Source organism: Blastomyces gilchristii (assembly GCF_000003855.2).
Source record: "Blastomyces gilchristii SLH14081 genomic scaffold supercont1.4, whole genome shotgun sequence".
NCBI lineage: Eukaryota > Fungi > Ascomycota > Eurotiomycetes > Onygenales > Ajellomycetaceae > Blastomyces > Blastomyces gilchristii.
This window is the reverse complement of record NW_003101679.1, coordinates 324,847-395,807: the sequence shown is the minus strand read 5'-3', so window position 1 is coordinate 395,807 and position 70,961 is coordinate 324,847. Positions and strand designations below refer to the sequence as shown.

General features: G+C 38.7%; 10 protein-coding genes and 1 pseudogene across 13 annotated transcripts; 7 read left to right on the top strand and 4 right to left on the bottom strand.

Moving 5' to 3' along the window:
- Positions 1-14,637: 14,637 nt before the first annotated feature.
- Positions 14,638-14,881, top strand: BDBG_16638 (uncharacterized protein; the record flags this gene model as incomplete). The annotated part of the gene is made up of 1 exon (XM_031724550.1): positions 14,638-14,881. The coding sequence occupies exon 1, from the start codon at positions 14,672-14,674 to the stop codon at positions 14,879-14,881; it is 210 nt and encodes a 69-aa protein (XP_031577235.1). The 5' UTR covers positions 14,638-14,671.
- Positions 14,882-27,490: 12,609 nt separating this feature from the next.
- On the top strand, positions 27,491-31,950 carry BDBG_02660. Of its 2 annotated transcripts, none has more exons than XM_031720893.1 (3): positions 27,491-28,509; positions 28,580-29,445; positions 29,506-31,950. In XM_031720893.1, the coding sequence occupies exons 1-3, from the start codon at positions 27,924-27,926 to the stop codon at positions 30,142-30,144; spliced, it is 2,091 nt and encodes a 696-aa protein (XP_031577233.1). In that variant the 5' UTR covers positions 27,491-27,923; the 3' UTR covers positions 30,145-31,950. The 2 variants fall into 2 exon arrangements, with proteins under 2 accessions (XP_031577233.1, XP_031577234.1); XM_031720892.1 differs by having other exon boundaries at positions 27,511-28,509; positions 28,577-29,445; positions 29,506-31,645.
- On the bottom strand, positions 30,770-41,808 carry BDBG_02659 (MYB DNA-binding domain-containing protein). Its single transcript, XM_002626436.2, has 3 exons — positions 41,396-41,808; positions 34,474-41,336; positions 30,770-34,405 (listed from the first exon to the last, which is right to left on the bottom strand). Exons 2-3 carry the CDS (start codon positions 38,305-38,307, stop codon positions 32,033-32,035), a joined length of 6,207 nt encoding a protein of 2,068 aa, XP_002626482.1. The 5' UTR covers positions 38,308-41,336; positions 41,396-41,808; the 3' UTR covers positions 30,770-32,032.
- On the top strand, positions 38,941-39,501 carry BDBG_16637 (uncharacterized protein; the record flags this gene model as incomplete). Its single annotated transcript, XM_031724549.1, has 2 exons — positions 38,941-39,055; positions 39,203-39,501. 2 exons carry the CDS (start codon positions 38,941-38,943, stop codon positions 39,463-39,465), a joined length of 378 nt encoding a protein of 125 aa, XP_031577232.1. The 3' UTR covers positions 39,466-39,501.
- Positions 39,600-41,736, top strand: BDBG_02658 (deoxyhypusine synthase). The gene is made up of 3 exons (XM_002626435.2): positions 39,600-40,082; positions 40,237-41,022; positions 41,198-41,736. The coding sequence occupies exons 1-3, from the start codon at positions 39,867-39,869 to the stop codon at positions 41,258-41,260; spliced, it is 1,065 nt and encodes a 354-aa protein (XP_002626481.1). The 5' UTR covers positions 39,600-39,866; the 3' UTR covers positions 41,261-41,736.
- Positions 41,809-42,804: 996 nt separating the features above from the next.
- BDBG_02656 lies at positions 42,805-49,532 on the top strand. 2 transcript variants are annotated; one of them, XM_031720890.1, is made up of 5 exons: positions 42,805-43,621; positions 43,748-44,650; positions 44,761-46,902; positions 46,987-48,064; positions 48,240-49,532. In XM_031720890.1, exons 2-5 carry the CDS (start codon positions 43,840-43,842, stop codon positions 48,814-48,816), a joined length of 4,608 nt encoding a protein of 1,535 aa, XP_031577230.1. In that variant the 5' UTR covers positions 42,805-43,621; positions 43,748-43,839; the 3' UTR covers positions 48,817-49,532. The 2 variants fall into 2 exon arrangements, with proteins under 2 accessions (XP_031577230.1, XP_002626479.2); XM_002626433.2 differs by having other exon boundaries at positions 42,805-44,650.
- BDBG_02657 (uncharacterized protein) lies at positions 42,856-43,597 on the bottom strand (the record flags this gene model as incomplete). Its single annotated transcript, XM_031720891.1, has 2 exons — positions 42,856-43,528; positions 43,593-43,597. The coding sequence occupies 2 exons, from the start codon at positions 43,595-43,597 to the stop codon at positions 43,042-43,044; spliced, it is 492 nt and encodes a 163-aa protein (XP_031577231.1). The 3' UTR covers positions 42,856-43,041.
- BDBG_02655 (S-adenosylmethionine-dependent methyltransferase superfamily domain-containing protein) lies at positions 49,029-52,163 on the bottom strand. Its single transcript, XM_002626432.2, has one exon. The coding sequence runs from the start codon at positions 51,834-51,836 to the stop codon at positions 49,872-49,874; it is 1,965 nt and encodes a 654-aa protein (XP_002626478.1). The 5' UTR covers positions 51,837-52,163; the 3' UTR covers positions 49,029-49,871.
- BDBG_02654 (uncharacterized protein) lies at positions 51,717-53,382 on the top strand. Its single transcript, XM_002626431.2, has 2 exons — positions 51,717-52,377; positions 52,452-53,382. The coding sequence occupies exons 1-2, from the start codon at positions 52,267-52,269 to the stop codon at positions 53,055-53,057; spliced, it is 717 nt and encodes a 238-aa protein (XP_002626477.1). The 5' UTR covers positions 51,717-52,266; the 3' UTR covers positions 53,058-53,382.
- On the bottom strand, positions 52,221-57,201 carry BDBG_02653 (WD domain-containing protein). Its single transcript, XM_002626430.2, has 4 exons — positions 56,514-57,201; positions 56,089-56,370; positions 54,135-56,024; positions 52,221-54,063 (listed from the first exon to the last, which is right to left on the bottom strand). The coding sequence occupies exons 1-4, from the start codon at positions 56,623-56,625 to the stop codon at positions 53,804-53,806; spliced, it is 2,544 nt and encodes an 847-aa protein (XP_002626476.2). The 5' UTR covers positions 56,626-57,201; the 3' UTR covers positions 52,221-53,803.
- A 12,532-nt stretch (positions 57,202-69,733) lies between these two features.
- BDBG_16636 lies at positions 69,734-69,814 on the top strand (annotated as a pseudogene). Its single transcript has one exon. The product of its transcript is annotated as a tRNA-OTHER (tRNA).
- Positions 69,815-70,961: the final 1,147 nt, after the last annotated feature.

Below are 70,961 nucleotides of genomic sequence, written 5' to 3'. Positions count from 1 at the left end.
CAACTGAGACAGGAATTAAATACTTAATAGACTTTCTATCAGAAACTCAAGCAGCTACAAGAAAATGACTAAATTCAGAATTATCTGAATATGAAGAGGAGGAAATCAATCAGATATAGTCTGTTAAAACAGCTATACACTCTCTTTTAATAATTTGTTTTGTTATAGTCTCTCTTTACTTTATCTTTTTCTGTATCTTTTTCTTTCAATTTCTTTCTATCTATCTATTTAATGTGTCTATCTTTGAGACTGTGTTCTTTCTCTCTTTTCTTTTGTCATGATATTGTCAAATGGTTTCAAAGTATCAAAAGATGTTAAAACACTGCAATTTGTAAACAGTTTTTGTATTCTGGGCTGGAATTTTCTGATTTTGCATATCTGAAATTGATGAATGTACAATAGTTAACTTTACAGACATAGAAAAAACCCTGAGAACTAAAGTTCTCAGGTAGATGTCATAGTCTCTAACTGCATACATCTATAATTGAAGAATAATAATAATAATAAAGTCTCTATTGCTCAAGAGTATACAGAACAGTGACAGAAGATGTTACATCTCAGTGACTTATACACTCACACTGAAGAACAGCAATGATGCAGATGCTATGAACTGAATAGATTCAAATGTCTATACACAAGCAAGAGTTTCTACTGTTTGAACAGGCTTCTGAGTCTCTGGAATCACTTCTGAAGAAGTCACTGATTGACATTAATATAAAGTGTGTATCAACTGTAATCAATCAGAATACATTGCTTTCAACTGCTGATCAGTCTACATGTCTTCTCACTTAAAGAATGAATCAGTGTCTGTCTGCATCAATCACATTGCAGTGAAGAAAGATTCAGAAGATAACTATGAGAATGTTCTAATGAAACAGAGAAAAGATTAGCTTCTATTCAAATTCATAAACAGGAGCTTGAAGAGGTCAGATAACAACAATTTGAAGAGAAAATAACAATGAATGCAATTCTTGTATCTACTGTGATTGATAACATGTATAATATGAAAGCCATGATAGACAGCAGTCTATGTTACTATGCAATGATAAAATCTTCAGTTGTAAGATATTATAATCTTCAGTGTATCTCTTTATCAAAACTCTGACTTCTCACAGAATTTAATGATCTGAAAGATGTTTGTATCCATTACATAGTGAAATTAAACATAGATATGAAAGAATATCAATGTGAAAATGTCTATATATATGAAGTTGATAATCTCAATTATAATCTCATATTAGAACTTGTCTGACTATCTGAACAAGGCATCTTACTGAATGCTTGAAACAGAAGCTTGATATTCTCTAATAATGATAGAATTCATGAAGATAATATTCACAAGACTATGAATCTTACACAGATCTCTGTTAACACTTATAAAATACTCTGAAAAAGAAGTCATTATTAAAATCACTGACAGAGTCACTGATAAGTTCACTGACAGCAGAATCATGTGTCAATCTATTCTGTCAGTCTGGCTGATATTAAAAAGGCCTTAGAAAAGTTATCTTAAACTGTAATAACAGATTCTCACACAAAACTCTCTTAATAATATCATGAATATCTAGATGTCTTCTGATAAGATAATATTATGAATATATCTTCTTTACAAGACTCAGAAGTGAATCACAGTATCAAGTTAGAAAAGAAGAATGATAAGAACTCTGAGTCACTGTGAGGCTCTCTTTATAATATATCTTGAGATGAACTTCTTCTTCTTTGAAAGACACTCAATGATCTGTTGAATAAAAAATTCATATATATTAGTAACTCTTCTGCTGCAGCTTCTATTCTCTTTATAAAGAAGTCAGATAAAGAACTTCAATTCTGTGTCAACTACTGTGATCTGAACAGATTAACAAAGAAAGATTGTTATCTCTTATCTCTCATCAATGAAACTCTAGCATATATCAGATAACCTCAATGATTTATAAAGTTAGATGTCATTATCACATTTCATAAGATTTGTATCACTGAAGAAGATGAATGACTTACAGTATTTCAAACACATTATAATCTCTTTGAATGAATAGTCACACTCTTTGAACTGACTAACATCTTCAGTATATTTCAGAAGTATATTAACTGAGCACTCTGAGATTTTCTTAATGAGTTTGTATCTGCTTATCTAGATGACATTCTCATCTTCACTGATAAATTCAGAAAAGAGTATTAAGAGCATGTATGAAGAGTATTACAATGACTATGAGAAGCAGAACTATCAATTGATATTGATAAGTGTGATTTCAAAGTTAAGAGTACTAAATACTTAGATTTCATCATAGAAGCTGGCAAGAAAATTTAAATGAATTCTGAGAAGATCTCTGTCATTCTCAAATAAGAAGCTTCATATACTGTGAAAGATGTATAAAGCTTCATTGAATTCACTAACTTCTATCAGCAATTTAAATGAAACTTCTCAGATATTGTGAGACTACTTACAGAACTCACTAAGAAGAACTCAGTATTTCAATAATCAGTGAATACTGAAGCTGCATTTATATAGATGAAGAAGATGTTTATTAATATCTCTCTGCTGATAATATTCAATTCTGATTATAAGACAGTTGTTGAAGCTGATTCCTCTAACTACATAATAGAAGAAGTGATATTGTAATATGATGATAAAAATGTTCTATAATCATGTGTCTTCATGTCCAAGAAACTGAGTCCTGCTGAATGCAATTATAAGATCTATGACAAGACACTCCTTGTGATCATATACTGTTTAGAAGAATAAGACTCTGAACTCTGAAGTGTCTCTGAATTTGAGATAGTCACAGATCATAAGAATCTCAAATACTTTATAACTACTTATAAACTCACTGAATAACAGATGCAATGATCTGAGTTCTTAAGCTGCTTTCATTTTATAATACACTATCATTCTGACAGTCAGAACTTGATGACAGATGCCCTCTCATAACAAGAGCAAGATATGTCATTTAATGTAACAGATACTTACTGAATGAACTAAGAGCACTGACTCTTGAATCTGAAGATACTAGTTAATCAGAATGAAACAGCTCACAGCACTATATATAGACTGACCGTGTGACCGTGTCTAAGACCAGGACCAGATTTTTTGAGAGTTTCATTACCAATTCAACTGATCCCATTACACGGTTTTAACATTAGATAGTAGTCTCATACTGTTTCAGTGGGACTTACTGTCTACTCTTATCACATTTTTCAAATGAGACCATGATTTCCACTTCTCAATTTAAATTATTTTTATTACTTTAAATGACTTTAAATCTTATTTGAGTGTTATCAAAAAGCATTACTTTTTAAAAAATTAAAAATAGTCTAAAAATAGTAACTTTATACCAAGAATGGAACTAAATGAGATCAAATAAGATCACTTTCTCATTTTTTTCAAGTCATAGTTTCATTTTAAGATCTGATATATAGTCACTTTACATGTTTTTTTAATGACTAGTCCCAGCGGGATTCACACCAAGAAATGTATGAGATCAGATCAAATGAGATCAAATGTGAAATTCATAATCTCAGCGGTCAGTCTAACTATATATACTTCTTCAATTAGAACTGTCACTGATATCTCAACTTCTTCTGAACCTATATTAGATGAGCTATAATATACAGCAGCTCAAACTGATAAACTTCTCTAAGCACTCACTGAAGCAGTATGATAAGAAGCATCTCAATTTTCTTCAGAATTATATGTAAGAACTGACATCTCAGAATGTTTAATCAATGATAATAACACTCTATAATTTTATAAATGATACTGAGTCTCTCACTTCAAACTCTTACACATCTGAATAATGCAAGAGATGCATGATTTGTGTATAACTAATTATTCAGACTGTGAATAACTGTATAGAATAATCTTCTAAGAGTTCTATTAATCTGAGATATTAAACAGTATCAGATACTTTATCTGAAACTGTAATCACTGTTCTTTTATTATCTTATGAAAGAATCATAGAAAAGATCTACTGAAATTACTCAATGTTTCTGATAGAATCTGATGAGTTGTAGTGATTGACTTCACTATCAATCTATCTAAGAGTAAGAATTGTAGAAACATTCTGATCATTATTAATTAACTAAGTAAAGATGTAATATTGAAATCTTATGATAAGATAAATACTGAATAAGTTACTGAAGTCTTCTTACAGAGTGTATTCTATCAGATGTATAAATTACTGAGATCAATAGTATCAGATCAGAGCTGTTAATTCATGAGCACTCTCTGAATAAGAATCTGTCAAGTTCTCAAGATTATACACTGTCTGTTAACTGTCTATCATTCTGAGATCAATGATACATTAGAATAGATAATTCAGACTATAAAGAACTATCTCTGTAAGTTCTGCAATTACTTATAAGATAATTGACATGATCTGCTTCTACACACAGAGGTTGTTATCAATGAATAAGATGTTATTTTAACAGATATAAGCTTATTCTTTCTTATATATGATTATCACATAAAGATGTTGAATCTTCTAGAGACTACACAGTTCATATCAGACTCTCACAGTCTGATTCAGATTGCTGATAATATAGTAATAAAGCTCTGAGACGTCTGTGATTAAGCAGAGATCTTTATAACAACTGTGAAACAAGATTAAGAGAATTAAATCAATGTTCACTGAGACTCTGCTGAACAATATAAGATAGAAGATCTGATATGATTGAATCTTAAGAATATATAAATCACATATTCATCTCATACACTAGATTACTGCTATATCAGATATAAAGTAATAGAAGTTCTAGATAGTTATAACTATTATCTTGACATATTATCAGAGATTTATAATGTATTTCATACAAGCTTACTCTGCTGCACTATCACTGATCTGTTCTCTTCTTAACTGACTTCTGACTGACAGTCATCAGATATTATAGAAGAAGATAATGAGCTTGAGTGAGAGATTGAGAATATTCTTGATAAGAGACTCTGCAGCCACAGTCAGTAATATCTTATAAAATGAGTTGACTATAATCAACTGATCTGAACTTCAAGTTCTGTGTTATTTAAAACAGCAGTTCTTGACTGATAAGAACTACTTCTGAAAGAAGAAAGTTAATGTGACAGACTGTGTCTGATCAATTATATAGACTATTCAGTTACACTTCATAGATTCTTTCACTTCACTTCATAGATTCTTTCACTTCACTCTTGAACATATACACTTCAATTCTCAGTCATTCTTAATCACTGATTCTCAGTTACTATGAACACATATAGATTCTTCTGCCTTGAAGCTTCACTGTCTACATTATTATATACATGTATAAATATTCAGTTTAATTACTGATTTCTACACTTTCTCTTTCTTTTCTTCTCTAATGTTTTTCTCTTTGTTATATAAGATCTATCAATATTATACTGATCTATTCAGTGTAGGCTTCTTACATTTTTATTCTTCAGAATTATAAATATTGTCTGTTTCTTTTTAACTGAACTGAATAGCTGAGTTATCTGACTCAGCTCTATACTAATAGTGTACTTCTTTTTCTTTCTCTTCTTCTTCTCACTCTCTTCTATATTGATAGAGACAGAGAACTTCTAATTCTCTGGTATTTTTATATCAGTATATACATTTTCTATATACATTTTACTAATGAATTTACATACTATAGAGATGATTTATTACTTATTAGATTACAAGCTACAGTATTTACTTAGTGAATTATAGTGATACTTTATATAGACTCTCTTTAATATATCAGAGACTATAATACACTTAATAAATAGACTGTAATTCTTCTTATACAAGCTGTATAACAGAGTGACTTTGATATCACAGTTATGAGTAAGTACTGATTCTATATTTATTATTCTTTTTAGCTGAGACTTAAATTTCTTCTTATACAGCACTATATCTCTTTAAAGCTTTATCTCATACAGCTGTATAATAATCTCACTGTCTTTCTTAGCTATTTATTCTATCAGCAGTCATAGTCTCTATTCAGATGTTGTGGCGGGCTGCGCCCGATCAATCATATAGACTATTCCATTACACTCCATAGATTCTTCCATTCCCGATCACCGATCCTCGGCTGCTATGAATGCTCCGATTCTCAGTCATTTCTGATCACCGATCCTCGGCCGCTACGAACGCGCGTATATTCTTCCGCCCTGAAGCTCCACCGCGTACGCCACCACATACGCGTATAAATATTCATCTCAATCACTGATTCTCACACTTTCTCTTTCTTTCCTTCTTTAACATTTTTATCTTTGTTAAATAAGATCTATCAATATAATATCAATCTATTCAGTGTAGGTCTCTTACACTATAAAAACATTCATCATTTTCTTATTAGAAAATGATTATTCACACATTATCTTCTCATCAGGAATAATTATTCATCAAGAGATATCTGAACATGTAATGATATGTAAGAAATAGAGAAACAGTTAAACAGTTAAGTGAACACTGAGTTCTTAGATAAAAGCTTGCTTGCCAGTTATTCTGACTCTGCAATAAGATTCTATAAAGAGAATGTCAGTGAAAGACCTGAGAGTTCTGACACTCAGATGTATAAGATATTCATACAATTACACATCTTCAGATTTCACAGATATCACACATTCAACAAATGATATAATCATGTCTAATGATAATATGAAAGAATCTCTGAATATGAGTATAGATACAGTACTACAGTGACTCTGAGTAATGTTGAAACTATAACATCAATAAATAGCTAATATGCATGCAACTCAACAACATCAATATGAAGAGATTCAATGATTAACTCACACAATTTCAACATCTACAGAATTAAATATAAAAGTGCTGAAAGAACACTTAGATGCTTCTGTATATTTCAATACTTCTGATCTCACTCTCTACTCATCATGAAGAATGAAAATGCTTACAAAACTGAGTATAGATGAAGATTTCATCAGTTCATTAATCAATCAAGATTGATATATCAATGAATGATTGAAGAATTGTGTGAAACAGAAGTTTCATTCATGAATAAAAGCATGTGAATCAGTGTTAAGAACATCTGATAATATTATGAAATATCTTGATATTCTGTTCTGAGACACTGCTATACAATAGAAAGCATTAGATTGATTACACAGTATTTAACAGAGAAATACTTCTCTTACAACATTTATCTCTGACTTCACATCAAGATTCTAGAAGCAGGTGATCAATCTTGAAAGAATTGAATGAAGATTAGCATGCTTAAGAAGACATTAACTTTTGAACTCTTACAGACTCTTATAAGTGTAGATGAAGACCAGACTTATGAAGACTTCTGCACACAGCTTCAGACATTGAATGATCATCTTATCAAGCTCAAGAGTATACAGAACAGTGACAGAAGATGTTACATTTCAGTCACTTATATACTTGCACTGAAGAATAACAATGATGCAGATGTCATGAACTGAATAAATTCAAATATCTATACATAAGCAAGAGTTTCCACTGTTTAAACAGGCTTTTGAGTCTCTGAGATCATTTATGAAGAAGTCACTAATCAACATCAATGTGAAGTGTGTATTAACTGTAATCAATCAGAACACATTGCTTTCAACTGCTAATCAACCTATGTATCTTCATACTCAAGAGAAAGATCAGTGCCTTCTTATTCAAAGAATGCATTAGCACCTGTTCATGTCAACTATATTACATTAGAGAAAGATTCAGAAGATAACTATGAGAATGTCTCAGTGAAACAGGGAAAAGATTAGCTTCTGTTCAAATTCATAAACAGAAGCTTGAAGAGGTTGAATAACAATGATTTGAAGAGAAGATGACAATGAATGCAATTCTTGTATCTACTGTGATTGATAATATATATAATATGAAAGCTATGATAGACAGCAGTCTATGCCACTATGCAATGATAAAATCTTCAGTTATAAGACATCATAATCTTCAGCATATTCTCTTATCAAAACCTCAACTTCTCACAGAATTTGATAATTCAAAAGACATTTATACCTGTTATATGATAAAGCTGATCATAGATGTGAGAGAATATCAATGTGAAGATGCCTATGCATATGAAGTTAATAATCTTGATTATAATCTTATATTAGAACTTATCTGACTATCTGAACAAGGCATCTTATTAAACACTTAAAACAGAAGCTTGATATTCTCTAACACTGATAGAGTTCACAAAGATAGCATTCACAAGATTATGAATCTGACACAGATCTGTGTCAATGTGTACAAAATGCTCTGAAAAAGAAGTCATTAACAGCAGAATCATGTGACAATCTATTTCATCAGTCTGATCAATATCAAAAAGACTCTACAAAAGTTATTCTATGTTACAATAACAGATTCTTGTACAAAACTTTCTCAATAATATCATGAATATCTAGATGTCTTCTGATAAGACAATATTACAGATATATCTCTCTTACAAGATTCTGAAGTGAATCACAGTATCAAGTTAGAGAAGAAGAATGATAAGAATTCTGAACTGTCATGAGACTCTCTTTACAATATATTTTAAGATGAACTTCTTCTTCTTCAAAAGACACTCAATGATCTGTTGAATAAAGAATTTATATGTGTTAGCAACTCTTTCATCACAGTCTCTATTCTTTTTGCAAAGAAATCAGGTGAAGAACTCTGATTCTGTGTGAACTATCAAGATCTGAACAGATTGACAAAGAAAGATCAATATTTCTTATCTCTTATCAATGAAACTCTAGCACAGATCAGATAAGCTCAATGATTTATAAAACTAGATATTATCATCATATTTCATAAGATTCATATCACTGAAGAAGATGAATAACTTACAGCATTTTGAACATGTTATGATCTCTTTGAATGAATAGTCACACTCTTTGAACTGACTAATACTCTCAGTATATGTCAGAAGTATATCAACTGAGTGCTCTGAGATTTCCTTGATAAGTTTGTATCTGCTTATCTAGATGACATTCTCATCTTCACTAATGAATTCAGAAAAGAATATCAAGAATATGTATAAAAGATATTACAACAGCTACAAGAAGCAGATTTTAAATAGAGAGATTAAACCCAGTTTAAATGTCAAATGGTTAGAAGTATGGTTAAACTCCAAGTTGAATTTTAAATATCATATTCAACAAAGAACTGTCAAGGCAGAAAGACTATTGAACAACATTATCAGACTATCAAATACAGAGAGAGGTCTATTCTTCCAGGCTATGAGACAGTTATATATAGCCTGTATTACCTCAGTAGCTGATTATGAAGTTCAAGTTTGATGAAATAATCAAGGAAATTTCACTGAACTGTTTCAAATTCTGCAAAACAGAGCTTTGAGAAGAATTCTGAAAGCATTCAAATCATCTCCTATTAAAGCAATGGAAATTGAAGCTTCAATTCCTTCTCCTGCTATTAGATTTGAAAAGGCCTGTATGAACTATGCTCTGAGAGTTATAAAGATGAGCTCAAATCATATAATCAGAGAAAGAGTCTCTTCCTCATTTCTATCAGTTAACTCTGGAAATGAACTGGATTGGAATGAATTTCTTGATTGAAATGAAAATAATTCTTCAAAGAAAATGCCTTCTCAACTGTACAGACTATGCTCACTGATTAAAAATCAATTTTCTTCTTTAAATGTTGAAAAAGTTGATCATGAGAAGTTATCTCCCTGGAGAGAAAAGCTTGAATCTCTTATAGACTTACAAATAAGTGAACTATCTAAAGAGAAAGAATATGAACAGCATTTGAAGAGAATTTCCACAATTAATATAAGAGACTCTATTCTGATTTATTCAGATGGCTTAAAAAATGAGAATTTGAATAGATTAGGTGCAGGCATTGCTTATACTGAAGATAATATTAATTTTATCTCAGATTTCTGGAATTTAGGCTGTGAATCTGAAGTCTTTGTTGCTGAATTATTTGCAATAGTGAACGCTTTCAAACTTATTGAAATAAAATCTCATAAAAGGAAAAATAGTTTGAAAGAGACATGAATATTCTCTGATAGTCAAGCTGCTTTAAAAAGACTTAGAAATAGTCAGATTCATAATGATCAAATGAATCTTGAACTGATCTTAAACTTCATTTTAAAAATTCAAAAGAGAAGAATATCAAAGCTGATAATTCATCTGCACTGGGTTCCTGGTCATATGAATATTCATGGTAATAATTGACTGATTCAGCTGCAAAAAAAGGTTCAGAATTAAGCAGATCTGTTCAAAAAATTGTGTCCTGGTCTTTTATAAAGAGGAAAATAAAAGAATCTTGTTTAGACAAGTGGAATGAAAGCTGGCAGAAACAAAAGAAGAGTATACATTATTCAAGATTTGAAACAAAACCCAAGTGGAAATCTTGTTCAATTAAATGTAAAAAGAAAATATTCTCATCTATAATACAGCTGAAATTAGGACATGGCTATTTCAAATCTTATATACAAAGATTTGATGATAGATTTGATTCAATAGAATGCTCATTCTGCAATGCAAATGAGAATTCTGAGTATATTGTAATGCACTGTGCATTATACAATAGTCTCAGAGTCAGATTGAAAGAGAAGTACAATCTAAATCAATTAAATATGAGATTCTTATTCTCAACTGAGACAGGAATTAAATACTTAATAGACTTTCTATCAGAAACTCAAGCAGCTACAAGAAAATGACTGAATTCAGAAATATCTGAATATGAAGAGGAGGAAATTGATCAGATATAGTCTGTTAAAACAGCTATATACTATCTTTCAATAATTTGTTTCATTACAGTCTCTCATTATTTTACTTTATCTTTTTGTTTCTATTCTTTTCTATCTATCTATTTAATGTGTCTATCTTTAAGACTGTGTTCTCTTTTCTTTTATCATGTCAAATGGTTTCAAAGTATCAGAAGATGTTAAAATACTGCAATTTGTAAACAGTTTTTGTATTCTGGGCTGGAATTTTCTGATTTTGCATATCTGAAATCGATGAATGTATAATAGTTAACTGTATAGATATAGGAAAAACCCTGAGAACTTTTAGTTCTCAGGTAGATGTCATAGTCTCTGACTGCATACATCTATAATTGAAGAATAATAATAATAATAATACAAGAAGCAGAACTACTGATAGATATTGATAAGTATGATTTTGAAGTCAAGAGTACTAAGTATCTGAGTTTTATTATAGAAGCTGGTAAGAGAATTTGAATGAATTCTGACAAAGTCTTCATCATTCTTGAATGAGAAGCTCTGTATACTGTGAAAGATGTACGAAGCTTCATTGAATTTACTAACTTCTATCAGTGATTTATATGAAACTTCTCAGATATTGTGAGATCACTTACAGATCTCACTAAGAAAGACTCAGTATTTCAATGATCAGTGAACACTGAAGCTGCATTTATACAGATAAAGAAGATATTCATTAATATCTCTTCACTGATAACATTTGATTCTGATTATAAGACAGTTGTTGAAGCTGATTTCTCTGACTACATGATAGAAGAAGTGATATTGTAATATGATAATGAAGATGTTCTATAATTATATATCTTCATATCTAAGAAACTGAGTCCTGCTGAATACAATTATGAGATCTATGATAAGAAACTTCTCATGATTATACACTGTTTAGAAGAATGAGACTCTGAACTTCAAAGTATCTCTGAATTTGAGATAGTTATAAATCATAAGAATCTTAAATACTTTATAACTATCTATAAACTTATTGAATAACAGATACAATGATCTGAGTTCTTAAGCTGCTTTTATTTTATAATACACTACTGTTCTGACAGTCAGAACTTGATAACAGATACTCTCTCATAATAAGAGTAGAATATATCATCTGATATAATAGATACTTACTGAATGAACTGAGAGTACTGACTCTTGAATTCAAAGATACTAGTTGATCAAGATGAAACAGCTCACAGCACTATACATACTTCTTCAATTAGAACTGTCACTGATATTTCAACTTCTTCTGAATCTACATTAGATGAGCTATAGCATACAGCAGCTCAAATCAATGAACTTCTTCAAACACTCACTGAAGCAGTACAACAAGAAGCACTCTGATTTTTCTCAGAATTTTGTATAAGAACTGACATCTCAGAATGTTTAATTAATGATAATAACACTCTATGATTTCATGAATAACACTGAGTCTCTTACTCTGAATTCTTACACATCTGAATAATGCAAGAGATACATGATTTGCATATAACTGATTATTCAGATTATGAACAACTGTATAGAATGATCTCTCAAGAGTTCTATTAATCTGAGATATTAAACAGTATCAGATACTTTGTCTGAAACTGTAATCACTGTTCTTCTATTATCTTATGAAAAAATCATACAAAAGATCTACTGAAATCACTTAATATTTCTGATAGAATCTGATGAGATGTAGTGATTGACTTCACTATCAATCTATCTAAGAGTAAGAGTTGTAGAAACATTCTGATCATTATGAATTAATTAAGCAAAGATATAATATTGAAATCTTGTAATAAGATAAATACTGAATAAGTTACTGAAGCTTTTCTACAGAGTCTGTTCTATCAGATATATGAATTACTGAGATTCATAGTATCAGATCAGAGCTGTTAATTCATAAGTACTCTCTGAACTAGAATCTATCAAGTTCTCAAGATTATACACTGTCTATTAACTGTTTATCACTCTGAGACTGATAATGCATCAGAATGAATAATTCAGACTGTAAAAAATTATCTTTATAAGTTCTGTAATCACTTATAAGATGATTGACATGATCTTCTTCTATATACAGAGATCACTATCAACAGTCAAGATGTTATTTTAACAGATATAAGCTCATTCTTTCTTATATACAGATATCACATGAAAGTGTTAAATCTTCTGAAGATCACACAGTTCATACTGAATCTCTACAGTCTGATTCAGATCATTAATAATATAGTAATAAAGCTCTGAGATGTCTGTGATTGAGCAGAGATCTTCATAATAACTGTGAAATAAAATTAAGAGAATCAAATCAATGTTTATCAAGACTTCACTGAACAATATAAGATAGAAGAACTGATATGATTAAATCTTAAGAATATATGAATTATATGTTCATCTTATACACTAGATTACTGTCATATCAGATATAAAGTGATAGAAGTTCTAGATAGTTATAACTACTGTCTTAACATATTATCAGATATTTATAATGTATTTCATACAAGCTTGCTTTATTACATTATTATCAATTCATTTTCTTCTCAGCTGACTTCTGACTGACAGTCATCAGACATCATAGAAGAAGATAATAAGCTTGAGTGAGAGATTGATAATATTCTTGATAAGAGACTCTGCAGCTGTGACTGATAATATCTTATAAAATGAGTCAGCTATGATTAACTGATCTGAACTCTGAGTTCTGTGTTATCTGAAACAGCAGCTCTTGATCAATAGAAACTGCTTCTGAAAAGAAGAAGCTAATATGATGAGCTGCGCCTGATCAATTATATAGACTATTTCATTACACTTCATAGATTCTTTCATTTCCAATCACTGATTCTTAGTCACTATAAACACTCTGATTCTCAGCCATTCTCAATCACTGATTCTTAGCTGCTATGAACATGTGTATATTCTTCTGCTCTGAAGCTTCACTGCATACATCATCACATACACATATAAATATTCATCTCAATCACTGATTCTCACACTTTCTCTTTCTTTCCTTCTTTAATGTTTTTATCTTTGTTAAATAAGACCTATCAATATAATACCGATCTATTCGGCGTAGACCTCTTACAGATGTTTATATATTGATAGACTGCTGATATGACTACTGAAGAGTGAATATAGATACATTAATAGACTACTGAGTCTTTAAAGCTTTCTAAGCTTGCTGAGCTTGCTGAGCTTGCTGAGCTTACTCTATACTATTATTAACTGTAATTTTATAATTTCTGAGCTGTTTCTCTTTCAGTTCTTGTCAGGAAAAAGAGGTTATACACTACTGAACGCCACTAACATTGTATTACTACAATATTTCTCATCATCATCAGCTTACTACAACACTTATCTAATACTCGCTTATGCTAGCTCTCTTGGCTCACACATATATTTTACTATAAATAGCTCTATCTTTTGTATGAAATAGATATATTAGATAGTGTATAGATAATATAACAAGCAGATCTTGATACACATAAGATTCATATGTCTTCAACATATTCATTCATGACACTCAATCTGACAGTTATGAGCCCGGTAAGCAGCATCTGAAGAGAAGCATGATATATCAATCTCAATCCTCATTCAAATTTGACAACAATCATTCAAACTGAGATGATTGATTCTCATTTGTATATGATCCGATCAACTCAATCATCATACCTGATTCTCAGTAAGCAGCATCTGAAGAGAAGTGTGATACACTGATTTCAATCCTCATTCGAATTTGATAACAATCATTTGAACTGAGACAATTATACACCGATCTCAATCCTCATTCGAACTGATAACTATCATTTGAACTGAGACAATTGATCACCGATCCCAATCCTCATTCAAACTGATAACTATCATTCAAACTGAGAAGATAGATCCTCACTCATATATATTCCAATATACTCAACTGTTATACACCCTGAATTCTGATCATATCTATCCGAAATACTCAACTGATATGACAGACAAGACAATGTCTAGTACAACTGTACACCTTAGCATTCCTGGAGATTGGAAACTTTGATACAAGCATATGCTAGAATATGCAAAGGACAAGAAGGTATCAGACTTCATCAATCTTGATAAACTCAATATCTTCTCTGAACTAGAAGAATCTCTGAAACCTGAGTGTTCAGAAGAAGCCACCGCAGAGGCCAAGATAGCATATGATATCAAGGTCACTGCGTGGAAAATCAAATATATGAAATATGAGAAATTGAATGAAGGTATGACAAAGATATGAGATGTCATATGAAGAACAGTGAATGTCACAGAGCTATAACATGTACACAGTGAGAATGATGATGTAAAGAACATTATCTGTTTATTAAGAGATTGACTCTCACCTACAACTGCAGACTATCAAGATGATGTGAGAACCTGATATCATGATCTCTGCAAAGCACTGAAAAACAGAGGTATAGAGAAGTGGTTAAATGACTGATCACTCATCAAAGATGATATCAAAGAGGCAGATATAGCTGAACAGTTCAACTTGAAGAAAGATTTCTTAAATATGAATCTAGCTATTGATGCAGGTTATGCACAAGTATGAGCTAAGAATGTCTGATATGATAAAGATGTCATATCTTTGATAGAGTTAGTTAAGGACTTCAAGGAACAGTATAGAGAAATGAATATTCTCAAAGAAGATAAACCTATGAACTTTGCTACTCTTAATGAAAGATCTCAGCAATTATCACCTGTAACATTCAGAAACTGCATCTGCGGAGCTCATCACTGATACACTCAGTGCTACTATCTCAATTCATCAAGAAAGTCATCTGAATGAAAGAAAAATGAGAAGAAGAGAACTCAGATTGATCAAGCTCTTAAAAATCAAGAATTAAAGAGACACATTGATCATGCAATATCTAGAGATTCATTTATAAATACAGATATGATAGATGTCAATGAAGCAGTTCTAGAAGAAATGATTCTGAAGCAATCAGATCATCAATCTATTAATCATCAATCTATTGATCAGCAGATCTGAAAAATATCAATGAACTCTTCAAATTCACACTTCTATCTCTGAAACTTCTGAATCTTTGATACTGATGTGAAACAGCATATATGCAATAATCAAACACATTTCCTATTCTTTACATCTGTGAACGAGAATGCGGAAGTCTATACAGACAATTCCAGCACTAAAGTTGAAGATTATAAAACTGTTAGAACTATTATGATAAATGAAGCAGAAAAGCAGTTCAATGTCAATCTCATCAACACAGCTTACATACCGAATTTTCATACAAATATCATTGCATGGAAACCATGTGTTCATATAGAAGGCATCTATTATAATGAAAAAGACTTCAGATTGAGAAAATGCACAGATAATACAATCTTTGCATGTATTGAAGTATTTGAAGAATTGCTAGTTACAGAATATAGTGAAATAGCTGTTTTCTCAACTATCTCAGAAAAAACCACTACTGAAGCTGATGCAGCTATCACATCACACACATCTAATATCACTATATCTGAAAAAATGATATCTTCAAATTCTTCAACTTCTTCAAATCCTTTCAACCTGTCAATACACACAAAACCTTCTCAAAAACCTAAGATCTCTATAGCTACTCAGTCTACATGGCATAAGAGATTAGAACATTCATTGAAAATCGCCATTCAAAAGCTTGCAAATGATGCAACTGGCATTCAAATTATCAGTCTAGAAGATGCTGCAGATGAGCTTATCACTGAGCTTTGCAAACTCTGTCATCTATCTAATGCAAAAAATTAAATATCTAGATGTCTTCATATTAGATCTCAAATACCATTCAAATGCCTACATGCGGATATCACATATGGCTCTACACAGTGCTATAATGATGAGTGTTATCTCATACATTTCATGTGTGATTATCTACATTTTCATATAGCTATAACAGCTATCTGAAAATCAGAAATCTGAAAAGCTCTTAGATAAGCTATTAATTGAATTAAATATCAATTTAACTGTACTATAAAGATTATTCATATCAACAATGATACTGCAATCAAGAAAGCAGATGATTTCATAAATTGAGTAAATGATGAAGACCTAGAGATGAAGTATTCTTCAGAGTATATTTATGAGTAAAATGATGCAGCAGAGTGAGCAGAAGTAATATTAATAATAAAGACAAGAACTCTACAGATAGAATCTCTTCTATTATAATCACTTTTTTCTGAGATCACACTTACTGTCATCTATCTAGTGAATTGAACCTCTACTAGAATTCTAGATTGAAAGTCATCTCTACAAGTATTGAAAGAATTTCTACAAATTAAATCATACTTCTATACTTGTAAGAATAAGTGCTCGCAGGCTGTTATTCGGGTGTTTGCAGCTTGGCGTGATATGTACTGTTAACTACTAGAAGTATTCACAGTAGAAAGATAAAATATAGGAATTAAATATATAATAGCATTCAAGCTGAGTTGTGAATAGTATTCATGAACTTCAGTCTATATAGTTGTGTGTAGTCAAGAGCCACTAGCTCTATTAATTACATAAGAGATAGGAATAGAGGTAAAGAATCTGTAAGAAGTGAGATTTCTTACATATCTCTCTCTCTCTAAGACTTCATCCGCGAAGTCTTTCACTGAGTGACTTCATAGAATCAGCTCAGCACTGTAGTGATACTCACTAAAAACTCTTCATATCTATAAAAAATCTCAGTGAGAAAAAATCTCTTATTACTCTGAAGAGAAAAGAGTCTATCACTCAGTTTCTTATTCTGTGAGATTCTTTATAGTCTACAGATTCTTCTCTGACTATTATACAGATTCATCTCACATCTTTTATATAGAAGAGTTCTGGTTGACTCTCAATTATTTTCATGAGATTCTTGTGTGATCATCACATAGATTCATCTCACAGATGAATCACTCTCTGTGAGATCACTCTTATTAAAGAGAAGTATTCACAAGTTAATCTTTCACTTATTCTCATGAATCATTGTTTTTTGACACTATAGAATTGTGAGAAATTTTCTATTCTTTCATCAACTCTGTAGAATTATAGAATCAAGATGTTTATAATCTGTAATCACTCTTTATAGTTATATAGAAAGATTCAGATCTACAATTCACAATCACTCTTATTTACTAGAGTGATCTAGCTGTTTCACAGAATCACTCACAGTGTAAGCAAATCTCTCTAGAGTAGTATAAATATCTCAGATCTGTCTATAAAATCTCATCTTCTTTTTTCTTTTTCTGTAACAGCTTTCATTCTTATAAACTGTGAGTATTCTTATTCATTCATGAAGTGTTTTCACTCAGATAACAGAGAGAGAGTGTTTCTAACAATATTCATATATTAATTCAAGAACTTCTCAAGAATAAAAATTTTTCAATTTCAATATCTTTACAAATAATGTCTGACTGCTGCTGAGCTTCTTATGAGTGTTTTCATAACTTCTCTAATCACTTTTTACTGACTGATGAAGCAGAGATGCTATCACTCACAACAGTGCTTCATCTCTTCCAGCCTTATTATCACACTCAATCTTCAGGCCAGCAGTCAATTCCATGCCTCTCTCAGATCAGCTTCTAGCTCTAAGCAGTGCAGTTCTTTTCTTTGCTATAAGTCTTCTTATAAGTAATTTCTTACAGACTCTAGCTAACAGTTCTTATAAAGCTCTTAGTATTGTCAGTGTCTTCTGCAGCTCTGTGAGCCTATGATCACCTCTTTTCTGCCTGCACAGTCTCTGATCAGATATATGCAAATATGTCTAGATTTTCTATCAATAGTTCTCACACTGTGGCGCATTTCCACAATCTCATTGTTAATGAGAGATAAGTCTCTGAGTATCTGCAAAATCCAGATAATCAAGGCAATGCAAATGTTATGAATTTGTAATAGAAGTTGATCTGAGCAGATAAGCTCTCTCTTCATATCTCAATTATTTCTGAGCTGAATACTTCAGCATAACTGAAGAAGCAGACATAGCTTTGTAAGAAGTATCTGATCACACACACAGATAATCAGCTCTTAAGATTCTGCTACAACTGTGTATACTCTGATATTCAGCTTCTCTGAAGTCTATGCATTTCTCATAGTCTTTGTATCAAATGTAACAATTGACTGTACTATGAGTATAATACTCTTTGCTTCTTTGAAGAAAGAAATTGATAGTTATGAAGAGATTGAGTATCACAGATATTAAGAATATAAGTTTGAGTTTTCTTTATTTTTTCTTTATTATTCTTTAAATTGTGTTTACAGTTCTGTTTTTATTTTCTTATTTTTTAGCTTTAATAAGAGCATGATTTCTTCTTCTCTTATATATATCATGAACTGTTCATTTCAGTAGAAATCTATCATCTTATAGACTAGAGCTTGTAAATGACAGTGTTAATATCTTTATTATAATCAGGTTCTTAGTGAAGACTGTATTATTCTGACTTATCAGAATTTACAGTATGAAAGTCATGTCTCAGCTTCTGCAGATATCTTATCTGCTCAGATAATTCTTAAATGAACTCATTCATCTTATCAGAATACTCTTATCACTGAACCTTGAATCAGAGCTTATAATCTCACTTCTCTGAGTTAATAATTTCTTTAATCTGATATTCTCTTTCACTCTCTAATACTTTATGAATAGAGTGATGAGTCACAGAGTTCTCTTCTGAGACTTTCTTATATTCACAGAGTAAAGAGATATGAAAAATATTATATATCTATAACTTAGATAACAGTTTCAATCTGTAGAACTGTAAGCTAACTTTCTTTATAATCTTATAAGGCCCTGTCTGTAAGAGATTCAGCTTCTTACTAGATCTCTATATAATGATGTTTTCTAGACTCAGTCAGACTTTATTATCTTTCTTAAAACTCTTTACAATGTACTTGAAGTTATAGTATCTCTTTTAATACTCTTAAGTCTTTCTCAAGAATTCACAGACTTTCTTCTGAATCTTCTGAATTCTCTCAGCCTGTTCACAGGCATCATCACACTCTATAGTATACTCTCACAGATTCATTAAAATTATTCATGAATAAGTCTTAGTGAGTATCTCAAAGAGGGTTTTATCTATGCTGACATGTTTTAAGTTGTTGTATATAAACTTTATAGATGATAATCAATGTATTCAGTTATTCTGATTATAATTGATAAAGTACTGCAGATACTGTTTTAATATACTCATCAGACATTCTATCTAATCATCTATCTATTGATAAAAAGTCATGCTTAGATCTCATGAAATCTTCAGTATAGTTATCAGATCAGATCAGAACTCTTCTATGAAGATTAATTCTCTATCTGAGATAATGTTTGTAGACAACTCATGCAACTGAACTACATCATGAATGAAGATATAAGTCAAATTCTTTGACTTCAAGTTCTTGTGAGTGAGTATAAAGTGTGTTATCTTGATAAAGTGATTCACTATTATCAGCACACTGTCAAAGCAGGCATTATATATATTCTTGCTTTCAGAGAGACTTATAAGAATATTTATTTCTAGCTGTTCTCAAGGTTTCTGCAGAATGAGTAGAGAAGTAAGTTCTTTATATAATTTAAACTATACTATCTGTGAATTCTGATAAATAGTATAAGAATTCACTATCTTCTTTACAAGTTCTCATATCTTTGATCAGAAGTATTTTCTTATAAGTAACTCATGAGTTCTAGTGTCTATAAAATGACTTACTAGAGAAGAGTTATAATGCCTTTTAATAAGTTCTATACATAGAAACTCATTTATAAATATATAAATTCAGCTCTCTCTTTACAAGAGATTATTTAAGTCTCTTCAATTCTTTATTTCTGCAGAGTTAATCTCTATTATAAGTAGTTTCTGAATATACTGAGTATATTCATTCTTCAGTTGCAGTTCAGATAATCTGAATAGAAGATCTTATAAAGACTTATACTCTGTTTCTTCTTACATCAGATCTTTCACAGCACTTCTCAAAGTCTGCAAACTCTTCAGATTATAGATACTCTCTTCAAGAATTCTCACAGAGATTCTCAGAGTGTTGACTCTCAGTGTTATAGAGAGTAGTTATACAGACTTCTTTTCTCTCTCTTCTCTCTTCTCTTACAGAGAATTGAGAGACTCTTTAGTCAATCTCTTTATAACACTCAGTTTAAGCATTCTGTGAAGCTTTTCTATCTTCTCTAGTTTCTCTGTGTCTGTCACTCTGATCTTCTTAACATAGTCTGATCTGTAAGAGAGTTCATTCACTGAGTTCTTAGTTTTCTTAATATATTCTATCTTGAATCAGAACTCACTCAGTCTCTGAGCTCAGTAAATCTGCTATTATAAGAGTTTCTTAATTGAAGTAAACTATTATAAGCTGTTATAATCAGTTCTAACAGTAATCACTGTTATAAGACTCTTAAAGTAGTGATATCAGTAACAGAAGAATTTCACTATTATAAGAAGCTTCTGATTATAAATGTTATAGTTGATCTCTGTGAGTTGCATCTTCTGTAAGAAAAAGATCACTGAAACTCAGTTCTCATTTAACTATAGTTATAAGACTATTTCTGAAATTGTAAAGAAGAAGGCATCTGTCTTCAATCTGATTAAAAGCAAGAGATCAAAGTGAAACAGTATCACTGTGTTTATAAATATCTATTTCAATCTTATAAAGGTCTTATAAGCTTCTGAGATAAGAAAGTTCTTACAGTTCTTTCTTCTCAACAATCTTTTCATTCTTCATTTATGAGATAACTTCTTCTTATTTTCATTCTTCAGTATGTCTGTAAGAGTCAAGAAGATTCTCATGAATATAAAGATAAACTGTCTATAGAAATTCACAAAGTTCAGAAAGATCTGAATCTCATAAATACTAGTTAACTCTGATTATGATAGAATAGTCTCAATCTATAAAGATTTCATCTGAATATCATCTGTAGTAATTACATATTCTAGGAAATTAATTCAACAGATACTGAAGTTGCACTTCATAAGCTTAATATACAGTTCTGCCTCATCTAAGATCTTCAACACACTTTGCACATGCTCAGTGTGTTCTTTCTTCTTCATAAAGTATATCATCATATTATTCAGATATATTATCACAAAGACATTCAGATATATATGAAGTGTTTTATTGATAAAAGACTGAAATACTGTGAGAATATTAGTCAGATCAAAAAACATCACTAGATATTCAAACAATTTCAGTGCAGTTCTAAAGACAGTCTTTCATTCATTTTCAGACTGTATTTACAGCTGTGTATATATATTAATCACATTCAGTTGTGTGAATATAACAGCTTTTATAAGATAATTGATTACATTCTCAATCAGAGACAGAAGATAGCAGCTCTTTATTATCTTGAAGTTCAGGTTGTGATAGTCTATATATAATCTAAGATCTTCATTCTTCTTCTTCACAAATATCACAGAGACTTCTATGAAGATCTGTGAAGATCAGATAAAGTCATTCTTCAGATTCTTCTTCACATAAATCTGCAAGACCTCTGTCTCATGATAAGGGAGTTTATAGATTGATTCTCAGAAGGGTTTCTACTCTTCTACTAAATCTATTATCAGATTCTTCTTATGATAAGAAGAAAGCTCAGCTATCTTTACTGAGCTGAATATCTCTGTAAGATCTCAGTATTTCTCTGATATCTGAAGCTCAGTTTTCATGATTATGAGATTCTCAGACACTTGTAAAGTTATTATATAGATAGGCTTGTCTTCTCTAATTAACTCTACAGCATCAACTGATTCTATCTCTGTGAGTGAGTCTGTCAACACTAATTGAAAGTATAAACCTGACTTACAGACAGCTATGTGCAGATTGTGTCTTTGAAGTTATATAAGTTTCAAGTACATGTCATCTATAATATTCACAATAATCACAGTTTCTGTAAATCTTCTTCAGATTTCAGAGAGATCTTGCAATTCAAAGATGACTCTTATAAGTCTCTCAGTTCTCAGATCTGAGTTCTCATACTCTGCTTATTATAAGAGCAGATTCTCAGTTTTCATCTTTCAGCTCATTCACTTCATGAGCTTTAAAAACACTACAGTAACCTGAGATCCTGAGTTCATCAATGCTTTTCATACTTATAAGACAGCAGTACTGCAGCACAGTCTCTCTCTATAAGCAAGTATTTTCATCAGAAAAGTAACAGATTTAGATATCAGCTTCAAGACTCTTAAGAAGGCTGTTGCTGACTCTGTTCATAACTTCTCAAATTTCTATTTTGATTTGTTCAGACAGTTTGCACAGAGATGTTCTAATTTAGAATAGATAAAGCAGAGTCTCTTTTTCTTAATCTCTCTATTATATACTCTATTTACAGAAGCTTATAAAGCTCTCTCTCTCTGCTCAGCAGTCAGATATGAATCTCTCTGTGTCTTATCATCTTTTTCTAATAAATCTGTTCTCTGTTATTCTGGCCCTTGCAGAGCTAGTTAATAATCTGCTCTCTGCAGATCTGTGACTCTCACAGTGATTCACAAGCAGTGAATGAGAGTTATCAGTTTCTTCAGAGTTAAGAACTTAGAGTCTTACTTAATAAGCTTATTCTGCATGTCTTTATTCAGTCTCTTTATAAATATTATTATTCAGATCTTGTTTCAGAGTTCTGTTTTCACAGACTCTAATTCACATCACAATTTCATAAAGCACTGTGAGTAGTCTTTATCAGATTTCTCATCTCTTTTTCTAATATTGATGATTGCAGTTCAGATGTTCTCTATCTGACTTATAAAGTCTCTTAACTTGTTCTTTAGATATGTCTTAAGAACAGATCAGCAGAATCTCTCATGATTATTTTCTAGATAATTCAGTCAGTTTTTGACTTCAGTGTAATAGAGATCTGTTATTGTGTAGATGATAGCTTCTTCATCTTTCATATTACACAGCTGAGCTTGTAAGTCAATTTCAAATACAAACTTGTAAAAGCTTTTATAGATTGTGATTCAATAAGTAATCTTAAGTGATTATAACTTAAGAAAGTTTCTTTTCAGTTCACAGATATCTCTGAAGATTATGTCTAGAGACTCAGTTTGAGAATGTTTACAGATAGTAAGTATTTCTTATAGAAAAATAGCTTGATCTTATAGAAGATGCTCAAGAATGTTCTTCACTAAGATTGATTTGTTTATGAGTTCAGAGAGTTTCTCTGTCACAGATGTAAAGAATGATATTCTATAAGTGATTAATAAGTTCTCTGAGACTTCTTTCATAAGAGCTATTCATGATTCAGATGACTGCTTCTGAATGCCTGCAGTAGAGTTCACAGAGATTAGAGTATACAAGTTTCTAGTTCTTTCAGTTATAACAGGTGATTGCTGACTGACTGAGCTTGAAATGTAAGAATAAGTACTCACAGACAGTTATTCAGATGTTTGCAGCTTGATGTGATATATACTGTTAACTACTAGAAGTATTCACAGTAGAAAGATAAAATGTAGAGATTAAATGTATAATAGCATTCAAGCTGAGTTGTGAATAGTATTTGTGAACTCCAGTCTATATAGTTGTGTGTAGTCAAGGGCCGCTAGCTCTATTGATTACATGAGAGATAGAAATAGAGGTAAAGAATCCGCAAGAAGCGGGATTTCTTACAATACTCATCTTTGAATCTACAGATGTCACATCTATGCAAAGATACTGAATGAAGTTCTCAATAGAAATCACTCTCAGAAGCTAGATCTCTGAGTATATATTGAATATCTAGTTGAATATGATTCTACAAACATCTATTGAATTTGAATTTCACACTTAGAATAATTGATAAGAGCAAGAGATGTGATATTTAATGAGAATAGAAAATTCAACTCAGAAGACCTCTACATTGAAAGACAACTAAGAGATTGAGTATCTAAGAAGATAAAGCTTCTATATATGAAAGTTCAAGAATCATTAATAACTACTATCAATCAATTGAAAGAGATTATAGATGCAGATATTGATGTTTTTCATTTTAAAGAAAATGCTCAAAGCTCTGAAAAAATAGAGGAGGAGAATAATGAGTATAAACACTATAACATTTTAATTCTTTCTAAAGTTTCAATCCTTTCTACACCAGATTCAATGCCAGAGTCAACAGATTCTGATGTTAATATTAATACTTATTCAGCTGTGATAGATAATTGAATACAGAATATTGCATCTAGAGCTCATAATATCAGTGCTGATTTTAATGAAGCTAATATTATTAAAGACTACAGAACCTGAAAATGCAGAACTGCTCATCTTGTGACAGTTTCAATTATTAAAGACAATTCTTATTAAATGATCAATGATGTATTCTCTCATTCAAATTCACACACAGACTTTAACAAGTCTCAAAATTTATTTTCTAATACTGTTTACACAGTTATCAATAATACAGCTATATCAAGAATTCATAGATCTCAACTGTCAGATTCACTGAATCACTGAACAGATATTGAAAAACACTCACATCATGAAGAATTTGAGAACACTGTTAAGCAGAAATGAAATAGTATATCTCTGCAGAATACATATGAAATTACTAGTAGATTACAGAGAGATATCTCAGTTATCTCTCTACAATGAATATTCATCTACAAATTTGATGCTGAAGGTTTTCTTTTGAAATACAAAGCTTGTATCTGTGTATACAGAGATCTTCAATCAATCACAGATCTCACTATAAAAGCTCACACTCTAGCTGTCAGAGATCTCTGAATCTTGTTAGCTTTAACAGCAGCATTTGATCTAGATGTGAAATAGCTAGATGAAATCAATGTCTTTATTAATAGTGATATTGATAAGCTAGTATATGTGAAACTATTTAATAAATGATAGAAGTTGAAGAGAATGTAAAATTTGAAGTATATAAAATATATACTAAAACTTCTATAAGTATTATATGAATTATACAGATCATTTCTTCTCTGATTAAATGAACTATCTTCAATATTGAGAACACTAGACTTCATCTCTATATCAGAGAATTGATGTCTCTTCTCTAATGATTGATTAATCATCTTCTTCTATGTGAATAATATCATCATTCTATCATAAAAAGAAGATTTGAAAGAAAGAGATCAACTAATCAAAGATCTTAAAAACACCTACAAGATCTGACAGATGAGAGATTTGAAATGGTTTCTCAACATATGAATAATACATGATCATCTCAACTTAAAGCTCTGGCTATGTCAGAATGTCTATATTGATAAGATAGTTAATACATATCATCTTACACATGCCTGCAAGGCATATACCTCACTAACTGATACTCTGTTAGAGTCTTTTAATGAGTCAGTCATATCTGTAAAAATCCATTATTATTAACAATGTATCAGCTTCTGTATCTACTCAGTGATGATAACTCACTCTGATATTACATATGCAGTGAGTAAACTAGCTATGTTCATGATGAATTCATCAGAACATCACTTATCAGAGATGAATAGAATGATATCTTATCTATATAATACAAAGAATCTTGCTATTCAATATGATAATAACATTGACAGACCTCTACAACTTAATCTCAAACCTGATATTATTGAAGCTGTCAGTGATGTCTCTTTTGTAGATAATTCAGATTATCACTCTACATAAGAATATATCTTCAAACTATTCAGAGAAACTGTTGATTGAAAATCAAATAGATAGATAATTATAACTATATCTATTACAGAAGCTGAGCTTGTTGTAATCTTATAAGCTGATAAGAAGTCTATCTGATGAGATAGATTCTTTTAACATATTCAATTTGAATCTGGTCATAAGATCTGTATTCAATGTGATAACTGTCAAACTATTGATATTCTTATGAAGAAAGATCTCTCTATAATTATGAAGCTTCATCATGTTGATATATATGAAAGCTGGCTCTGAGATTGTGTTCAATCTAATGATATTACAGTTGATTGAGTGTCTACAGCTCAGATGTCAGTGAATGACCTCACTAAGACTCTGCCACATCAGAAATATACAGAATTTGTCAAGATACTAGGCCTAGTTAATATATCAGATATCATCAAGGTGTAAGCAGAATGATGATATAAATAATCTATCTTGATATAATCTCTACAGATTCATCTACACTCTTTTTAGTTGCAGCTTTATTTACACTTTTATTTACATGTTACATTCACTGAAGAGAGTGTGTCAGAAAAAAGAGATTATACACTACTGAATGCTACTAACATTGTATTACTACAATATTTCTCATTATTATCAGCTTACTATAACACTTATCTAATACTCACTTATACTAGCTCTCTTGACTCACATATATATTTTACTATAAATAGCTCTATCTTTTGTATGAAATAGATATATTAGATAGTGTACAGATAATATAATAAGCAGATCTTGATACACATAAGATTCATATATCTTCAACATATTCATCCGTGACATTCAATCCGACAGTTCTCTACTTATATTCAGTCATTTTAACTGCTTTAATTATATTTCAGATAATTTGATGATTAATTGAAGTAAATTATGACATATTTTAATTACTGACTATATATATTATAGTTCTAAGATCTTTATATAAGCTATCTGATATTTAATTACATTTTATGTGAAGCTTCTCTATTAACTCTATAATACTGTTACAGTGTTATTCATCTTTTTTCTATGTAGTTATTCTCTATTAATAGTTGTGAATTACATGGAATTCATCTATACAAATCACATGTAACTGTTCATATTCATGAATATCTCATTACATTCAATCTGAGGGATTAAACAGCATGTTTTTCAAGCTGAATAAGTAAGTGCAAGTGAGTGATTGAGGCTTGTAATAATAATAATAACTGTATTCAATAAGTTATCGGATATATATAATCCCGCAGCTACATTACGTCATCGGTGAGGCCCCCAAAGAAGACAAACAACGCAAACACAGCAAACCCCAGGCAAGCGCATTCTTGAAGCCGCGACATCATCGCATCCAACCGCCGTTTAATCAAGACATCAAAAGACATACTTTCCTGTATCGTATCAACAAACTGACGGGCTTCATCCAACCAATCTCACCGCACTGCATACCCGGTCGCCTTTTAAACTGCGCAGGTAAAAGCACTCGAGCCGTTTCGAGTGCCTAATTTCTAGTGCAACGTCCGTTTTCTAGCCGTTTACGTTGCATCATCCGCTAGGCGACCGACTGGAAGCTGTCTTAAGACAGGAATACTCCGTAAATAAATCCATGTTCGGGATCTGCCATTGACCAATGGAAGAGAGGCAATATCGTGTCTACATACATTCGTTCTTTTTTCTTCAGTTGAGACCAACCTACCTGTTGCATTACGAGACTAGAATGTTCACTTACTTCAATAATTTCTGCAACGTTTCCACTAAGTGATTCACCATGGCTTTGAGAAAGGATTTGCCGAACGATCCAGATGGCCAGGACGACGAGCGCAGTCAGAATGACCTGTCGTATCGAGCCTGGGACCCTATCCCTTCTGCCCAAGTATCTCCGTCGTCACAAGCTACAGCCTCCCAGCCGGAATTCTCCGACTCTGCTGCACCAGGCTTAAATCATGCACCCCCCTCAGGTGTTGTGTGTGATGAAGTGCCCAACCCTTGGACTCAGGAATTAGCATATCGCCCGGCTACTAGAGAATTACCGCTTTCGTCACAACCTAGTGAATTAGATGATCAACGATTGCAAGAAAGCTGGCAGCGTGAAGGATGCGCAGGAATACAGGATTTCTCTCGAGGGGAGCCTGAGAAGGAACAAGATGGTGCTGCCATTTTTGATTCACAGGACAAGCCTTCTACGAGCTCTTCCACCGAAGACGGACGGCATACTACTAGCCCTGGACAGCTTCGTTCAAACAATCCTTTCCTGAAGGCTAGACACAACAGTGGTGGCCTGCTAAAACAATCTATACCTGGCCTAGACCCATTTGAATTTCCGCAATCCAGTAGCTTGGATGGCCATCAAGACGGTAGGTTGTTCCAGTCAGATGCCACGTTACCCCCCCACATTACGATTCTAATCGCTCGTTGTGTTAGTAGGCGAATTGGTTACACATCCGTATAATTCAAACGGACCGGATGGAGAGCTTTCTAAGTCATCTTTTCACATACCCTATGAACACGGCCATTATGACCTTGACACTGAACCTGGTCCGCGCGGAGCAGGAAGTTCCAGCCCGTTCCTAGAAGAAGGGAAGGCGCCGTTAGTTTACGGGCCTCCATCTATATTAATCCAGTCTTCAGACCCATATCATCATTTAGACAAAGTGGATCATATGGACCAAAATTTACAACCACCTAGTTCTAGTCAATCAAATTCTTCCCGGAACCTTATAAGTTTCGAGGAAGAAAACGAACCCAACGGAAATACCACGACGGATGCACCATCTATGAGCAGCGTAATTGATGACCATCCTAAGGACCTGCCAAATGAGACCCCATCCATATCTGATGAATTGGATTCATCCACTTCGATGTCTGTTACTGCTGGAACGTCGCTTGAGCAAGTGAAACCATCTCTGTCGCATCTAAGTGAATCTGGACAGCCGCCCGCCATATTGCAGAAAAAGCTATCTGAAACTTATGACATTCGCCAGGTTAACTGGACAGATGGCACAACTAGTTTGCGTACATCGCCCGTGCTGGTGCAGAATGAAAACGGGCCGTGCCCGCTACTAGCCCTCGTCAATGGGCTTATGCTGCGGAGCAGAGCAGATTCCCCGTCGCCCATTACAAAAGCCCTTCAATCACGAGAGAAAATTTCGTTAGGATTGTTAATGCAAGCGCTGTTCGATGAACTTACTTCGTACTTAGATGGAGCTGACAAGCTTCCGGATATCGAAGCTCTGAGTTCCTTTCTTGTTATGCTACATACAGGGATGAATGTAAATCCACAGTTGGTAATGGTAAGCTTTTTATCCACGTAACTCCTGATGTTTCTGGCTTGAACGCCTAACACATAATAGCAAATTTATATGTCCGATTCGCCTGGAACCTTCCTTGAGACAAACGATACAATCCTCTATAGTAGTTTCAAGTTACCCCTCGTTCACGGCTGGCTTGCAGAGACGTCCTCTGCGGCCTATGCTGCGCTAAACCGTGTAGCTCAAAACCATGAAGATATACAGTTGCTCCACTTTCGAAAAGAGGAGCTGGAAAGCCGCGTTTTCCGTGGACAGCTTCTGACGACTGACGAGGAGAAGTTAATAGAAGATATCGACACAATCCAACACTTCGTTGACGTTGAAAACGCTACTCAGCTAAGCGCCTTTGGTCTCGAGCACCTTCAGAGATGCCTAAAACCCGGATCCATTTCAATTCTCTTCCGAAATGATCATTTCTCTACGCTTTTCAAACATCCGCTTTCGAACCAACTGTTCACTCTTGTAACCGATGCCGGATATGCCAACCATGCAGAAATTGTGTGGGAAAGTCTAGTCGATGTCAACGGAAGTAATGCTACTTTTTTTTCAGGAGATTTTCGTCCTGTTGGAAATTTTTCTCCATCTATAGCTGGACCTCAACATCCTAGCCAAAACGATCTTGCGATCTCAAGCGGGTTAACACATAGAAACAATCAGATGGGACTACCGGAAGGCAATTAAACAACACAGAACAAACAGACGCAGACTATGCCTTTGCTTTGGCTCTTCAGTTTCAAGACGAGGAAGAACAACGGCGTACAAATCCACGCAATCAAGCGCAAATCCAGACACCACAGTTGCGAACGTCGCAATCTCAGGGGGTTATACATCACTCTAGCAACAGGCCGAACTTTAACCATCGACAGTCAGCGTCGTCCACCGGCCGTCGCGCACCCCAGCAAACGCAAGAAGTTCGATCACTCGTACCGCCACCCAGGACTTCAGTGGCTGACCCTAGCGCTGACGCTCCACCTCCAACGTACGAGCAGGCAGCCAACAGTCCAGTGTACACTCCTCCCTCAGACCACTCCCAGTATGATGGCTCTCAGAACAGCAACACTAGCATAGCTGGACCGAGATCCTCAAGTTATGGACTCAATAATACTGGACCCAATCGTGTCCACGATGGCCACAGACGTGTCCATGCATTGTCCAACCCCTCTCTTCCGCCCCGTCCTCGTGATAGGGATAGAAACAAAGATTGTACGGTTATGTGACAAATAAAGTTTTCTCGGGCATTTGAAATTTCACCTTCCTCCAAACGCACTTTCAAGCGATTCAAACAAATCTCGTCTTCTGTTTCATTTTTCGATTTCACCATTCCTTTTTGCGTTTTGATTCCAGGGACTCGCAGCTTACTGGGTTATGTCAATTGTACCTGTCCGTTACTGTTCAGTTGTGTGTTTTATGTTTTATGTTTTACGATATCATCAAATGTTTCTCTGTTTTTATTCCCCATGTTTTGCTTCTTATACCTCCCTGGTCATTTTGCGGCGTTATATCCTTGCTATCTCTTTCTCTCGAATGACGTTTTGGTCATTGATCCCCAGATTTATCTGCACAGCTCACTAATTGCTGCTTGTATTTAAGCGGGTGGCTATTATGACTTTGTTGCTGAGGATGAAATGTAAATCTTCTTCGAAACCCATTTTTCAACCTGAAGCATTGAGTAATTCACCTGACAAGGAATATTCTACATGTTCAAGATTCTGGAACGGTATGCAGAAATCGCCGGTGGCTGTCCCCGCATAATGAAATGTGAATGACCGGGGTCGATATTGCGCATGCTGTAGGTACATGTACTGTTAAGGAATGAACGGGTACTGCTCGTAAGGGGATGAATATTCTGCAGTTGGCTGTGCTGTTCCGCTGGGAAGTAGTGTTCACTCCTTACACTGAATCACAACTGAGGCTTAGTACTAAAATTGACACACTATCATCGGTCAGCTGGGGGTTATATAATGGAATATATCGAGCCGCCATGTAATATTTTAATTCTAATAATGGACATGAAGGATTGAGTACCAGGGCTCTTTGATGATGACAATGAACAATTCCGCTCTGGTTCATCCGCTCTGGTTCAAAAACAAAGCGTGGGCGTACGCCTGCCTGCCTTATTTACTCATGCTGCCTACAACTGGAGGGCTGGCTTGATCCTGAATATAGTTTAATGGAATCGTTGCGCCAATAAGGAAAAGTCCATGCAATTAACCTTCTGTTGTTCGAGGCTCATACCAATAAATTCAATACTTATGCTAGAAGGTAGAAAACACACAGAAACGACCGAAAACATGATATAATGGGTGTAATAATGCAGGGGAGAAAATGAAAAATGTAAATTGAAGGTAACACGTTTCACGTCCCGCCTCCCCCAGACTGATTTTACAAACAGGGGGGCGGACATGAAAAAGAAAAAGAAATAAGAAATGAGAATGAAATTAGCGAATGAAATGCTTAGGCAACAAAACATGTATGCACAGAAACGGGACCCGCCAGGGATTACAGATGAAATCCATAAAGATAGTGATTGCATGACCATTAAGAGAAAGGACGCATCCGAATTTCTATTTCATTGTCTCGAATCTTGCGAGTAAGCGCGGTGATGGGTCGGTCCAGGGAGTCTAGAATGAAGTTGTTGGTGTTGATGCTGATTCGGGTGCTGGTGCTGGTGCATTGGGTGTAACCCTTGTTGTTGCGGTCCCTGATTGGGGTGGGGAGCAACAATACCAGAAGAATAAGAAGGTCCGCCTGGGGAAGGTTGGTGCAAAGCGGATGGTGGAGTGTAAGGTCTCCCAAGATTTGCGTTCTGATGCGGGTTCGGTGAAGAAATCGAGATATTGCTGGATGTCCGATGAGCCGGTTGTAGGTGTGACGGATTGTGACCGAATGAACTAGTACTATGTTGATTTCCTAGACCAAGAGGGGAGATATGTTGAGGGTGATGTTGCTGTTGCTGTTGGTGGTGTCGGGGCTGGTGCTGGTGCTGCTGCTGTTGAGATTGGCGTAGTGATGATGTGGGGTGATGGTGAGGGGACGTAGGCGGAACAATGTGCTGCATGTGTTGAGACCCGCTGCCACTCTGTCCATTATGCTGGGGGTTGTGTCCAAGCTGATGCCTAGCTGAAGAATGATGCTGACGTTGCGGTGGCTGACTCAAGTGGCTCTGAGTATATGAAGAGTGCTGCTGCGTTTGGGGTAGGGCTGATGCTGAAATGTGGAGTGGGGAAGATGGCTGCTGTTGCTGCTGTGATGTCCGTCGAGAATAAGGTACTGAGGTGTGACGATGCTGTGGGGAAGATGGATGAAAAGGCTGGGCTTGTAATGTCAAGGGAGAATCACGTTTCCCAAGGTTAATATTTGACTGATGTTGAGATTGGCCCTGGAACCCGGCGGGCTGAGATTGCTGTACCGGCTGTGAGGGTTGCGGGTTGTATGACGAACGGTGCTGCTGCTGTGCCTGCTTGTGAAGATTCGACCCCGAGTTTGTGGCCTGTTGTGCGGTGCTCATGTATCCTAGGGATGGGGCTTGCTGAGCTGGTAAACGGGAAAGACCATGGTCGGTTGCTTGAGACTGTTGCTGACCCCTCGGGTCTAGCCTGGCCATCCAATCCTGGGTCGCCGTCCCAGATCCAGTCACAGAGCCAACAGAATAGCTAGAATATTCGGGGTATGAGCGGGAGGGAGTATTTGATAGTTGATTTTGTTGCGGTACTTGTGACTGCTGGGGCAGATAGTGCGACCTTTGATGCTGTAGCTGCCTGCTAGAGTGTACCGACTCTTCGCGAGGGGGAAGTTGCGATTGCTGAGACATTGAATGTGATATGGAGTATAACTGTGGAGTATTTGCCGCTGAGGATTGGTCACTCGCAAACTTCTTTCGAGACGGTGGTTCTTCAGCATCATCATTTAAAATGTTCATGATATTTGACCTTTTAGCAGGAACTTGACGTGGAGGCTCTGGAAAAACTTGTGCCGGGGTCGAGCTTGGACGAGCGGGTTCTTTGGCTGGTGATACCGCAGGTGACTGTTGCTTTATACCTATAAGTTGGCTAGGATGGGGAAGAGCTGATTTCGGTTGCACGGTCGTATCGTCACGTGGAAGAGAAGCTGAATCGAAGTCCTGTTTGGGCATGCGCTGCACAGGAGATGTGGCTGTCGGTGTAGGAATAGCTTTGCTCGAACGTCTCGAATGTGTCCGTGCTACCGGGGTGATCGGGCTGTTTGTCTGGGACTGCTGAAGGTACTGGGTTTGAGAGTATAACGCCGGCTGCGCTAGTGACTGATACCGTAGCACCTCTTGAGCCTCTTGAGGCTGGGGCAGCAAATCGCTACGAGACAAATTTTGGGCATGTAAGGCGGAACCTCCACCATGACTTTGCATGGGGGCCGTATTCGGCTGCTGCTTCTGGCTTTGGGACTCCTGAGACTGTACGGTGAGCACCGGGGGGATAGGCATTAGGTGGCGCCCATCTCGTCGTTCGTCACTGAAATATCCGACTCGAGGGCCTTGCTGATTGCGCTGGGGTTGGTGCGGCTGGGGACGAATGGAACGCGGTTGCAATTCGTCGTTCACGGGTGGTACGGGAACCCCAGAGGCAGCTGTCGCTTGCGCAAGAGGATAAAACCTAGGCTGAGACTGATCCCTATCGGCTTGCGGCCGAGATTGAGTGGCTGGTTGGTGTGCCGCAGCTAGAGGGACTGCCGGGACCTTTGGTTTGGGGGCCAGCGATGCATCTGCTGGCTCCGTAGCTTCAGTGTTTGGTGCGAGGGGGCGTGGAGCGACAGAAGATGGTGTAGCTTCGTATCGCCGTTTAGGAGGGATATTTGGAATTGGTAGCGGACCTGGCGGTTCTCCACTCAACTTCTTCGCCTCAGCCATCTCAGCGTACTCCTCCAACAATGTTTGGCCAGAATCAACACGTCTCTGGAAGTAGTTTTTGACCTAATTGAGGTGTGTAACGAGTTAGCTAGGAAGTTGCGCCGGCTATCATATTTAAGGGATACTCATACCATTGTAGGAGTTTTGGTCCTCATATATTGGGAGATAGCCTCAAAATCTTTCCCGAAGTGCCTGATTAGATCTGGAAATTCTCGTTGCTCCGGTACAGACCAGTAACTAGTGGGCTGGAGAGCACCAGATCTGGGTTCGGCGGGTTTTGCTGGAGCTTCGGGTTCAGCAGCGTCGAAAACATAAACGGTTTCCTTGCTGCGAGCCTTTGTAGATTTTGCTCGGGGAACTACCTCATCGGCAGCGATATCCTTCTGTTCTTTCTTCTCCTTCGCAATCGGCAATTCTGGTACTGCATCTGCTGGCCCTTCTGGTTCAACTTTTGGAGGAGCTGAAGCAATCGGAGTCGCAAGTGAAGATTGCTGTGCCTTTGCTCGCCTGCCACCGCGTCCGCCTCCTCCCCTTCCGCCACGTCTGCTGGGAGGTTTCTCCACTCCCGGCTCAGCGGGATCCTTTCCGTGATTCCCTCTTTTCCCAGAGCTTGGCGTAGGTGTGTTATTCTCTGTCTCTGGACCAGCTTCGCCGAACGTTGGGGCCGCCGCCCGTCGAGGTCGGCCAGTATCAGTGACAGCGGGAGTTTCCACTTCCTCACCTTCGTATTCGGGCCGAACACCAAGATCTGACATGAGGGCGTTTGATTTTGGATTCCTGGTAGCAGGAGCCCTTTTTCCACGTCTTCGAACATATTTTCTGTTCAATTTGGCCTTATACTTGAATTCCTGCTTTGTGAAGTAGTAATGATTGATGCATGCCTGGAAGTCCCGGCCTGGAAGATATTCCGCAATTTTGCCCCACTTTTTGGGATGCTCTAAAAATGCTTCCGTAAAAATCTTTTGTTCCTCGGGGGTGAAATTGTCCGGCGTCGGGTGGAACGCGAAAACTTCATATGCAGCAGAAGGGTCTACGGTGTGGTTCGTATCCTTGAAGATAAAGGCTTGTTTCTCGTGTTCGTCGAACATATCTGGGATAAGCGCTTCTTTAGACGTATCCGGCCTTGCGGGCCCTTCTTTTTCGCGTCGACGTGCTTGCTCTTCCCGCGCAGTAATGGTAGATGCGATCAGCGCATTTTGGAAGTCAAGCTCGCTGTTAAGTTTGTAACCTCTTCGTCCTTCGGCGGTGGTGCTTGGAGTAGTAGCCGTTCCCGTAGCCGACGGCGGGGTGGGTGGACCTGGGGTGGTTGTCTTTTCTTGTCTACTCGTGCGATCTAGTTCCTCCACGGCAATCCTCCAAGGCTTATAATACTTAGCATACTCCCGTCGTAGCTCCTGATGATGGAGAGCTATTTCTTTACGCTGCTTGGCTAGCTCCCCGCGAAGAGCCTCTCTCAACCGGTCATGCGTCTGGATCGTTTCCTGATAAGCCTCTAGGTCAGAAAACGGAGTGGGTGGCCCAGATTGGAGGAAGGGAAGGTTATCGACTGATGGAACTTCGAGAGACGGGGCAGTGTGAGCCTGGGCCACTGGTGACGAGGGCTGCGGGATTTCAATTCCTTGGGCCTCCTTTGCTGACACTGGAATGACAGCTGGAGGTTGGTCCGGCCTTTCGACCTCAATCGCTGCATCTGGCAGGTCCATATAGGTTGGGGCAACCCCCTCGGCTATGATACCCAGCATTTGAATTTGTAACAGTAAGTCAACTATAACGGGATCATGAAGGGTTGGAGGTGGCATTTCGGATGTCAACGCTTGCATTTCCTTTGCAAATCGCTTCTCTCCCTCATTGAAGTCTTCTTCATCCAAGTCGTCTTCCTCGTCTGTTTCTTCACCACTGGATTGTCCAAACATGAGAGGAGTAGCAACTTGGTCCGCTATCGACGAAATTGAGGCACGTGGTGCGTGATCTTCCGAAGACACGGTCGCAGCTGCTCGGACGACATTGTTTTCAGCGTGGCTCGGAGGACGGTCGGTTCGCTCAGCAACTGGTGACGACTTGGAATCTTCCCGATGGGGATAACGCTCAAGTTCGTGAGGTTTATAAGGGTCAGACGCGCCAAAAGACCACCCTCTGTCCTTGTCGTCAAATACGTCACGTTTGATAGGTGATACTGAATTCATGATCGAAGGTCCACGATTTGAATACCCTGGGCGAACCCATTGGTTACTGACTTTAGGGGCGTTCCTTGGCGCATTGGGTCGCTGGAGAGCCCGTGGTCCCGTGGGTACGCTTGCGAAAGAGATTCCGGGAGACGTCTTCGGTCCTGGTGACTTAAATGGGGCGGCTGACGGAACAGGGGGTGAACCAGACCTACGGGATAGTGAAATACTTCTTCCCATTGATTGTGAAGTAGGCGGGGATCCTGATGAGGAGCTAGGTCGGGGGCTAACCCGTACCCCGAGAGGCAATTCCTGAGTCCTCGCATCTGCCTGAAGCGATGATTGAAGTGAATCTCTTGCGCTAGATGCACTCGCGAAACCAGGACCATCGCGCGTAGTAATAGTCGGAGATCTAGATGAGGACGGAAAGTGCCGTGCAGGGCGCAGTGGCACCTCAGCTTTCCCTCGAGTATCCAGACCATGCGGACGGGAGACGCGGGTGTCGTGTGAATGTTCAAACTCCGACCTCTCAGCTCTTGGTCCAGTAGGCGGTAATATCCCAGTTGGTAACGAAGCGGAAACATCCATGTGTTCCTTTTCTGGCTTTGCGGTAGTCGATGCTGCAGTGGAGAGTTCATCAAATGGCCTGGATTTGGTGGACGAGGTAAAGGGAGAATCATCGGACGCTGGTTTGGGACTAATGATAGATCCGAAGGCAGGGACTTCTGGTGGAGATGGGGGAGAAGAGCTTTGTGAGATTGGCCGGTCCTTTGGTGCGTCTAAGCGAATTGTAGGATGTTCCTGTCGATCTGGCTCATGCCGAGAATCGCCCGTACTTTGTGCGGGGACTGCGGATTTCCTATTTGAATCATGGATTTCGGGGATGACAGTCCTTTTGGCACTGAGTATAGATGACGACGATGGCGTGGGCGATGCAGGTGGGATGGTCGCTAATGTTGCAGATGTACTTTTGGATTCGGTCCTAGCTAATAACATATCTTTTTTCCACAAGTCTGAGCGTTCAGAAGGCCGGTCTCTTTCTCTATCCTCTCGTTCCGATCGCCGATCATCTTCACGCCTATCGAACCGATCAGAGCGTTCCAAGTCCCTATCTCTATCGCGGTCACGGTCGCGATCACGTTCACGGTCGCGATCACGTTCACGATCCCTCCATGCATCCCTCGAACGGCTCCGTCGTCGGAACGAGTCGCGATCATCTAGAAAGCCCCGACCCCTACCCCGCTCACGGTCGCCACGACCTCGACCTCGCAGAGACGGGCCACGAAGAGGAGATGCATCCTGGACTCCACTCATGGAACCGACAGGCCCATCTCTGGAGTTGCGACGCATTCTTGGCGCATCGGAATCCCGAGGGCCAGGTTCTCTAGAATCGCGAAAGTCCCGTAGTGGAGGTGACCTCGATCTTCCACGGCCAAAAGGAACGCGGGCATCTCTAAAATCAAAACCGCGGTCTCTCCGGGACCAGTCTCTGTCGTTATCCCGTCTGAATGGAGGGAGACCATCTCGCAGATCCCGGGGATCATGATCCCTCTCACGATCTCGAAATTCGCCTCGTGCTAGGAAGCCCCTTCCTCTAGGACCGGAAGGGCCAAAGGGCGCACCCCTTGGCGGATCTATTAGAGCTTTTGGACCACGAGGGGGTTCCCTTCCCAGAGGTGTTGAATTGACATCGTCAGAAACACGAGGGCCAGAAGGGATATGCGAGGAGCCGTGAGGAGCGGAGGGACGGCGGTCGTTATACCGATGTGGTGATCGTTCTCGGGGCGGAAAGCGAGACGCCATGAAAGAAGTTGCCCATTCAACAAAGACCGCTCAAAAGAAACACGAAGTAAAGGGTGTTAGAGCGTAGCTGTCGCGTTGAATGGAGAGTTGTATGATTGCAAAGTGTCAGATCAAGCGTCGTTAAAACGTAGTCGCTCGTCGACGCTTTGGGAAATCCCGAGTAAGAAGCCCACGTGATCTTTAAAATAGCCAAGTCCGAAACCTTGGAAATCTACGGTGATAGCAAACCTTTCCCCTTTAAGACTAGTGGTGTAACTACTGGAGGTAGCATTGAACCTTGTTCAACCCGTACGCTGTACGGAGTACACAGTAAACAATGAGATATTGGAAAATGGAACAACCAGCGCTGATGGTGAGATATAATGACAACAGATGAGAGAAAAAGAGAGATCCAAAGGTACGAGGCTAGTGAGGGCGATGGCACTTCACGCTGTATTCCGAGAGAGTGTTGGTTTTGCGAATGTGAGGAAAAACAGACGGACAAACACTTGATCGACAGCCAAGCAAGAGAAACCAATAGACTAGTTTGAGGAGCAGAGTTCTGGTTCCATGATTCAAAAGCTCGATGGTAACGAAGTAAGCATAATCCCACTACGAGAGGAGTTATGGGAGGAAGAAGGGGGAAGGGGGAAAATGGAAGAGGTTGATGATGGGGGAAAAATTGAGGCCTTGAAACGGCAATCGGGAAGACCGGCAGGCAAGAGACAGCAGGGGATGGGTCGGAGTGGCTCTCTTAGTAAAGCAGGGAGTTCGTTCTCTATCATTATTCATCCCCATGTCATACCGCAGGCTGCGCAACCTGGGGTCACATGAGGCCTGAACATTTCCTCTCAAGCGCTTCGAATGGATCTATGGAGGGATGCAGCATGCTAGGATATCAAGAAGAATCAACCAGTCACAGGCGTTGATGGGGAGTATTCAACAGGCACTGGCCCAAGTTTGAAGGAAATTAGGCAGTGGACCACGCATAATAACCTGGCGGCTATGGATTACGTTAAAACGATTGACCTTACATGTATTCCAACACTCGTCGGACAAACCAAAACGATACCGCGCAAACAAGGTGTCAAGTATCGATTGTGCACAACCCACCGGCCCAGGCTCGAGTGGGTCGGGTTAGTGCGCCTGTTGTCAGGCGTCTATTGGCTGGAGAATTAAAGACGGGCAGGGATCGCTGGGCCTGGCCAATGGGCCATTGGAGCTGCAACTAGACCGCTTTTGGGTTCGGAACAACTTGAGCTCCGATTCAAAAAAGTGCGGTCTCGTATTTCGGTTCCTCAATCTTTGAATTATTTCTATACATTTTCCTCCCTTTCTTTTCCTTTGTGTTCGCTAATTGCCAGGGGCTGTATGGAAGCTAGCGTCCGGAAAATTGGTGGCATGTTTTGTTCCGAGATTGTCGATAATCTGCCACTTTTCAATGCAGAAGGGTCCGCAAGCCAAAAAAAAAGCTGCTGGTATAGCAATTTTTCCCAGCCAATTGCAACAACCGATCCATTGGCAGCTTTTCTCAGCGCCCATACAGAACATTGTACTCTGTGTAGTTCAACGCAGATACCATGACTTCGCAAGCTGCAGGACTTCCCCCCTCGGTCACAGATGCGGTGTTCGTCGCCTCCCAGCCCGTTCCTGAGGGTTCAAAACCGGTTGGGGGCATTGATTTCAACAAGCATGCCGGAAGGGATATTACTGTTGCGGAGTTGGTGGATGGCATGGCTTCCATGGGCTTCCAGGCCAGTGCGGTGGGCGACGCTGCGCAGATCATTAATGAGATGGTATGTACGTGCACACTGCATTCCGCCCCTCCTCACTACCCCTCCGAGGCCTCTCCCAACAAACTTCAAACGTCAATCTTCCAGCGCAACGCCGAGCCAGCCACTGCGGGACATGCCTATTTGTCTAACAGGGTGTTGGTTATCCCTATTTTAGAGAGCCTGGCGCGATCCGGAAACGGGCGAAAGGACCACTGTATTCCTAGGGTACACATCCAATCTTATATCATCTGGTCTACGGGAAACACTGCGTTACCTCGTCCAGCACAAACATGTCTCGGCCATTGTCACTACCGCGGGCGGAATAGAGGAAGATTTTATTAAATGTCTCGCTCCCACTTATCTCGGCTCCTTCGCGACTCCCGGTCCGTCGCTACGGGCCAAAGGCCTGAACCGCATCGGTAACCTGATCGTGCCGAACAGCAACTACTGTGTTTTCGAAGACTGGGTCGTGCCGATTCTCGATAAAATGTTGGAAGAACAGGAGGCGTCACGGGCGTCGACACCAGATGCCCCGCTCCACTGGACCCCGAGCAAGATCATCCACCGGCTCGGGAAGGAAATCAATAATGAAGATTCGGTCTACTACTGGGCGTACAAGAATGACATTCCCGTCTTCTGCCCTGCACTGACCGATGGCAGCCTGGGGGACATGATGTATTTTCACACGTTCAAGTCCTCGCCGCTGCAGCTCCGTGTCGACATCGTGGAAGACGTGCGGAAGATCAATACGATCGCTGTACGGGCCAAACGGGCTGGGATGATTATTCTAGGTGGCGGCCTGGTAAAGCACCATATTGCCAATGCCTGCTTGATGCGCAACGGGGCGGAGAGCGCGGTGTATATCAACACGGCGCAGGAGTTTGATGGGAGCGACGCTGGCGCACGACCGGACGAAGCTGTGTCGTGGGGGAAGATCAAACCGGATGCAAAGAGTGTGAAGGTAGTTATTCATTCATTTTTATTCCTTTTTATTCCTACTTTGTTCCTTTGTTCTTCCCCTTTTTTTCCCTTGCCGTAGGGCCGAACCCCGGCCTCAACGAAAGATCACCGAAACAATTCTAAAACTTACTTGCTGTAGTTTTCTGAGCTGACCATTCAATTTTCGATGGTAATAGGTCTACGCCGAAGCGACAGTGGCATTCCCCCTTATTGTTGCGGCGACATTTGCAAGAGCTTAGGAGCAACCTGGGAATTAGAAGGGTGTTTGGTTGCAAAAGTAATTTGTTTCACCCGACACATCGCCCCTTCAAGTACCTTCATGGCTTAAATAAATATATATATATGTAGAACCGCTGTTGGTACATAGCACCCACCGAGCAGGAAATGACCTCTATGTTCAATGACGTTTTCAACGCTGGCAGAAGATGTGTTCAGATCGTTAAGTTGTGTATGTAGTTATGTATTTGATATCGATTGTTACTCTGATGCCTAGCTAGACCCTCCTTCAAATTCTTTTCCATTTGAATTAGACAACCAAGGATCTATCACAATCAGAAGCAAGGAAGCCAAACGATCGGAGAAGAAACCATGGCAAAAACTAAAATAAAAAATAACAATAAAAATAAATAAAATAAATAAAATAACATAAAATAAAAAAATAAAGGGCCAATGAGAAGCCACATATGTTGCGTCCTACGTGTTTCACGAAATGCGGACACGGGAGAAGATAAGCCTTCCTTGGAAGTCTCATGCAAGGAATGAATAATGCCAAGGATTTCAAAGGGCTGGGCGCTAGGGCTTTTAGAGACACTTACATATATTATTAATTAATTCTTGGTTAATGCATCCAAGAGGAAGGAAATCTTCGCATTGCATGGGTCTTGTTGGGGGAAGCGGCAGGCTAGGGGATCGCAAAGCGAGAGAGCTTTCAGCCTTGAAGGCGGTGTTGTCCTTTTGTTGTTTTTTGATGTTGATGTTTGTTGAATGAAGCCTGGGGTTTTGGGCGGTGTGACTCACGCAGGCTCCACCCGCGCAAGCAAAGCAGTGACAGACTCATCCGTACTGGCTGGCAGTCAGGGTTTGCGCCAACTCTGGTTTTATTATTATTTATTTTTTCCTCGTGAGCGAACAAGCGAAACATCTTCAGCGCACGAGCTACAATAAAACAAGAATAATATATAAGCCAGATGCTCTGGCGGGAAGCACAGTACGGAGTAACTCCATCGCAGAGGAGACAAACCTCTCAGCACAGGCAACAGCCAGCGAATGGTCCCAAAACAGTCCCTGTTGCTTGCTTGTGCTCCACTCTCCTCCAGGCTAAGTCTCCTATGCCAACTACTTAGCTAGGCCCCTAGGGAGATACATATGTACGCTGTCTATCTGTCCTCCCCACTCCCCGGCCCCAAGCTGGACCCTCCCATGGGTGGAGACCGAGGAATCTGGAGAAAAAGTAGCATATTCGGTAGTAATCAGTTATATATGTCATAATATGAAATAATAAGTACAGAACTTCGTACTATATGTTATTATTGAAAGCAGACATGGAGCAGAGTCTACTTACATGGGCGTGATGGATAATATAAGGCTGCAACAGCAGTTTGTTTCCAAGGAGTTTGCTGTCAACTTGTGTCAAAGCAAGCAAAACCTCAACTCTATCTCTGGCTCGAGCCCGTTGGTTGGTTTGCCACTGCCAGTCGGTGGGGTTAGTTAGTGTTAATATCCATGGCATGGGCCGGGCTGTAGTTACTTTAGCTCGTTGGAGGATTGTGGGTGATCCCTGATGACAAGTGATGAGCTTGGTTGACTTGCTGTGGCTTCTGCCTGTGCGAATAATAGTTAATACTTATACATACCAAGCTCACTTAGATGATTGGTGGATGATTGGTGACTGGCTGAACGAACTCAGCTCAGACAGAAGCTTTTGAACGTCCAACGAGGCTCAACTTTGCTCAAGGCAGCCGTGCCCTTTGAGGTTGAATAAATATATAGTTACACACCAGCACAGCGTCACTCGTCGTTTTTATATGGTCTTTAGTGGCAGGAGTTCCAAAAGAGAGATATTGAACACCAGACTTCCAGAGACGAAGAAGAAGAAGAAGAAGAAGAAGTACATGTACTTAAACTCATAGCTTTTCTTGCTCGTTCTTCGAAAAGTGAGGCTTGCAGAGTTGCTGTCCTCCGGCCAATCACGCGCGGGTTGGCCAAATCTCGGTGTGGTCTCGTCTTCTGGTCTTCTCGTCTCTGCTTCAGCTTGCGGCTTCAACTTCAACCTCTTCTCACCCCGACATCTCTTCATCTTTTCATCTCTTCTTCTATCCCCCTCGCCCCATTCACCACCATCCACACTGCTCCTCTTACTCCTCCTTGTCCCCCCAGCCTGTTCGTTTCCTGTTGGCTTGAATCTGTCTCTCACTGCTGCTGCTGCTGCTGCTGCCGCCGCCCTAGCTTGGGCTTGGCCTCTTATCTTCCCTCCCTCAGAACCGTTGGCGATTTCTCTTGCCCGTGAACTTATATTATTTTGATTCGCTTGTTCATCGTTTTTGAGTCAGAGAGCTCCAACTAGGTGCTCACCTCATTTTTAGCCTCCCGTGTTGGTTGTTGTTAGTCATTATATCCGCTCTCAGTTGGCTTCCTGTTGTCTGATGCATATTGAAATACCCCGTAAACCCATCGCCAAAGCTAACTTGCTGAGCCGCACATCTTGATCTCTTTTGCACCCATCACAGTTTTTATTATTGATCTCTTCTTCTTTACTTCCAAATATCCCTTCTCTGGCAGCAGAAACCGCAGCCTGCCAAGTGATCGAACCCGTCAAGCAATGGATGTTGCCCCAGCGCTTCCCCACACTTCGCCCTCGCTCGAACCCTCCCAACAGTCTCGTTCTCCTTTTTCCTCGCAAGCCGTCATGCCTCCGTCTTCTCCTTTCCAATTCGCAACCACTACAGCCCCTCAGAGCACATCCGCCCCAGATCGACCGGCACAATCCCAAAATGTCGACCATTCCGCACACAATTTTTATCCCCCAACCGCTGCCTCCAGTCCTTCTCCCGATTCAGATCTTCAGTCAACTCCGCAGCAACCTTCGCAAGGGGACTCTATGGATACTACCTTAGACATTCCACAACCACAACCACAGCCACAAGCACAACTACAACCAGATGAGAGCTTCTCGAGCACTGTTCTCTCGGAGTCAACTGCTGAGCCTGAAGCAATTACCTCGGTCCCTGAAGTCATGGAAACTGAGCCAGCCCCAACCCCCGAAGTTGTCAATGATGCTGCTCTGCCAATTGTTAACTCATCTTCAACCGATGCTGAGCCTCCTACAACCACGGCTACTGAAGAAATCGTGCCCGCATCGAATGTGACGGGTGCGTCAGACAACGAGAATGACCCCCACGTAGAACCTTCATCGGAACAGCCCTCATCAGACCAGCCCTCGCCTCAAGATTCTGCTGATAGCCCGCCCGAACAGAATAACTCACAGGATGACCTCCAGAGCATTCCCCCAGACTCACCCAGCAGTGAGGAAGAACATGCTTACTGGGCTGATATAGAGCAGGACACTTCGTCCCCCGATGAAGGGGAAATCAAGGAAATTGAGTCTGGCGACGATCACAGTGCCTTGGATTGTAAGTATCTAACACCTTCGCTACCCTTCCAAGATACCTTGGGACCAAAAGAACCAGTCTACGAGACACACTGTAGCTTGCTAACTTGTTCAATGTAATCTGCTATCCAGATGATTATTGGGAAAAGACCTTCTATAGTGAACTTGATGACCCCGAGTATACACCCGCAGAGAAAGCCCGCCTCACCTGGAAATTCAAAGGCGTACGAGGCACGAAGGAAAAACCAAACCGTGCTACTATAATGAGATCACCAGCCGCCTTCATTGGTGGCCTTTACTGGAGAATAAAATTTTTCCCTAGAGGTAATAACGTAGAGTCTCTGAGCATATACGTTGAGTCTTCCCCCACCCCCCCTGAACAGGACAAAGATATCCCCGAGACCGAATTCAAAGTTTTCAAAGGTCCCCCAAATGCCGTACTGAGTGATTTGGTGCCGGAGGTTGATATAACTCTCCCAGCTACGGCTGACTCCTGTAGGGAGGCTCCAACAGCTCCAGCCTCCGCTTCTCAGGACGACGAGAAACAAGAACCTCCCGCTGCAGGTAATACCCAACATATACCTATAGAGGAGCCAACGAGTGAGCAGTCGAGAGAACTTCCACCATCTGAAGCATCCCAGGATTGGAGGGTATCGGCTCAAATAGGCGTCATCGTATACAATCCCAATGAACCTCGAACCGCTTACATGCAGTCCTCGTGTCACCAGTTTAACATAAATAACGTGGATTGGGGCTGGACAACTTTCCATGGCCCTTGGAACAAGATCCATGTACGACAACGGGGCCAGAGGCAAGCTCTGCTTCAAAACGACACTCTCGCCTTCGATGCCTACATTCGAATTATCGACGATCCAACCCAGTCACTGTGGTGGCATTCAAGCGAATGTGAGCCTATCTGGGATAGTTTGAGCCTGACTGGTTATCGGCCCATGGGTGCCTCTAACGTGGAATATAGCTTTGAGGCTGCTGGTTTGGTATCGTGGCTTCTCCTCGCACCTTTCCGGGAAATTATTCAGAGCGTGGACGTCCTGGAACATATCACCACACCAGGTGTTAGACCTAGACCATTGTGCGAGGCCTTGCAGAAGCTATTATGGGTTTTGCGGACACCACATCTACCGCAACTTTCAGTTGATACCGACTCGGTCACTAAAACGCTTCGAAATTTGGAGGAATTCTCAGGGGACGTGATGGAGTTTTGGGAGAGGTTTCGACGCTCACTTGAATTAGAACTGGAAGGGACTGATGCCGTTCAGAAGATGGCAAAAATATTTGACGGTGAGGCAACTGACGAGCAGCCTGACACCGTCAACTGTTTCCGCGGAGACTTCAACTCGAGAATTAAAATTTCGGCGGAAACTTCAAACAACGTGGAATCTGCCGTGAAACAGTATCTCAGCGACAAACCCGGAAAGTGGTCACTGCCTACTGTTCTCCATGTTGAGCTCTCTCGCCAGAAATTCGACAAGGCCAGCCGCCAATGGAAGTTTATTTCGCGACGAGTTCGGTTAGATGAAGAACTCGATCTGTCGGATCTTGTTGTTGAGCCTCAATCTGGAAAATACAGCCTTTACGGGTTTGTGGTCTATAAGGGCGAGCGGACTTCTGCGCACTACTACAGTATCCTCCGTCCTGGTGGACCGGGATCGCGCTGGCTTGCGTTTGAAAATGAAGGCGACAGCAAGATCGAGTGTCTGACCACCAAGGCGGCGATTGACGCTCATGAAGGCATCTCACCCCACGACGAAATCGACGATCACAGGTCCAGACATGATGTTGCCGTTGTTGTCATGTATGTTCGAAATGACGTCCTGCCCCAGTTCCTGACTGGAAAAATCGAACCGTGGGATATTCCTGAGACAAGACAGTATTTTTTTGAATCTGGACATTTGCCATTCACTTCGTCGCCCTCGGTTGCCGTTGAGGTATATTCCCTCGGTGACCTCTCTCTGGTGGGCAATAACTTATTTGACATTTATGACTTGATGGATACTTCTAGATCCGTTGGTCGATTTCTACATTTTACCCTGCCAGCAAGGACAACAATTGCAGAGTTAAGAGACAAGCTAGCGCTGTGGCAGTCGAATGAGGATACAGAGGTGAAACCGCAAGATATCCGCCTGTGGCGGATTGGCCGTCCAAAATCGTGTTTCGCCCCCACCTCGCAGCTCACAGCTATTCAAGATCTCTCTCAATCCTTGGTGTGTTCTGAGATGGACGTTTTGCGCCTGTGGATGCACGTCCTGACTAAAGGTAAGCTGCGTATAGTTGTCACGTATAACGACCTGAGTGCGTTGAGGCGTTTCTCCATAACCAATTCTAACCGATTATTCTCAGATGGTGCAAAATTATTTGCTGTACCCAATCCACTAGCCCCTGCCGGCGCATTTGAAAATGAACAGGTCGCTGAGGAAATTGCAGAACCCGTGGATGAGTCGAGTAACCCTGTAGATGAATCTCCACTGGAAGGTCAGGATCCCCAGGAAGCCCAGGATGTCGACATTGCTGATTCAAACACCTCTACCGATCTGCTGCAAATGGAGGAAGGTAGTGATGCTACTATGATACCTTCTAGCCAGTCATCCGAAGGCGTACGAGTAGCCGATGAGACGGAGACACCGGGGCCCGAAACCTTGCTGCCCTCTGATAACAACAACTCATCCGATGGCACCCATCAGGATCTCAACAACCCCAGAGGCGAAGATGTTCAAATGACTGACGCAGAGCCCGACGCTAATACCTCGCAGCACCTGCAAACAGAGCCGATTGATGCAGAGGCAAATTCAGAGGACGTAAATATCTTCCAGGAAATTGCGATGGGAGCTGCCAACGAAGCATCCACCGTAACTGACCCAACTGCAGATCCGGTGGCGCAGGCGACCACACCAGAACGGTCGGGCGAATTTCAGGCCGGCGACGAAACTGGCTCAGCCGAACTTGCAAGTACTAATACCGAACATGTTTCTACGCCCGCTCCTTCTCGAGAAGACTCGGTCATGCAAGATGCTGCCCCTGGAAATCCATCGGACGTTTCAACCAACGAGAGCTCAGCCGCAGTTCCGATGACAGGGAACCCAGAGAACGACATCAATGAAATTGCTCCACTGCCACTGGAGAATCTAATTCATCCTCCTGTCCGGCTGACTGCCCAAGTATATTATTTTGTCCAGATATTTGACTTGGAGAAACAAGAATTCCGCTTTGCCGGCGTTTTCTTTGGTAAAAGAAGTAATTCCATTAAAGCTTCAGTTCGTGCCGCTCTTGGATGGCCGGATGATAAATCCTTCAACCTTTGGCATCGTGCTGATTGCATATCGATCTCGTCCATCTCCAGCAAGGAGAGATTTAACACAGTTTTAGCTACCGATCAAGATGGTGAATGTTTCATTGTTGAGGAGGTGTTACCAAAGTCACAGTATGTAATGTCCGACTGTTCATCTTTTAACATGTATTTCTTTCTTTTCTTGTCTTTTTTTTTTTCTTTTTTTCTTTTTTTCTTTTTTTTTTTTCTTTTTCCTTTTTTCTTTTTTTTTTCTTTTTTCTTTTCTTTTCTTTTTCTTTGGCATTGCTAATGTTGCAAACTGTGACAGATGCACGAAAATTTCAGAAAGTGGTTCCTTCACCAGTCCCAGTTTGCTAGCTCAGTATCTTCGGGCTTTATCTCGGCGGCATCCAACGCAGTCTTTCACTGGCACGAAAACCATTGATGCTGTTTTTAATGGTGAGTATTATTCCGGGGAATTCAGTAAGGGATACTATCATGGCAAAGGTACTCACATATCAAACTTGGGTGCGACCTATACTGGCGATTTCGTCCTGGGACAACGCCATGGAAAAGGTGTCCTGGAGTCCCAATCCGGCGATACGTACGACGGGGATTGGTTCGAAGATCAGCAAAATGGGCAGGGAACGTTCATAGAACGCAGGACTGGGAACAAGTACGTTGGTGGCTTCCGCGCTGGCAAGCGCCATGGGAAGGGCATCAGTTACTGGGAAGTTGCCGCTGAAGAAATGGGCCTCTGCCAAATTTGCTACAGCGAGGATCAAGATGCACTATTTTACAGCTGTGGCCATGTCTGCGCATGTGTCAGTTGTGCCAAACGGGTTGACAAATGCCCCATATGCCGGAAGAAGGTCGCCAATATCGTGAAGATTTACCGCACTTAAATACGGCCTGGGGGTGCTGGCCAGTCTTTTCTACCATCTCATGCCGATTTTGAGAATGTTCAGATGAATGATGCTTCTGGGAATGATGATCTCGCTCTTGTTTTTGCTTGACTCTTTGGGTTCCCTCTCGTCTTTCCGTTTCCTGTTCATTATCTTTTTTTCTCCCCCCCCCCCCCCCCCCGGCCCCGCTTAAGGTGACATTGATTGCCCCGAGCGGCGACGACTTGGTTTCAGCTTGAGGGTTATGCCCGCCTCTGTTTACCTGCTCTGCTTCTTACCTGTTTATTTTGACGACTATGTGCCCGTTTTCGCGCGCCCTTCCACAGTTATTTTAGCGATGATCATTGTTAGCGAATCCCCTTCAAGATCTATATATCGTATCGTAATTCCCTAACCCGTCTTGTTTATCATTTTACCACTCTTGCTTGGTTTCGATCTCCACCTAAAATTCTAGATTCAGATACAGCTTCGTCATTGCTGATTTCGGTATTGTCGGTTCCTTGGAAGCGACCATTTTTGGATGAATATTGTTTCTATGTACATACACTAAGAGTAGAGCGAACTAGTTGTTAATTTGGAAAATGGCTTAAGTTGGAAAAAAGAACTTGGTTATAACTCAGCGTGGTTTGCGCCCCCTGATCTCTTTCCACAACAACATTAACCTAGTCAGTTGTCTGAATGCGAGAGTTTTCATCTAGATCATATTTTAAAACGGTGAAGAAAAATTCCGTTGACAGAAATGGATCTGACATGTGTGTAAAATGTGGCCCATGTACCCTCCGCGCCAGTGAGAATGAGCAATAGTGTCGCAATAGCACAGGCACGGATTATTAGAAATGATTAATATTATCGAAATACGTAACATCCAAATGAACATGGACTGTCTAAGGTATATGGCGCGGATACCACTATACATTTATCGATGACTGATACCCTATTTATTCCCCCCCCCCCCCACCCCCCAAGGCCTGCTCCTTTGTGAGACCTTCTCTCCCTTGTTTCGTCTCTTCTTCAGCCCCCGTGAGCAGTGACCACGGACATCATTTTTTCTTGTTTTATCTCTTAGATTCTTTGGTTTTTTTTGGTTTCCCCTTCAGCACTGCCTTAGGGTTCAGCCCTTTTCTCCGCAGTTTATTTCGCTCAGCTCTTGCAATATATGTCGCATCTTCTTCCTCGTCAAAAGGTCCGAAAGGTTCGTTTTCAATCTGCTTCTCCTTCTCCTCGTCTATAATAGGAGCTCTGTCAACCACTTCCTCCGCCTCCTCGATTTCGGACTTGGATCCGTTTGTACTTGATTTCTCCGCCGATTTAGGACTGGGGCCCATTTTCTTCAGCTTGCAAACATAGAAGCCATCAACGTTTTCCCGATGAGGGTAGTAGCGCCTCGTGAGCGGCATTTTATCGTCAAACTTCTTTCCCATGTAACTCTTAAAGCCAGGGCTTCCAAAATTTCCCAAGCCAGTATCCACGATCTTGACATTAGGTCGCTTGCGGAGAGCATACTGTACAACCCCTTCGTTTTCTTCCACGGTCACACTGCAAGTAGAGTACACAATATATCCACCGGTTTTAGACGCGTGATCGGTCGAATCAATTGCCGCTAGGAGCAGTTGCTTTTGCATATGTGGCAGTGCAAGAAAATCACGTTCGGTCTTCGAGGTTTTGATGCTGGGATCCTTTGAAATGACACCCGTTCCCGAGCAAGGCGCGTCAAGTAAGATACGGTCGAAACCACCAAGGATCTTGGGAAAGGCTTCTCGCGCGTCGAGATTCGAGACGATTGTGTTCTTGCACCCGAGGCGGTGAATGTTGCCAATCAAACCTTTAGCACGGGGTTTACTTGCGTCATTTGCAAGAACACATCCGGTGTTTCGCATTAACGCTGATATGTACGTCGTTTTACCGCCGGGTGCAGCAGCCATATCGAGAACGCGCTCATTTGGCTGTGGCGCCAGTGCCATGACAGGAAGGAAAGATGATGCAGCTTGTAGGATGTAGTGGCCAGCAAGATATTCGGGAGTAGCACCTAATGGTACCGCAGATTCGAAGACCTGTAGCCCAACTTTGGACCATTTGCCTACCGGTTCAAGGACGACACCGCGGTTAATCAAGGCTTGGGCGAGAGAGCGGCGGTTGGTTCGTAGCGTATTTGTCCTAATAACAACTGGACGGGGAGATTCGTTTGCTTCGAAAAAGGCGAATGCTTCACGGGGAGTGAACAGGTTGAACAGTTTTTCAGCTAAGTATGGAGTGTAACCGTAATAGGTGCAAATGTCGGATATGAGAAGGTTGGTATAGTCTGCTCGGGACTTGCTAGGCCGCCCAAGTGTGGATAGATCACCAAGTATGCGAATTGTTTCTGTAATACGGCTCCGAAGAAGCTGGAGGTCGGGAGCCAGGCCGATCTGTTTCTGCGCTTGGTTGTCAATCCCGAAGACGTCCACACTATCACCCGCGATATTGGTCTGAATGGCAGACTCTTTAAGTTCTAACTCGGCATGTTGCCCTGTAGCTTCTGTTTCGAGATCTAGTTTCCTTGATAGTCCTTCAATATTGGCGGCGGTAAGCTTTTCCTCCGCATCAGAGATATCTTCGTCTTCCGAGAACATGGCCTCTCGAGGATGGTCCTCTTCCGAGTCAAACGCTGAATCCAAACCCCCATCGCTATCTGAATGTTGGGAATCCGATACCTGGTCATCTTCAATATCGCTGACATCGTCGAGATCTTCGAACTCATCCCCCGGCAGGTCCTCCGCACCACTATCGCTGGTACCTAGCTTCTCCAATTCAACAAGCTTCTTTTTATTATCTCTGACAGCAGGCTTCATTGCCTTGACAACATTTCTATCAAGAGAATTCCGTGGCCTGGAGTGTTTTTTATTCTCTGTGCGTCGTTTTTTCCCCTCATGAACAGTAGCATCGTCGAGATCTGAGGGCTTGCGCCGTTTCAGAGATGAAATCTTCGATTCGTCCAGGGCCGGGGGAGGGCCCTGTTTCTTCATCCGTCGTCCCACACCCATTTTCAACTAGGGATTGGTTTCTTTGGGCTGAAAGGGGAGTAGTAAATGGCTAAGAGCTTGGAGCTAGATTGGAAGGTGATGGTGAACGATCCACCGCTCCTTTTTGCATATCTTTTATATCTTTTTCCTTTTTTTTTCTGATCCGGCAAAATTAAATTTCAAGGCGCCGGAAAAACCGACCGGCGAAATATGCCGTATTTGGATAGACATCCCAACCCATTGATTGATAAGGCTTAACTACATACAATATTCAATAGCACATTGCAATACTCCTCCTGTACGTTGCCTCTGATTTTGTTCGCACGGTCGCTTTCTAAACTGAAGCTGAGACACACATTATTACTTGAGCTGGCCCTTTCGTGCCAACCAACCCTCCACTGATAGGCCAGCAACTACGCTTGGGAGGGCCCATAGTAAAATACCGCACATCATGGCAGAGCTTACTTTTACCAAATCGTTCCTCGCGGCACTCGATACGCGGCCCGTGAAGCTTCCTGGTGATTATGTCTTCGACCCCAGCAGCTTCTCGGCTCCACACCCGGTAAGAGAAAACAACTAGCCAAGAATCAGTGATCAGATCCCTAAAACCTGACCGATGCCTCTGTTATCCCTCAGTACACCCTGCCCCGCCTCTCTGATTTCCACCCCCCGATGCCCAAGAAAAGAAAACAAACGGCGACTCCAGGGTCATCAAAGTCAATAACCATTCACTTGAAGTCAGCCAGAAATCCGACTCTACATGTGACGCTGGATAATTGCGCCATATCTTCAACTACAGTCAAGGAACTTCGGGAAACCGTCCAAGAGAGGGTCCAGACGGCAGACAGTGAGAAGAAGCCTAGCCGTGTGCCTCTGGATAAGATAAAGATATTATGGAAGAAGAAGCCTGTGCAAGGACAGACAATAGCGGATATTCTAGGAAGCGATTCTACCGCACTCTCGGGGGGAAAGGAGATCGAGCTGGGTGTCATGATTCTCGGTGGAGCTACACTTGCCCCTGTAACTCCCAAGGCGGAGGAAAATGTCCTCTTGAAAGAACCGTCCGAATCACTTCCTGCTCAGGGTCCGGTGGAAAACCACCCAAGTACCGCGCAGGATGTTCTGTCGACTGAGGAGTTCTGGGACGATCTAGAGTCCTTTATGACGTCTAAAGTGAAGGACCCGGCTCAGGCATCGCAGATTAAATCCATGTTTAGAAAAGCGTGGACTTCCTCCCAGTAGCTTATGTCTATAAAATATTTAGTTCGCCTTGGTGCGAATGTATTAGCTTTTGTTTACTGTGAGATCCCGATCTCGTTACGGCTGGTATGGTTATGACGTAGAACGCATGTGGAGCATTTCACATTCATATATATGTATATATTAATTACTTCGCTCCGAGAGGAAAGCAACGATGGTGTGATTTGAAGTGCCTTTGAGCGGTGGCGGGAATACAAATAGAAAATATGTTAATACACAGAAGATAACAACAGAATATAAAGTTTCGCTTACCCTGTCATCAAATATACAATCGCATAAAAAGAAAGAAAAAGAAAAAGAAGGAACGAAGCAGGATGTAAACACCACAACGCTTCCCTGACAGTTGATAGAGGGTATTTAGGTATCGTCAGGAGGCATGAAGTATAGGCGGATATTACATATGGCGGCCATCTGAGTTATTTTCAATAGTGTCCAAGAAAATGTGCAAACGCGCCGGGGCCAAAAAGGCAGTCAGAAGACGGAAGCGGGAGGGGGAAATAAAAGGGGGAAGGGGGAGAAGAGTGGGAGTAGCAAGACAAGGGACATGAAGTTTATGACAGCTGAGGTTGGACATACAATATAGAATGGGAACAAAGAAAAGAGCCGCGCGGAACATTGGTTATAACACTAGGGCTTACAGTCCCATTAAATTTGACCGCGAAACCCAAGCAACAAGCACCAAACAAGGCAACGAGACTGAGGGGACAAGAACTCCGAACCATTTATCATTATCTCGCGAAGACCTTAACCACTCCATCCCCACCCCCGCTCACAACCCATCGTCCATCTTGACTCCAAACTACAGAGCAAACACCCTCTCCTCGCAGAAGTCGATGACTGGTAATCTCCTGCGCACAATTCCGCTTCTCTAGTGACCAGAAGCGTAGGCTTGCATCATGACCTGCAGAAACGAGCTCGCGACCATCTGGAGAGAGAGAGAGAGAGGAGATTGCAGCAGGGTGGGCGAGCATAGTGTAAGTGCATTGACCTGTGAAGAGTTAGTAAACCTTAAATTGGGAAATCCCGAAGCTGGCGACGAGATGATGAGATCGTTCATACCACTATTGGCATCAAAAAATCGAATATAACGGTCTTCATAGCCACTGATAACAACGCCTTCGACTCCACCACTAGTGCCAGTGGCCCCATGCACAATGGTTTCTTCTTCTGCCAAAGCTCTGTTGGGGTCCAAGTTCACCGTCCCATCAAACCCAACCGTGCTTGCCACTACAGAGTTAACGCCAGTCGCACGAGTCCCGTCGTAAGTTTCCAAGCTAGCCATCCCAACGATTTCTTCCCCAGATCGAGTGTCATAGATAATGATGGAGGCGTCCGCATATGAAACAACAAAGTTGACGCCAGCAAGTGACAAGGGGCTGATAGACGTAGGGGAGGGAGAATTGGACCGGATTATGTGATGAATCAACGTGTAGTGAAAGGGTGTTGCACTTGCAGTGCTTGGCTGCGGCGAGGAAGGGAAGTTTGAACCAGAGGAGATTGAATTTGCTCTTCGACTTCCCCCAACCCTTCTATTTCCAGCTTGTGGAGAGGCCAGTTGGGGTGGAGCACTCACAGCCCATATCAACACCCTCCCGTCGGAGCCTCCCGATGCAAGGATTATTCGATCGGGACCACCGGAATGGCTGCATTGATCGCCAAGGATAGATCCTGCAGTACCTGGAAGAACACACAAAGCCCACACCGAATCTGTATGTGTATCTAGAGAGGCTTTCGGGTCAACTCGACCCCTTTCCCACACTTTAACGCTTCCATCCTGACCGCCCGAGAATACCCAGCCATCTCCAAGAGCACGACCACCGCTCGAAAAGTTGGGAGCAGGAGGGCATGCTGCCAGGCAGGTGACTGGACCCGAATGCCCACGATGAGTGAAGTAACTCGTTATATCAAGGTCATTATTTGGACTGCTACTATGGGGCCCAAAGCTACCATAGGATGCTGGAATAATCCAACGCTTGATTGTTCCATCATCGCCGCATGTACATATTTCCGGTTCTGATGGGCTGCCCCCACCGGTAAAGATAACGGATCGAACAACATCTAGATGGCCGCGCAACGCGAATCGAACTTTGAAGTTCAACGCGTCAGCCATTAGTCCGCTCAAGGTACCTAGCTCACGAGAATCGGTCGTCCCTTCGCTGTGTCGCCTTCCTGAACTTTTCCTCCTATGAGATCCCGGTCCTCCTCTAGGCGGGGATTTTGGGGGAACAAAATTAGCCTTAGGGAAAACATCCGTATCAGGTCGATGATGTGCTCCGCTTGATGGGGATGTAACATTCACTGGAGGTTCATCAAAATTCCAGCCATCGGCATCATCGGATAAAGGTTCCCTGGGGACGGTGGGTTGAGGTGAAACAGAAGCGGGGACCTGCTTTCCATACGAGTCGAAAGTATGCGTAATTGATTCCACCTCTTCATCAGTAACAGGGGGATGATCAAAAGGGTCTTTCCGGCGATCCATGGGGATAGGATGTGGACGTTGCTGGTCGAATGGATGCCCTTCAAGTTGTTCTTGCTGGCTTTGATTCGACTGGGGTCGGCCAGCATTGAGATTTTCAGAATAACTAGACGCAAGGGGTTGATGTATCGACGGCTCGCGGACCATATTTACGTGATTTTGTTGCTGTTGCTGTTGTTGGTGTTGGATTTTCTGTTTTTGCTGGTGCTGATATTGATGTTGTACATATGCGTCTTCAAGGGACGGTCTCTGCATTTGGTGGTTTTGATACCCATGATCCGACATTTCCTGCTGGTCCAGTAATTCTGGAGGAGGATGGGAACCAGGGATTATATGATAGGCAACTTCCTGGGAACATTTTCCAAGATACATGCGAGACTTTTCACGTTCTGAGTCCTGACGGACATCTGGGTTGGACGAATTTTCAACGTTACGATTGGGGTCGATTTGGGCAATATTAGGTGCTGATCGTTCTATCGGGCTCATCAGATATGATCCAAACGGAAGTAATATATTTTCAAGGGGAGAATATCATACGTTTTGGTAGCGCTTTGAGGTTTTCTTTGGCAAGCTCCTTTGAGTCCTTGGTCACGTCGACAGCCTCTCCTGCAGATAGGCTCTTGACTTTCTCCCGTTCTTTTTTCAAAGCAGCCTCAAGCATCTTGACATGTTTGCCTAACGTCTCGTGCATTCGCTTGCTAGTACGGGCATCGCCCTCTAATCTACCAATTCTCGACTTCATTTCAGCACGCTCAATCTCCCACGCATTTCGATCTCGCTCATGTCGGTGCCATTCAGTCTGTAGGAACCGCATCACACCTGTAGAATAGGGCGAGAGGTTAAAAGGAGGTGAGTAGAATTCATAAGAAATAGGTCGATTGACATCAACCAAACAATAATTGACCAGATCCCCTCCTGTCCCTAGAAGAAAGGAAGAAAGTAGTCTAGAGGAGAGAGCCCACCTTGCAACGTGTATTCCGTGCCCTGTTGATGGCCCATGTGAGCAGAAGCACCATCAGTCCCTGCAGCCATTCCCCCGTTCCCAGCCATGGCAGATGACGGCTGCCAGGCCATTCAAGAGGTCCTCCAGTCCTGATAGGGCTAAATAGCTTGTTGTAAGCGTACACCCTTCTCCCTTTGACTTTTCCGTTTCTACAGGTATTTAAGAAAAAAGTCGCGGTGACAGTCAATTGCGTGGATACCAGGGACTAAGGGGCATGGAATTGCGCCGAGCGAACGAGCTCGTAGAAGGGGGGAAATAGGCGCAGGCGGATGCAATAGCAAACTAGCGCTATATAGATGGGGAAAGTAGGTAACGGAGGCGTGTGAAGATAGTTGTCCGTCGAGTGCCCGTGTCTCGTCTGTCGTTCGTCGTCGATTTTGAATCCGCGCTGGCTGAACAACTGAAACTGCGTCGTCCTTTTGCTTTTGCTTGCAGTCCAGCCACGCGAAGAGGAAAGGGTTGAGCTAGCCTGTTTGGGGGCCACGGTGACATGATTCTCCGGTCCGATATGGTCTTGGCCGGGGTACGGTACAATCCGTGGCTGCCGAAAGAGGAATAGCGGCCCAGCGAGCCGTTTTGGGTCGGAGAAAAATCATGTGAATGTGTTAGGACTCGGTTACATGGATATCGGGGTGACAGCAGCTTCATATTAGGATGTAATATTACTGATTCTTGAAGAAGAGAACTAGATAGTAGAGAAGCAGGGAATGAGTATAAGACACTGCAGTGTCTGTGAGTCACATAATGTGTACATAAGCATGTTCTAAGTTCTAGACCTTACACTCTGCCTTCTCACCTCTCTCATCCCTCTTCCAGAGTGATGAGATTATTATATTATACATGTGATATAGATAGTAAGATATACAGACAATTAGGGAATTAGAGTATACAGTAGTGAAAAAAAAAAAGAATAATAGAAACAGTGAAATCAGTAGAACACATTCTGTTCTATTCTGAGATTTTAGTGAGACACACTCTGTTCTAGAGTTTATATGAAGTAGCAGAAGTCTCTGATCCTACTTTTGAAACTTATAGCAGAACACACTCTGCTCTACTTCTTAATAAGATATACTTTATTCTATTGAGAATGAAGAGACTTATTATAGATTATTCTCATGATAGTAGTCAATACTGTAATATTATATCTGAAAAGAGTTAAGTATATCAGTATATACAGAATCTGCTTATAAGATATCTGATACTGAGTTTATTACTGATAATTGTTAAGATCTTATTAAATAGCAGATATAGAAGATATTAAGATATGACTGAGTATTAGAGAGATAGTTATTATCTATTTATTTATTAAATTAAAAACTGTGAATTACTTAATATACTAGATATTTCATTCAGTTCTCTCAGATAAGCTTGATATTAAGTATCTCTTAAATATTATTATTATTATTCAGATCAGAGTGTAGAGTCTCTGAAAAAATATACTAATTATTAAGAATGAATAAGTAATGTAATTCTAGAAGTGAGATATGAAATATATTATATATATAATAGAAAGATGACAGATTCAGTTGATATATCTATATACTGATACAGATATATATAGTGAAGAATTTAAGAAACTTATAATCTAACTTATAATTGAAATAATATATTTTTATATTCTTTATATTAAGAAAAACAAGATTATCTATCTGAAACTTACAGAGCTTGTCACAGATATAATACTGTATAAGATTCTGAAAGTGAAGAAGATAATTATAAATCTCTTACTAAGTATCTTTGATAAGAACTGTATAGAGTTCTGCAGCAGCATTATCTGATTCTGAGAGAGAGAAGTTAAATATAATAAGAAATATAAGATAATATTCTAGATTCATAAAGAATGAGATGAGATTATAAGTAGAATATACTGAATTACTGTAAGTAAATTCAGCTAAGATAAGAAGATTTACTCAGTCATTCTATAAGTAAGTGATGTATAGATATAGATATACTTTTAATTCACAGTTTTATCTTTCTATCTGATCATCAGTCTGTGTATAATAGATAGTTAAGAGACAATGATTAGTATTAAGAAGATTAACAAGAGAGTGTCAGAATTTTAAGATAAAAAAATAATCACAGTCTGAGATCAAGACTGCTGATATTTTATAGAGATGAATAATATTATTAATAAATAATTATATAAATATCTTCAGAAGAAGATCTACTATAATAAGAATATAATAAGAGTATTTGAATCTTTTATATATAATTACTAGAACTGTATTGAATGTGATATCTATAACTGAGCAGATGAACTTAAGTAGATTTATTACAAAGTTGAGAATAATTATATATTAATTAATATCTGAGATGAAGATGAGTGTAAGCTCTTTATATACTTGATAAGTAATAGACTTGAATCACCTGCATACTTCACAGCTATGTATATAGTTATTTGTATCACACTGTATGATAAATTATCAGAATTAACAGTTTATCAAGACATAGATTTACTGAGATTCAAAGTGTTCTATAGTGAGAGAGTCATGAAAGTTCTGCAGAATGAGAACTTATATAAGTGTATAATCTGAGATAAAAATCCTGTCTTTATAAAAGAGTAGATTATTCTCTATAACTCAATTTTTCAGATTATTATAATTTATCAGAGATATAAGTGATTCAAGATTTTCAGAAAAATTATCACAGATTATCTACAGCAGCAGCTTTATAATATAATCTTCAGTATATAACTGTGTCTGAGTGTGAGTAGAAATAACTGAGACTAACTTTACTATTTATACTACTGTAAGAGTGCTGAGACAGATATTACAGAGATAATTACAGAATTAATTAAGAAATTTATAAAATATATTAATGAGTTCTATAAGATTATCTGAATATAATTAATAATCTGAGTACTGACTTGTGGTTCGGAAGAACATACGGCTGTCGGATAATAACGCGGCCGCTTCCGAACTTGCTTACAAGTGTAAAGGGGCCATAGCGGCCGCTAATTATTTTAGTGTATGATATATAAGAAGCCAGTGTACACCTGTAATTGTACACTGACTTAAGCAACCTTTGAATCACATCTGATAACATGTCTAAAAATCAGTGAGAAGTGCAGGCTCCTTCAGAGCATGATAATTTCATTTACAAAGTGATTTATAGTTATCATGTCAGTGTGATTCTAGAACATCTCAAAAGATAGCATATAAAGAGTAATGAGTAGAAGAGCATCTGATTGATACTGCTTCACTTGTTAAGGAAAAACTTCACATTCAGATGAATGCCATGTATGAGATGTGAATGAATAAGATGTGAGAAAGAAGATGAGAGTGATGAACCAGATTCAAAGAAGTTCACTCTCTACTTAAAAAAAGAATAAAAGAGAGAGAGTGGCCACTACCAGAGTTGTACAATGATAACAGAAATCATATAATGATATAACAATATAGCAATATAATAATAGACATTATACAATTAATGAGAAATCACTGAAATGAATATCTTTCCTAGTTAATATGAATAATACTCTTCTCTGCTACCTGAACTGAAAGATATGCAGAACCTCTCAGAGAATTTACTTAAAGCAGTAAGAAAAACAGCTGAAACTGCTGAACTGAAATTGAAGCTCTGTATGTGTACAAGGATTCTAAATGAGATCAAGGTCTTGTATACACAGTGGCAGACTGAGATGAAAGTCAAACAGTAATTAACATTCACTGCAGATTAAGTATTCACTATGAATAGCTTCATCAACACAATTATCATCATTAATAAGAATAGAGAAAACCAGATCTTAGACCTGTAGTGAGAGATTGAATATTTATACAGATAGATAACTATGCTAAATCTGAAGATCTTATCATGATTATTCATAATCTCTTCAGAAGTGTACACATCATCAGAGACTACTATGCAGAATAAGAATCTAAGTATGAAATATATTAAGCTGAGAGATCTGCTGAAGTTATCAAGCTTTAATAGCAACTGAAAAAATGATGCTGTAATCAGCTGGCTAAGTCAGATATGATTATATTATCAGATCAAATGTGAACTCATAGATAGACAGTTAACAGAATTTTAACAAGTCTTAAGATCTGCTGCATTTCTACATAAAAAAGTGAAGTCATTATGAATGACTGATGAAAAGATGAATCTCACAGACTCAGAATGATATTCATTCTCATAAATATAAAATGAGTTTTTCAAATGAATCTTACATAACTTTGAGAAAGTGAATATATAAGATAAGTATTACAAATGCTTCACTGAGTATAGACAAGTGAGTAATCTTATATCATACTTCACACACTTCAACTTACACTATTTTATATTGAATGAAGAGCTTTTAATATCTTTCTATTTATAAATCTTCATTCATGATCTTACATCTGAGTTGAGAGTAGAATGAAAATGCTTAATCTCACAGTCAGACATAGTGAAGAAAGCATACAATATTCTCATTATATAGAAATAAGTGAGTCAATTATAACAGAAAATACTGCAATTAAGTATGTCTCAGCAGAGAATAAGTAATCAGACTTCTATAATATAAGTTATACACTCAGACACAATGAATCTAGATCTGAATATTATTACTAAAGCACTGAATTCTCTGAAAAAGAAATTCTCTAGATAAAAATCTTGATATTATAAGTATTAAGCTTGCTTCAACTATAGACATCAAAATCATGATATAAAAGATTACACTCAGTGTGCACAGTTAAGAGAAGCAAGAGAGTCAAAAAACTAGCAGAATCAGTGAGCTCAGAGACACTCACTGATATTCTATAAAAAGTCTTCAAAGTGAAAGAGATACTTATGTTAGATAATTCTCTGAATTCTGTAAACATAAAGAAGAAGCAGGCTTCTGAATGAGATGTGAGTGAGAATGATGAAGCAGACACTCATCTCAATACCTTGAGACCTGAAATATTAATGTATAAGAGACACTTGAATAAGAATTAAGAGATGACTGTAAAAGTGTTAGTGAATATAGAAGCTTCTACATAATATATTAATAATTATATAATTCAAAGACTGAAAGAAGTCTGCTGAGTGAAGAATTCCTGATATATAAGATTATCTGATAACTGATATTTGATATTATTCACAAGAGTAAGAGTTTCCTTGTACTTCAGAAAATAATCTTGCTATATTTAGACATGAGAGCTGCAGAATATGAAATATAATCTTATTCTCAGACTCAATTGATTTCAAAGGTTCAATCTGCAGATTCAATGATGTATATATTATATATAGTTGACTGATAGAAAGAAAACAGTTCATACAATTCTATCAACTGATATAAGAAGGACATTTCATGTCTCTGATAAAGAAGAGTTAAATCTGCTTACACATTAATAAGCAAAGAGCACAATTCACAAGACCTCATCTGAAAGTATTCTGTATATCATACAGGATCTGAAAGTGAAGAAAACCAAGATAAAAGATATGTGAGAGAACAAGTGTATGAAGAAGCTTCTGAAGAAGTATGAGAAGGTCTTCTGAACAGATCTTTCACTGAAATTACTGCTGAAACAAGAATTCATACATGAGATTGACACAGAGAATACAAAATCAGTCAATCAGAATGCATATCCTCTGTCACAAACACATCTTAAAGAACAGAAGCATCAGATCACAGATCTTCTAGAATATAATCTTATATAATTCTCATCAAGTGTATGAGGCTTTCCAGTTCTATTCATGAAAAAGACAGATGAGAAGTGACAGCTGTGTATCAATTATCAAGCACTTAACAAGCTTATAATCAAGAATGAATATTCACTGTCATGAATTCAATAACAGTTGAATACAGTTAAAAATATCTGATATCTATCAAAGATCAATCTTCTCTCAGAATACTGACAGATCTGTGTAGATAAACTGTCAGTTCTGTGAACTGTGTTTAATATATAATGAGAAAAGTTTGAATTTCTGATAATATCATTCAGTCTGATAAATGTACCTGTCATCTTTCAAATGATGATAAATATGATTCTTTATAAACAGAATAAAACCTCATATCTTGTATATCTCAATGATATTCTAGTCTTTTCAAACTTATATAATGAATATCTGAAGTATCTTGATAAAATGCTTACAACTCTGACAGAGTATAAGCTCTACATCAAATCAACAAAGTATGTGTTTAGAATAAAAGAGTTGAAGTTTGTAGAACATGTAATAAGTGATAACTGTATACATCTTATCTCAGAGAAATTGAATATCATAGCAAATTGACTATAACTGAGAAATATACATTATGTATGACAGTTTCTTGAGTTAGTCTCATATTACTGCAGATTCATCAAGAATTTCATATGAATATCTGTATCACTCTCAGATCTCTTAAGAGAAACAGATACAAATCTGTGAAAGAAGAAGTTTCATTCAATTATCTGAAATGTTACATGTAAAGAGACTTTTCTCACACTGAGAGAATGTATAATAACATTCTCAGTACTTATTCAATCAGATTGTAATAAACCTTTCTACATTGAGATGAATGTATCTGAATGTGCTATCAGAGATGCTCTTCTACAGATGAGTAAGAACAGCAAGCTGCACTCAGTAATGTATGATGATAGAAAACTATCAGATGCTGAGCTCAATTACTCAGTACATGAAAAGAAATTGCTAGTAATCAAGCATGCACTGGTATTATAGAATAGATATATCAACAACAGGCATATAATAATAATAATCACAGATTATGAAAGTCTCATCTATCTATAATTGATAATAAAACCTTTCAAATACTTAGCATGTTGAATCTTGAAGTTTCAAGTGTACAATCTTCATATCAAATACTGAAAGAAATCAGACACTGTGATATCTGACACAATCAGTCACAGACCTGATTTCATAAGTGAGGATTCTGTGAACCAGGTATAAGAAATGTTCATGTTAAATGCACTGAGAAGATGCAAGGAATCAGAATAAGTGAACATCATGATCTCTCACTTGAAGAATGATAAGATATCAGATAACAAGTATCTCATGAGAGTAGTAGAAGAGATGCTTTCAAACTTCAAGCTGAGAAAATTGAAAAACAACATTATACTTTACTATGATCTAGAATATGTAGAAGCTCTCTATCTAGAATCTTTATTTAGACACAACTTGATGACTTACATGCACAAGGAATTCAGTCACTTAGAAAGTTCTGAACTCATGAATATACTCAAATAAAGAGCATACTGATCAAGTATGACTGAGAATATTCAGATGTACACTCACAAGTGCCTGAATTACCAGGTTGTGAAAGAATCTAAGAAAGAATTAGAACATAAGAAAGTATAACATCAGATAAAGTGTATAATACAACTGTTCAAACAATGAGAGATGAATCTTATAGACATATTACTATGAATGTCAAATGAAAATCAATGAATAATCACTGCTATTGACTATGCTACTGGCTGGCCAGTTACAAAAGCAGTTTCAGAGATGACAGAGAAGATAATGATGAAGTTTCTATATAATAAGATCTATGTTAACTATGAAATATCACACAAGATTCTAACTGATAACAGTGTGAACCTTGTAGAAGAAGTGATGAGGCATTTTATAAGTCAGTTACAGACAAGACATTGTAGAACAATGTCATATCATCTGTGAATAAACAGAAGAATGAAACACTTGAATGAAATCTTGAGTAACATGCTGATGAAATATCTAGTGAGCAACTCTATAAGACTATGAGATGAATATCTCAGGCAGATGCTACTAATCATGTGAATTCAACAGCATGTAGTCTTTAAGCATTCATCATTCTATCTGTTGTATGAATTGCATCCATGCATTCTGAGAAATGCTTCAGAAAAGGTGAGAAAGAAAACAGCAGTTATAGACACAGCAGTAGCAGTTGCAGACACAACAGTTGCAGATGCAGAATCAAGATTGAAAGAGATTAGTCATACACATGCAAAAGCTAATAAGTTACTTCTGAATTAAGCAATTCAATTGAAAAGAATATGAGACTCACTAGTTAAGAAATTGAGTCTCAAGATAAAAATGTAAGTTCTCATATACAATGAGAGTTCTGAGAAGTTTCAACCTAGATGGTTTAAGTCATATAAGATACTCAAATCACATTCTCTGAGAACATACACATTGAAAGAATCAGAGAGACAGATCTTACACAACTTAATCAATGATTCATGACTTATGAAAGCAAAGATGCAAGACCTGAGTAGATTATAATTATTCACAGCACTATCATCAGTGTTGAAAAAGAAGAGACTTATAATTGAAAAGTCTTGCAAAGTAAGAGAAATCATAGACACTTATAAATCAGATAATCTCACTTATTTCAATCTTTTTATAATTATAAGAAAAGAATGAGAAGCAATGAAGAGATCAGATAAATGCCACACTTTAATAAGTGATAAGACTGTAGCTGATCATATGATAATATACTGCAGACAGTGAGTGCAACACAGCAAAGAGCAGTCTCAAAGCAGCAGACTTGTATATGAGTCAGATCATAGAAGAAAAAGAAATTCAGAGTTGAATTCAACTGTTTACATCAGTTCAATTGCAGAGATTATAGAGGATGAACTATCTGAAACATTCACAGACATATGAGATCAAGTCATCTCAATCTCTGAAGACACTCAGAGATTGAATGAGATTAGTTTTGATGAGCTGTTCACTGTAGTAATCTGAGTGAGTGAAGAGAGACAGTATAATACATGAGACAGAATCACAAAGATGAAAGCTGCTGAACCTAGTCACTGAATGCTGTATTATATAGAGATTGTGTAAGAGTAGTGACTAGCAGATAAAGAAAAAGTGTAAGAAAAGAGATAATGAATTAATCATCAACTGTAAGAATCAGCTGCAAAAGACAAATATTATCATACATATCTTATTCATTTTCATATATTACATGTTTAATCTATTTCCAACATCACATCATCTGAAAAATGCAAAAAAAAAAGGAAATCTCAAAACTTGAGATTCACAAGGAATTTGAGAGCTGCAAGCTGTTCTCATAACAATACTGTATATATCTTCAATTCCTCTATCACTCTGTATACAACATTAATGTCATTTATTGCAAGATTGACTGAAATGTCAATATAGAAATGTGTACATGTATATATAGAGAAATTGAAGAAGAGTGCAGGACTCACAGAATCAGAAGCCAGAGCAGGAGAGACAGAGGCAGAAGAAACAGAAGAGAGAGACACAGAACTGAACAAATGATGATAAGAGTCACTCAGAGCTGAACACTTATAACTCAGTGTATGCACAACCTTCTCTACAGAGAAGAAAGAGAAAGCAACAGAAGAAGCTTAAGAGTGAGAGAGAATAGTCTCAGTGATGTTATCATCTTTGATTAGAATAATCTCTGATATCAGAGTAACTAAGAATCATTGTTAGTATATAAAACTGTAAAAGCAGAGATAATAATTACTGAATAAACACCTGCTGATCTTAGAGTTGTACACATAATTACAACACATACAAGGCTTCTCAGAAAGAGAGAGAGAGACACAGAGAAATGCAGAAAGTAGAATACAGCATGCAAACAGCTCATTCTTATAATGATATTTCAGACAAGATATACAAGTCTCATATCTGTGAGTATAAAAGAGTACAATATTCACATTTTCATTTCTGAAAATACAGATATCTTTCATCTGCATCACAAAGTCAGATAATAGATATCAGAGAATAGACTGATACAGATCTATCATTCTGAAGAAATTTATTAGAGTAGATATTCTCATGATATTGAACTTTACAGTTGTAAAAAGTTTCTTAATATCTGTGAATATTATGACTTTGTGCATAGTAAAATCTATAACAATTTTCCCTAAGAACAGAAAAATCAGTATTAGAAAGAAAAGATGAAAAAGAAAAAGACTTACAATCTCAATACTGTTAAGAGAGAGAGTGATTCTTCAGTATGAATGAATAATTATCTTATTATAAATATTTAAAATAAATGTAATAATCAGTGTCTGTAACTGAGCTTCAGATAGTTATATTATATACAGTCTTCATACAATAAATTATTCTGAGAGTCAGTAAGAAGGACAGAAGCATACATACTGAGAAACATGATTCATTAAGTCTATACAACATCTCCATGAAACAGAGAGAGCTGGTAATAAAAGCAGAGATGATAAAACCAGAAGTAGCAGAAGTGAGAGTCGCGGGAACAGAAGTAGCAGAAGCAGAAGAACCAGACACAGAGACAAGTGTAGAAGATTGAGAAGCAGCAGAGAAAGAAACAGAGAGAGAAGCAGCAGAGAAAGAAGTGATAGAAGAGATAAGAGAGAATATGAAAGACTCAGTCATACATAACATGAGCAATTTATTCATTATCATGTTCTTCAAGTTCTTGATCAATGATTCAACATTGAGTTCACTATCATCAGCAGACACAGATCTGTTAACATGTAAAGATTCTACACAAATAAAAACAAACATCAGCATCTGCATTCATGTAAAATCATGTCAGAAAACATGATCAGAAACCTGCTGAGAAGGAAACAGAAACAGTTAAGAGTGTATGAGAAGGTGAAGAAGGTGTGCCACTCATAATAGTACATTCTAGCAATTGTTAGAAGATAAACAAGTCCTGGTCATGTTTCACAACATGTTACACTTACTGCTAATGAACTGCCTGGTATGAGCACTATGAGAATACTTGTTATGAAAATAAGAGGTCATTGCTAGAAATGTGTACAATGTGATAGATAAATGAATAGAAGGTGTTGAACAGAAGAAGAGACAGTAATCTGAGATAAGATGATGATGATGTTTGATGATAATGATGATGAAGAAGATGATTGAAGAATGGGAAAAGTTAGTGAATGAGTGGTGTAATATAGTGGAAGTTTCTTTATGAGGGTGTACGCGGGATGCTAGCCGCATCAGGGATAGGCCACATGATCGCGAACACTAGTGGCACGCTAATCCGCATGAAGCTAGGGTGGATGTCATGGTCACGTGAGCGTGACTGAATCTGGTGGGGGAGGATGTGGTTCGGAAGAACATACAGCCGTCGGATAATAACACGGCCGCTTCTGAACTTGCTTACGAGTGTAAAGGGGCCATAGCGGCCGCTAATTATTTTAGCGTACGATATATAAGAAGCCGGCGTACGCCTGTAATCGTACACTGGCTTAAGCAACCTTTGAATCACAGACTGAGTGCATCTGCTGAGTTACTATGACCTTTCTTATACTTTATACTAATATCAAGCTTACTTAGATATTGAGCTTATCTTACTTAACAGCAGCTAAGAATCTTCATTATGAGAAAGAGTAGAAGATTATTATAATCACTGTATATAACTGTATTATAATAATTACTTCTGATGAAATGACTTTAATACTTGATTAACTCTATTATTACTAGACTGGCCGCCAGAACTATGAATTTCACATTTGATTTCATTTGGTCTGATCTCATACATTTCTTGGTGTGAATCTCGCTGAGACTAATTATTAAACAAACATACAAAGTGACTATATATCAGATCTCAAAATGAAATCATGACTTGAAAAAAATAAGAAAGTGATCTCATTTGATCTCATTTGATCTCATTCTTAGCATAAAGTTACTATTTTTAGACATTTTAAGGTTTTTTTTAGACTATTTTTAATTTTTTAAAAAGTAACACTTTTTGATAACACTTAAATGAGATTTAAAGTCATTTAAAGCAATAAAAATAATTTAAATTGAGAAGTGAAAATCATGATCTCATTTGGAAAATGTGATAAGAGTAGACAGTAAGTTTCACTGAAACAGTATGAGACTACTATCTAATATTAGAACTGTGTAATGAGATCTGTCAAATTGATAATAAGACTATCAAAAATTCTGGTCCTGGTTTCAGACACAGTTACACGGTCAGTCTAATTATTACTAATATCTCTTAATTATAGATTTCATAGTTACACTCAGCACTTATCATTTTCTGACTATAGAATATAACTGAGTGTAAGTAATCATCAGCACTCTTCTATATAAGAATTTCACTTATAATATATTCACTGATATTATAGAAAATGACTATATCAAGCTTATCTGAGTAGAATATAAGCAGAGATACTTTGATGAAGATCTCTTTCAGTAAGAGAAAGTTAAAGTTCTCAGACTCTGTTCATTGAAAGATTTTATTAGTCTTGAGAAGACTAGTTATTAACAGAGCTATCTTGCTGTAGTAATATATGAAGTGATAATAGAAGTTATAAAAGCTCAGAAATTCATAAACATTTCTGATTGACTTAAGAGTGAGTCATGCTACTATTATCTCAATATGTTTGAGATTCATGCAGATGCTGTGATGTTCAATTATATAGTCTACAAAGTCTATTTCTTCTTGAAGAAAATAGCATTTGAAGAGATTGTATATTAGACAAGCTTTTCTGAATTTTTATAGTATCTGTTTAACATGTTGTCAATGAGTATCTGAGTTGTAATCTTTAGTATATATCATAATATTATCTATGTAGACTACTGTAAAATTATTGATGTATAAGAGTAGTACTATCTGAATATATTACTGAAAGTGACTGAGTGAATTACAGAGATCAAAGAATACTACTAGATATTCATAGTTATTATACTATGTCTTAAAGACTGTAAGATGTTCATATCTCTCTGTAATTTACAGTAGATGAAATACATGAACTAGATCTAGTTTTATAACTCAGTATATTTCAGTGAAGTGTTCAAGAAGTTCTGATATAAAATATATTATATATTGATTTTTAACTGTGATAGCATTTAAATTTCAGTAATTTATATAAAATTATTTGATTTCATCTTTCTTCTGTGTAAAGAGTATTAAGAAGATATATACTAACTTACTCAACTATATAAACTCACACTCAAGATTTTCTTCAATATATTTTTTTAGAAGTTGTAGTTCTGATTAACTTATATTATAGAGTGAACTCTTCTTCAGAGACTTATCATCTATAAAAGTAATCTTCATATCTATCTCTGAGTGTAAGACTAGAGTGTTGACTGTGAGTAAGTGAAAGATATTCTTAAAGTTATCTAGCTCTGAAGATAGATGCATAATAAGAATATTCTGACTGATTTATAATTATATAATGACAGAAATGGTATTATCAGTGAGAGTGAGATTCTTTGACTTTTATAAGAGATAATCACTGTCAAGCTGTCTTATACAGAATCTGTTAAAGAGATAATCAGAATCTTAGTATATATCTGAATTAGTATATCACAGTCGCCAGCGTGGCCCAGTTGGTAAGACTGGTAACCAAGGCCGCACACATTAGGGGTGCGTGGGTTCGAATCCCACCGCTGGCACCTGCCACTTCTTACCCATGAAAGCGCCCATGTAATAGGGGCTGAGCCTAATTAGTAAGGCTTGGTGCGGGGTAGAACTCCCTACTGCAAGCCAAGCCACTAGTTAAGCGAGATCCTGCGAACACCCACCAGGGCCGGCATGGGGTGTCAATGTCCCACTATCCTACTGTGCACCCGTCAAGGTTCTAATGATATAGAGCCAAGCCTAATGTAGTGGTTATACACTACTTAAGCGAGTCCCTAACTAGGGCTGTCATCGGAGCCTAGCTCCCCCCCAAATACAGGGAATGATTTTGAAAACCACCCGACTAGCAGGCCTAGACGCGCATCTAGGCCCTAGGCAGAGCACCCTGATAGGCTAGAGCCTACAAGCTCCCTGCCAAGCCCTAATACTGGCAGGGAGGACTGCAGTCATCAAGCCTATGATTAGTCCCTAACACGGGGCGAGGCCACGACAGCTGATTGGTAGGCCTATGAGCATCTAATGGGGCCGAGATCAGCAACCGGAAGCTTGGTGTGTACACCACCAAGTGGGCGGTGGCAGCCACTAACTAACACCCCTGGAAATTAGTGGCTGGCCTGAGAGGACGGACGCGGTGGTCGGTTAATTATAGAGGGTTAAAATGTAATTAGCTTAAGGTGCATTCTGCGGGTGGCTAGCGCCTGTAGTCATATAATCAGAGAAAGAGTCTCTTCTTCATTTCCATCAATTAACTCTGGAAATGAACTGGATTGGAATAGATTTCTTGATTGGAATGAAAATAATTCTTCAAAGAAAATGTCTTCTCAACTGTACAGACTATGCTCTCTGATTAAAAATCAATTTTCTTCTTTAAATGTTGAAAAAGTTAATCATGAGAAGTTATCTCTCTGGAGAAAAAAGCTTGAATCTCTTATAGACTTATAAATAAGTGAACTATCAAAAGAGAAAGAATATGAACAGTATTTGAAGAGAATTTCTACAATCAATATAAAAGACTCTATTCTGATTTATTCAGATGACTCAAAAAATGAGAACTTGAATAGATTAGACACAGGCATTGCTTATACTGAAGATAATATTAATTTTATCTCAGATTTCTGAAATCTAGGCTCTGAATATGAAGTCTTTGATACTGAACTATTTGTAATAGTGAAAGCTTTCAAA

Bases quoted from the DNA above. Each gene is read 5' to 3' on its own strand.
- BDBG_02654 (XM_002626431.2), top strand. From the start codon at position 52,267: ATGGCAGAGCTTACTTTTACCAAATCGTTCCTCGCGGCACTCGATACG. The intron at 52,378-52,451 runs GTAAGAGAAAAC...GTTATCCCTCAG, and splicing joins GCTTCTCGGCTCCACACCCG to TACACCCTGCCCCGCCTCTC.
- BDBG_02660 (XM_031720892.1), top strand. From the start codon at position 27,924: ATGGCTTTGAGAAAGGATTTGCCGAACGATCCAGATGGCCAGGACGAC. The intron at 28,510-28,576 runs GTAGGTTGTTCC...TCGTTGTGTTAG, and splicing joins CTTGGATGGCCATCAAGACG to TAGGCGAATTGGTTACACAT. The intron at 29,446-29,505 runs GTAAGCTTTTTA...AACACATAATAG, and splicing joins TAAATCCACAGTTGGTAATG to CAAATTTATATGTCCGATTC.
- BDBG_02656 (XM_031720890.1), top strand. From the start codon at position 43,840: ATGGATGTTGCCCCAGCGCTTCCCCACACTTCGCCCTCGCTCGAACCC. The intron at 46,903-46,986 runs GTAAGCTGCGTA...GATTATTCTCAG, and splicing joins GATGCACGTCCTGACTAAAG to ATGGTGCAAAATTATTTGCT. The intron at 48,065-48,239 runs GTATGTAATGTC...AAACTGTGACAG, and splicing joins GAGGTGTTACCAAAGTCACA to ATGCACGAAAATTTCAGAAA.
- BDBG_02653 (XM_002626430.2), bottom strand. From the start codon at position 56,625: ATGGCCTGGCAGCCGTCATCTGCCATGGCTGGGAACGGGGGAATGGCT. The intron at 56,025-56,088 runs GTATGATATTCT...TGAGCCCGATAG, and splicing joins CCTCAAAGCGCTACCAAAAC to AACGATCAGCACCTAATATT. The intron at 54,064-54,134 runs GTATGAACGATC...AACTCTTCACAG, and splicing joins ATTTTTTGATGCCAATAGTG to GTCAATGCACTTACACTATG.
- BDBG_02659 (XM_002626436.2), bottom strand. From the start codon at position 38,307: ATGGCGTCTCGCTTTCCGCCCCGAGAACGATCACCACATCGGTATAAC. The intron at 34,406-34,473 runs GTATGAGTATCC...CACCTCAATTAG, and splicing joins GGACCAAAACTCCTACAATG to GTCAAAAACTACTTCCAGAG.
- BDBG_02655 (XM_002626432.2), bottom strand. From the start codon at position 51,836: ATGGGTGTGGGACGACGGATGAAGAAACAGGGCCCTCCCCCGGCCCTG.
- BDBG_02658 (XM_002626435.2), top strand. From the start codon at position 39,867: ATGACTTCGCAAGCTGCAGGACTTCCCCCCTCGGTCACAGATGCGGTG. The intron at 40,083-40,236 runs GTATGTACGTGC...TCCCTATTTTAG, and splicing joins CGCAGATCATTAATGAGATG to AGAGCCTGGCGCGATCCGGA. The intron at 41,023-41,197 runs GTAGTTATTCAT...CGATGGTAATAG, and splicing joins CGGATGCAAAGAGTGTGAAG to GTCTACGCCGAAGCGACAGT.